The sequence below is a fragment of the Abrus precatorius genome, unplaced genomic scaffold (assembly GCF_003935025.1).
Source record: "Abrus precatorius isolate BTA unplaced genomic scaffold, Abrus_2018 Scaffold4, whole genome shotgun sequence".
Lineage (NCBI taxonomy): Eukaryota > Viridiplantae > Streptophyta > Magnoliopsida > Fabales > Fabaceae > Abrus > Abrus precatorius.
In genome coordinates, this window is record NW_020874384.1 from 19,768,209 (window position 1) to 19,823,134 (window position 54,926).

The 54,926-nt window shown below is 32.3% G+C and overlaps 8 protein-coding genes across 16 annotated transcripts in view; 3 read left to right on the forward strand and 5 right to left on the reverse strand.

Moving 5' to 3' along the window:
- LOC113864758 (inositol-pentakisphosphate 2-kinase-like) overlaps positions 1–1,782 on the forward strand; it is a 5,349-nt gene extending 3,567 nt beyond the window's left edge. For both annotated transcript variants that reach the window (XM_027498828.1, XM_027498827.1), the window contains 2 exons: positions 132–278; positions 1,375–1,782. The gene's annotated coding sequence lies outside the window, so the exon portion shown is untranslated. The remainder of the gene's footprint in view (positions 1–131; positions 279–1,374) is intronic.
- A 2,183-nt stretch (positions 1,783–3,965) lies between these two features.
- Positions 3,966–7,630, forward strand: LOC113865245. Of its 4 annotated transcripts, none has more exons than XM_027499675.1 (5): positions 4,090–4,263; positions 5,046–5,113; positions 5,237–5,566; positions 6,339–6,370; positions 6,481–7,607. In XM_027499675.1, exons 3-5 carry the CDS (start codon positions 5,242–5,244, stop codon positions 7,429–7,431), a joined length of 1,308 nt encoding a protein of 435 aa, XP_027355476.1. In that variant the 5' UTR covers positions 4,090–4,263; positions 5,046–5,113; positions 5,237–5,241; the 3' UTR covers positions 7,432–7,607. The 4 variants fall into 4 exon arrangements, with proteins under 4 accessions (XP_027355475.1, XP_027355476.1, XP_027355478.1 ...); XM_027499677.1 differs by having other exon boundaries at positions 5,054–5,113; positions 5,234–5,566; XM_027499676.1 differs by having other exon boundaries at positions 5,054–5,113.
- An 863-nt stretch (positions 7,631–8,493) lies between these two features.
- LOC113864642 (26S proteasome regulatory subunit S10B homolog B) lies at positions 8,494–12,298 on the reverse strand. Of its 2 annotated transcripts, XM_027498600.1 has the most exons (10): positions 12,126–12,298; positions 11,516–11,635; positions 11,265–11,401; positions 10,956–11,117; positions 10,689–10,775; positions 10,516–10,602; positions 10,295–10,432; positions 9,137–9,328; positions 8,961–9,059; positions 8,494–8,864 (listed from the first exon to the last, which is right to left on the reverse strand). In XM_027498600.1, the coding sequence occupies exons 1-10, from the start codon at positions 12,223–12,225 to the stop codon at positions 8,790–8,792; spliced, it is 1,197 nt and encodes a 398-aa protein (XP_027354401.1). In that variant the 5' UTR covers positions 12,226–12,298; the 3' UTR covers positions 8,494–8,789. The 2 variants fall into 2 exon arrangements, with proteins under 2 accessions (XP_027354401.1, XP_027354402.1); XM_027498601.1 differs by lacking the exon at positions 9,137–9,328 and having other exon boundaries at positions 8,535–8,864.
- Positions 12,299–19,107: 6,809 nt separating this feature from the next.
- On the reverse strand, positions 19,108–23,175 carry LOC113864397 (lipopolysaccharide core biosynthesis mannosyltransferase LpsB-like). Of its 2 annotated transcripts, none has more exons than XM_027498045.1 (7): positions 22,787–23,175; positions 22,566–22,708; positions 21,303–21,574; positions 21,049–21,203; positions 20,617–20,879; positions 20,228–20,290; positions 19,108–19,581 (listed from the first exon to the last, which is right to left on the reverse strand). In XM_027498045.1, the coding sequence occupies exons 1-7, from the start codon at positions 23,037–23,039 to the stop codon at positions 19,339–19,341; spliced, it is 1,392 nt and encodes a 463-aa protein (XP_027353846.1). In that variant the 5' UTR covers positions 23,040–23,175; the 3' UTR covers positions 19,108–19,338. The 2 variants fall into 2 exon arrangements, with proteins under 2 accessions (XP_027353846.1, XP_027353847.1); XM_027498046.1 differs by having other exon boundaries at positions 19,224–19,581; positions 22,792–22,924.
- A 975-nt stretch (positions 23,176–24,150) lies between these two features.
- Positions 24,151–27,998, reverse strand: LOC113864398 (BEL1-like homeodomain protein 11). The gene is made up of 4 exons (XM_027498047.1): positions 25,117–27,998; positions 24,616–24,995; positions 24,455–24,515; positions 24,151–24,368 (listed from the first exon to the last, which is right to left on the reverse strand). The coding sequence occupies exons 1-4, from the start codon at positions 25,858–25,860 to the stop codon at positions 24,216–24,218; spliced, it is 1,338 nt and encodes a 445-aa protein (XP_027353848.1). The 5' UTR covers positions 25,861–27,998; the 3' UTR covers positions 24,151–24,215.
- Positions 27,854–32,591, reverse strand: LOC113864396 (BEL1-like homeodomain protein 7). Of its 2 annotated transcripts, none has more exons than XM_027498043.1 (5): positions 32,391–32,591; positions 30,216–31,162; positions 29,159–29,511; positions 28,974–29,034; positions 27,854–28,872 (listed from the first exon to the last, which is right to left on the reverse strand). In XM_027498043.1, the coding sequence occupies exons 2-5, from the start codon at positions 31,056–31,058 to the stop codon at positions 28,207–28,209; spliced, it is 1,923 nt and encodes a 640-aa protein (XP_027353844.1). In that variant the 5' UTR covers positions 31,059–31,162; positions 32,391–32,591; the 3' UTR covers positions 27,854–28,206. The 2 variants fall into 2 exon arrangements, with proteins under 2 accessions (XP_027353844.1, XP_027353845.1); XM_027498044.1 differs by lacking the exon at positions 32,391–32,591 and having other exon boundaries at positions 28,178–28,619; positions 28,749–28,872; positions 30,216–31,242.
- Positions 32,592–37,003: 4,412 nt separating this feature from the next.
- LOC113864800 (ribosomal RNA small subunit methyltransferase I) lies at positions 37,004–43,758 on the forward strand. 2 transcript variants are annotated; one of them, XM_027498915.1, is made up of 10 exons: positions 37,004–37,247; positions 37,330–37,424; positions 37,511–37,607; positions 38,767–38,895; positions 39,022–39,130; positions 39,241–39,385; positions 39,720–39,762; positions 40,388–40,561; positions 40,850–40,975; positions 41,069–43,758. In XM_027498915.1, the coding sequence occupies exons 1-9, from the start codon at positions 37,077–37,079 to the stop codon at positions 40,955–40,957; spliced, it is 1,071 nt and encodes a 356-aa protein (XP_027354716.1). In that variant the 5' UTR covers positions 37,004–37,076; the 3' UTR covers positions 40,958–40,975; positions 41,069–43,758. The 2 variants fall into 2 exon arrangements, with proteins under 2 accessions (XP_027354716.1, XP_027354715.1); XM_027498914.1 differs by having other exon boundaries at positions 37,046–37,247; positions 41,123–41,527.
- Positions 42,666–49,758, reverse strand: LOC113864799 (cytokinin dehydrogenase 5). The gene is made up of 5 exons (XM_027498913.1): positions 48,598–49,758; positions 47,554–47,681; positions 46,477–46,752; positions 44,155–44,417; positions 42,666–43,031 (listed from the first exon to the last, which is right to left on the reverse strand). The coding sequence occupies exons 1-5, from the start codon at positions 49,169–49,171 to the stop codon at positions 42,704–42,706; spliced, it is 1,569 nt and encodes a 522-aa protein (XP_027354714.1). The 5' UTR covers positions 49,172–49,758; the 3' UTR covers positions 42,666–42,703.
- Positions 49,759–54,926: the final 5,168 nt, after the last annotated feature.

A 54,926-nucleotide genomic window follows, 5' to 3' on the forward strand; every position in this document is an offset into this window, starting at 1 on the left:
TGTTAATAATATCAGATACCTTCTGTTCTAAATTAGTTCCACTAAATTATCTTACAGTAACTCTCAGAATTAGTTTTAGCTTCGCAAACTTCATGATCATTGTTATCTGCTAACTTCCCGGTGTAATGCAGTAAACAGTACTCAGAATTCGGCAAAGCAAAGCCAATTGTAGACCGTGACTTCAGCTCAGATCTGATTTTTCCTTTGGTCAGCCCTTTTTGGCCATGGCTTGACTGATGATGTGTGTGCTGTACATTGAGTTCGTGAGCCGTTTCAAGGTTTTTACTCTCTCTCTCTCTCTCTATTTTCAAGGCACTCTCCCTTATTTGTTTATTATCTTAAATTCGAGTAATACAAAAGCGAAGATACATCAATAAGCTGGATTCACAGTGGATCATGCTGTTTCCAGCACGGTTGCACATTCCAATCAAAGTTCGTCTACTCGTTTAACAATTTCATGTGCTATTTTGACCAGGATAATTATTTTTTTGTTTCAAGACTTCATTTTCTTTACTAATTACAACTTTGTAGACCAGTCCTTATGGAATATTGATATATCATAAACCTTGGATTGATTGAACCATCTGTTTCTCACTTCAGGTTAAGTAATATTAAAAATAAAGCAGTCACCACTACAAAGCCTGTTGATATCAGAAATTGATGCTTGATATGGCTTAAGGAAAATGCTAGAGATCATGAATAGCCTTAGCATACTCGTTTCCAGAATGAGCTAGCTTGCTATTAAGCACCTTCTCCTCCCCCATCTAACTGACTCTTAGATGTATGCATTTTGTTTTGGGCTGAGTAAATGTTGTCTTTTGGTAAAATTTGGTGAATAGCATTGGGTATTTGGGATTAGGGTGCATATAGCATGGATTTGATTGCAGTCTGTTATTTCTCCTCTCTTCAAGTTGTGATTTCTGTACTCTCGAGTATTTGTTTACTGAGAACAAAAATCTAGGTTGAACTGAATAATTGTGCAATATAAGTACAGGTGAAGCTTGTACTTCTGAACGTATTTCTGCATTTTGTTCACTTTGGGAGGGCATAGATTCGGAACACGGTGAACAAGATGTGCTAACACCGATGGGGAATATGTGAGACAATACTTTATCGTAGTAAATCATTCTTGTTCTGGAATTTGTAATTATGAATTCCCAATTGCTGTCTATTTTTCAGATTAATGATGTAATCGTACACTACTTTCACGCTATAGCATTCTGACACTGTGAAATTATGACGCCACTTCTAAAGTCATTTATTATCCTTGCTTGCATGCTTCAGTACTATTTACGTTTTATTCATTTTGGTTTAAGACTTTCTCTGCTTGTTGTTGGGAAGTACTAATATTTCTGACGGACTTGGGTATTGCAGAAGACTCAAGCGTCAGTAAAACTGCTCAGTTCATGGTCAGGCAAAAGGAGATGAAATTATTTGTAACTTGTAAAGGCATTACTTCCATTGTCCTCGACGGGTCTAAGATCACGGTGACAATGATTGGCGAAGCCAATGCGGTGAGGATCAATCAAGGTGAGAAAAATCAGAAAATCAGCCGGAATTGAGTAGAGGCGCTCCCGGGGAAAACATGATGGGTGAGATAAAAGGTGCTGCTATATTGTGAGAGATGCAATGTATGCCATGTGATGAATATGGTTAATAGTTACTGTTCCATTATTGTACCATTATCAATCTTTCTCTCAAGCAAAATAATGTATATGTATTATTTTATTTTATTTTTTCATAACTTGTTTTTAAATGGATATTAAATATACTAAATATGAGAATCTGTCCCATGTCCAGTGTTTTCTTACCTAATGCTGGGTATTGAAAACTGCCTCAGCATCGGCAGGAATCTAGAATCCAAAAGTTAATTATCATCAACATAAGGTAACTCAGATGTGGTCTTGTTGTAAGTACAAGTGCAAGTAACAGTTTTTGTGAAAAAATCTAGATATGTTATTTTAGTAAATTCATAATTTATGTATGCCTTTGTATTTCATTGAATTTGAATAGTCAACTTCATTGTATTACTTTAGGGGGGAAAGTGCCAATAAAAAAGAGGTTGATTCAAAATGAAAAATGTTTGGTGGCAAAATCAAAATATAAACGTGAAAAAAAATAAATCAAAGTACAATTAATTGTAATTAGAAAATCAAAATTACATAAATATGAAATGATTTGTGTGCTTGGGTATAATTATTCATCTCCAACACCCAAACACAATAAAACACTGTTCAAATGAAGTCTAGTTCTCTCTGAAGAATGTTATTTAACATCATCATGCTTTTAAATAGAGACACGACCGATGTAATTTTTTACATTATTACACACGTTATACTTATGTATAGTTATGGGGAGAGAGAGTGAGAGAGAAGTAATATGAGACCCCCACTGAACACACGAGTTTGGTTCATATGTTTAATATATATATGTTTTACCTTTTCAAGAGATAACCCGACTTCAATTTAATGATGCGAATTAAACTACTCAGCTTACTAAGATCTTGTTAGAATGGTTCAGTTTGGTTTTGAGAAAGATTTACAAAACTTAAATTAACCATAATTATTAAATCTGATTCGATTATTTTTCAAATAAAACTAAACTGATTTATATACTCTTTCATTACATTGGAAAAAAGTAATTGGCATTATTTAATTGAATTTGATTGGTTTCTGTGTCCTCGTTTCATCTGTATTTTAACTATTTTGTTTTATTGATGAGTAATCTATTATTACACGTGGTCGATCGCTAGGTTTATTAAAGAAGTAAAACATTTTTGTCAGCCATATTATCGATGAGATGATCAAATTTTGGGGCGTAGCTCTGTAACGAGAGAACATTCTCATATGATTTAACGTGTAAGTTCTTTTTTTAATAGAATTGTTAAGATGTTCGATATTGGATAGGAATAGACTAAGAATATTACTTAAGGATTAAGGTAGTTTTTTTTAATAAGTTAGTTTTTAAAAATGAGTTAGACTCAAATTTAAATATTAGCCTATTCACATATGTATTTGAATTTACCTGTGAAGATGTCCAATTTTAAGCGTGAGAGGGGAGTGAATTATACTCAAGTTTTTTAATAAGAATCTCACTTATTTATTAGATATTAAAAAGATAAATATAAAATTTACATGCAATATTATCTTATAATGTTTTAATATGAAAATATATGAATAATTTTATTATTTGAATAACTATAAATTAATATTATACGGGATATCATATATTATTATTTTAGTTTAAATAAAATATATAAATAATATAATTTTCATATTAGTATTCATCATAAATAATTCTTAACTTTTATGTTCAGTAATTTAAAATTATATTTATTGTGTATTTTAATTAATTAATAAAAACAAAGTTTTTACATCCACGATGCATTAAAATTAAATTTGTATACAGACATCTTTAAAATATATTTTAATTAAAAAACCTAAAGGCATCTCTTCTTAATAATTCAGGAGATAATTTTTGTTACGAAAATTTACTCCGTCAAAATAAAATAAAAATTGAATTTATTTCAATATATATTGTTACTTTTTTAAAAAACCAAAATATAATTCTATCTGTCAACAAAAACGAGAGAAATTTTTCGTTCTTTTCATTTTTTTTTATTTTGAATTTTATACTCTGAAACAATTAAGTCAATTTTCGTACATATAATATTGATATAATAAGTAATGACTGAATGAAAAAGTATACAAGTGTATTTTAATTAATTTTTATTATAATTATTATTCATAGGAATATTTATGTATTAATTTATAAAAATAAAAATAAGAAACTGATAATTCAAACAGTTTTATATTAACTGGAATCGTAATAAATTTGAATTTAAAATTAAATAAGTTTCAGTGAATAGAGGTTATTGAACGTTAGATATTAATAGGAATGGGTCAAAGATGAAATGGGGTGACTTTTTTCTGATAAAAATGAATGGAGTGTAAAGCAGAGATAGCAATAGCAGGATTGAAGATTTGAAGTTGATTGATATTATTTGTATGAAAAAAAGAAGAGACAGAAAAGAAATAATAAAGGCGGGGAAGAGAAAGATGATGTATTCAACATCCTCTGTCCGCAGTCTATGACCTAACTCCGTCATAACGATTGAAGCTCAACTCTTCAAGCCTTAAACAGAGACTCCACGCCGTTACCCAAAATACCGTAACACTCAGAAGACGAAGACGAAGCCGAAAATGACTAATTGCAAATGATTTCCATTTTTTTCTCCGAAACTACAACCTTTGATTTGAAGAGGTAACATTCCTTCTTCATGCTCTCTATTTTTAGGACTCTATTAATTCACTCTCTTTAGAGCACTTCAAAACCCTAGTTTTTATTTTTTTTTAAACTCCTTCTAATCTCACGCAAAATTACTGCCTCATTTTGTGCATCTATGGATGATTCGTTCTTCTTTAAATTGCAAACCTTTCGTTTTTTTTTTTTTATAATATTTATTGTTGATTTTATTAGTAAATTTTTATTTGTTTTTGGAGAGTTTCATGGATTTTTTATGTAGGGAATCGAGCAGTTCTCAGTATTGGTTTTGGAGTGCACTTCTGTGTTGTGCTTTCGACTGAGTGAGTGTGAACATTTAGATTCCTTTGGCAGTGACCGAGTTAGGTTGTAACTGTTTTTCATAGTTTATTGGGTAATCACTTTTTCTATGGTTGATGGCAATTAGAAAGTTTTGGTGTCTGTAGAGGGACGTGTCTCATGACTATCATTTTTTTACCACATACAGTTATGTGCATTAGAGTTTTTATTACCGTGTAGTTTCTAGGAGGGTGTGAGTGGTGTGCAGATTTTGGTTTGGGACTTTTGCTTTCTACCACACGTCTTATGGATAAAATTATCAGTTAGCAATCCCAATACTGATGAGTGAATTGTGGAGTTAACCTTCCCTTCCCTACTCCCAACTTGTCCGTCCAAACATACCCTACAAATTCAGGCCGTAAGGAGGTTCTTAATATTTTCTTTCTAATTTGCATGTCATGGGTGCAATAGAAGTGCTTTCTAACATTTGAAATATAATTTAGTAGCACAGCTTTGAGATGATTAGAGTGTGCTTTTATTTAGAGCTTTGGCCCCTTGTTGGAAAATTGAGGTGGCTCTGATTTATAATTGAATGTGTTTTCTTCATTACCTGTTCTTTAACCTACCTATATATATTACTTGGTGATTAGTCTTTGTGTCTCCAAGTTAGATTGACTGTCGTGTATGTCAGCAGTTATCATGGGATCGGCTTGTTGTGTTGCTGCGAAGGATCATACTATTCCCAACAGAGCTGGAGGTGAAGGCTTACATAGAAATGCCGTATGCTCACCATCATGGAGTTTCCGATGGGATAGTTGGGGCCGTGTTGCTGGTGAAATTGAGGATCCTTCCTCTCATGCATCTCACAGAATCAGCAGAAATGTCAGCATGGAGTTAAAATTAAGTTCTGAAAGAGGCACTCTATCTGATGGGGGGAGTACCCTGGAGAATTCTGTAACACCAATGTCTCAGAAGTCCCCTGTTCGTGAGCATTTGGTTACAAGTCTGATGACTCCCTCTTCTGGTAAATCTTAATTCGGTTGTTCGTTTGTGGATTTTACTGGAACATTAGCTCATGACAATTTAAAGTACCCCAATTTTTTAAAGATTTTGCGACTGGACGAATTCTTTTGGCTATTATCTTTAGATTTATTATTCTTACTTCCTTAAGCTTCACATTTCCAACTGAGGCAATAGGTAAATTTTTGGTTAAGCTCTCTGGCCAAATTTGACTTTGGACCTTTTTCCTGTCTACCTTTCACTATACTCATTAATAATGATGCATAGTAGTGGTTTCTAGAAATTTCTCAGGTCTTTTAGACTGGATAACTTCACCCTCTAACTGACAAGGGGGTGTGAAGTAAGGATCAATGCAAGTGTGGCTTGATCATCAATAGGTTTCTTTCTCTTCACTGTTTAAGGGTGGGGTTGTGCACTTGCATCACTTCAAAGCTCCTTTATCAATTATTGTTCTTTTTATATTCATTTTTTTAAATGAAAAACCCACTTTTTCATTCTTACTCGTCTAGATTTTTCTTCTTTTATAATTTTATTTTGTATGCAACAGATCCTTCTTTCAAACCAGTATTCTTTATATCATGTATTGCCTTTCTCTTTGCTTTTACTCTGCTGTTTGTTTCCCATCTGGTATAAGGTTTTCTAGTATGGCTTGTATAGAATGATTGCACGCGTTGCTTCACATTATCCAAGTAATTATGCTCCCTGGTTCCGTGGTTACTGCATTTTTTTGTTCAGGCATTGATTTTTTTTGTTCTACCTCTCTGTGCTTGTTGCAGATCTATCCTTGTCAAGTAATTGCTCTGCAGTGGTGAGTTTTGAACTGCTAAATTTGACACATAAGAACTGCCTAGCATCTTAATTACAAACCTTTTATTGTGTAGCACTGACCTCAGTCTTAAGCTATACTTTTCTCTTTAGGTGAAGACTCTGATTGAATCATCAGAGATTGCCGAGTCTTCAATTCCAAATCTTTCATTTTCAATACCTTCAGTTTTCTCAACACCTACAACAGATCCAATGCCTAATCATAATTATCACAATCTTCCTAACTCAACACCATCCAGATGGGCTCATCGCTCTCCAGGACACCCGCTGTTGCGACAAATTTCTGATAGTCGGATTCTGGGTTTGAAATCACCTGACAACTCAATGTCTGAAGGAAGGCCATCGTTTGTACTCTCCAATTGCAGCAATGATATAGCTACAGGATCCCAATGTGGGTCATCTGATGGCTGGTCTATGCGGACCTTTTCTGAGCTGGTGGCTTCATCGCAAAAGGAAAGGTGGTCTTTTGACAGTGAGTATTTAGGTTCAGGTCGTCACAAGATAAGTGGAACTAGTGGCAGGTTTTCGTATTCTCCCTCCATGGATTTGCAATCTTGTGGGGCTTGCTCCAAGCTCTTGACTGAGAGATCTGCGTGGAGCAGCCAGAAATTTATTGCCAGCAGTGACCTCTCAGTTGTTGCTGTACTGGTTTGTGGTCACGTGTATCATGCAGAATGCTTGGAAACTATGACATCAGAGGCAGATAGTTATGATCCAGCTTGTCCTATTTGTATGGTTGGAGAGAAGCAATTATCAAAGTTATCCAAAAAAGGTCCTAGAACTGAATCAGAGATTAGGGCCAAGAACTACAAGATATCAAGAAACCGAGTAGTTGACAGCTACCTAGATAGTGGGTTAGATGTTTTTGATCGCCAAAAAGATATAGTTTCAAAAATGGAGCCAAGCTCCAGTACGAGGAAGAGTTCATTTGGAAAGCCCTTCTTGAGGCGGCATTTTTCATTGGGAACCAAGTGGAGCCGTTCCCTATCTGTGAATGATTCTGCCAGGAAGAAGGGCTTTTGGGCGAGATATCGTAAAGATTGAGCTCTCCTACCCATAGCTGTTAGTCTCATCAGCTCTTTAGTTATACAAGTAACATCAAGAAGTTAGTTTAATATTTTGTATGCAGGCTAGCTTTACTAATAATTCTATTTTAGATTTATTTTAAATTGTTGACTTGTCGCCAGATGTTCTCACCATGTTAACGGAGTTCATATTAATTGTATGAATGAAGCGTCTTTCGGCAAAATCTCAGCCTACGCAATGACTAACGCAAAAATACATATAAACAAATACACCACCTGTATTAAAATGCTTCGCTCGCATATTTTAACTTAGTTAAATCTGGTTGGCAAAAAAAAAACTACTTTAAATGTGGCCGCTGAACACAACCTGCTATAGATTTCTGTGCTTGAGGTACCAAAATTGATACACGAGAGACTAGTGTATGTTTCATGTATTCATAGCCTAGATGGAATAGAAAATGAAATCCCAACATTCGACGGTATTCACGCATTGTATCAGCTTATAAAATGAATTGGAATCCAGAGCAAATTAAAATAATAATACGTGACATTATTTTAAATCGATGCAGATTTGGCTTTGTTTTGGGCTTAAAAACGGTTATTTTGTGCAGGCCTTATGTTAGAGTTTAGTTTTTTCACGACAAAAGAGGGTTACAAGCTATGTGTCGCTATCATTCTCTGTTGGCCTATTCTGATGACAGAAACACCCGACCCTGATAGTTGCCTTGTCAAGAGAAGTTCTTGGGTACAGCACTATTATAATGAAAATATACTTACTTTAATTAAATATAGACAAAAACTACCCAAAGTAATACAATAACGTATATTATAGAACTTCTATCTAAGCTAATTGAAATTGTGAAAAGTTTCACATATCCATTTTTGAATTTATGAAGTCAATAACACGGCCCGTTATTCCTCCATTCGTCAGACATCAAACACGTGACAAATTGTTTGAGAATGTCTCTGCATACTAACATAATATCTAGAAAAGCGTAGTCATAACTAACAAGGTTAATATTCTAATTTTTTTTTTCTTTATATAAAAATAATCAATAAATTGGCAATAAAGTAAATATGTAAAAATAGAAATTTTAATTTTTTTTATATAAAAGGTGCCAAGGCCTAGTATAAATATGTGAGCCGCACTTCTACAATCCAGAAACAAAAAGAGGAACAACGATAATACAAATCAATTGAACATCCATTCACTGTTTGACAAGTTATCCTTCCAAATTTAGAATGTGGACAGCACAAGTCACAGCCCAAAGGGGACAACACACTTAGCTTTACGAATGAATAACTTGCACAAGGTATTTCCAACTCGAGATGCACTGCCTCGATATCCATGGCTCTGCAAGAATTTTGCAGTAGATTCTACTCTTTACCAAAATCAGCACTGTAGTGTGCACTAGATTCAAGTTTCTTTGCCTCGTTCAGTTTCCTAACAGCCTGCAACCAAAGTAAGAAACAAAATAATCCCCGTAAGTGACAAGGTAGAACCTTTGTAGATCAATACAAAGAAAAGATTACTCCTAAACAGCTAACCTTCATAAAATCTTCGTGGATCACGTAATCACGCTCTGCACGAATTGCTGCCATTCCAGCTTCCGTGCAGACATTTCGAAGATCAGCCCCGTTAAATCCCTGTGCAATTTGCAACAGGCAATACATCAGACACGTATGAACAATTAATTAAACCAACCCAAGCCACCTGCACTCACCTCTGCAAGCTTCACAACTGCTTCGTAGTCTATTTCACCGTGCTTAGCAATTCCAGCAGCATGAATCTTAAGAATTTCCATCCTTGATTGTTCATTTGGCAGTGGAATTTCTATTTTTCTATCCAATCTCCCAGGACGCAGGAGAGCAGGGTCAAGTACATCAGGTCGGTTTGTTGCCATTATCATTTTAACCTATGACAGAAATGTAGGCAGCAAAGTCATAAAAAATCCACCATTAGAGTTTTGCTTAACAGTCATTTGTAGAAAAAATAATTACCATATCCATAAGAATACATAAATGAGGAAAGGTCCAATGCTTTTACATTATTTCCATTTGAATTATATCACATAAAAGAATGAACTGTCAAATAAAATACTCCATATCTTAAAAAGAATGTACAAAATTGGTTTTCAATTTACAACTACAATGTCACCAAAAAGTAAAGGCCATGAATAACGGTTCGTTCAATTGTTTAATAAATGATCAGTGCAGATTTCATTTGTAAATATTCTGATTCATGAGACAATTGACAATTGCATCTTTTGAAATTCAAGACATTAGAACCGATTCAATTAAGTAAAGTAACCATCTGAAAGAGTTAGGCATATGAAAAGTAGTTTACAGGCTTGTCCTCACCAATTTACTCCCTCAAAGCATATTATCACTCTTGCAATCTCATTTTTGCAAAACCATTTGCATCAAACTTCCGCACACACCAAAAAAGCAGGGGAGAAGGGGAAGAGATGGGGCATGGGTTATAATGGACACCGGTTAATTTTACCTTCCTACTGAATGAATATAAATGTTTTATTTGATATATATATAGCTGTATCCATCTCATAATTTTTTAAAAATAAATCTATTTGATTACTTGTGCATCATATCATACTGGATATTTTCATTTTTACCAGCATAACACAGTTTGACAAGGGAAAAATAATAAGATAAATGAATTGGAATTATTACAGGAATATCACAGATTTACCACCCACTACCTTCACATAGTAATAATAATAGTAATAAATAAATAAACAAAGACAAAAGCAGAATGTTCCTTATCCTTGGGAGTTTGCAATAAGGGATCAATTTTGTAAAATAACGTCCGGTTATAGCTTTTTTTAACTCAAAGATAAATCAAATTATGGAATAAAATATACCTTCCCAAGTTGATCAAATCCATCAAGTTGATTAAGCAGCTCCATTAGTGTTCTCTGAATTTCACGATCTGCACTTGTTCCCTCACTGAAACGACGACCACCAATGGCATCGATTTCATCCATAAAAATGATGCAGGGCTAATCACAAAGTATAGAATTAGAATTACTTTCAATAAGCATATATAAACCTATATGAAGACAACTTAACACAAGTATCTCACCTGGTGATCACGTGCATAACCAAACATCTCTCTTATTAACCTGGCACTTTCTCCAATGTACTTATCAATAATAGCACTTGAAACAACCTACATCATAGTTTAAGGCAAGATAAAAATATATTTAACAAGGAAAACTACACAACACAAAAGTGATAAAAGAAAGATAATCTGACCTTTAGGAAGTTAGCATCTATATTACTGGCAATTGCCCTGGCCAACAATGTTTTACCAGTACCAGGAGGCCCATAAAGGAGAACACCCTGAAAGATGAGAATTGAAAGGATGCTGATCAAATGTAAAATTTAAAAGCGAGGCTATTAAAAAACACATTTTCACCCAAAAAAATGTAGAAATTCAGATGACAAGAGCTTTTAAAACGTGGATTTACACTAAGAGGTTGGGGACTAGAAAGTGCACAAGTGAAGCAAGCAGTTAATCACCTTTGGAGGTTTAATTCCAACCCGAAGAAAGAGCTCAGGATTCATCAGAGGGAGTTCAATTGATTCCCTCAATTCCCTGATCTGATCAGATAACCCACCAACAGCTGAGTAACTGACATTACCGGGATCTTCATGCAGCATATTGTAAACCACTGGATCAACCTGGCAACTCAAACGACAGAGACAATAGTGACCAGAAGGGATAGAAAAAAGTCTGATGATTTGCAGAAATGAAAAAACAAAGTAGATAGCCTATAACAACACATTCATAAAATGAAATATTAGGAAGAATAAACTGCAATGAATTACTTCTCGAGGAAGAGCACGCATTATGGTGAGTGTTGTCATGTCAAGAACCACTCTTGTCCCAGAAGTTAATTTTTCCTTATCCACTTTACTACGGCAGCCAACCACATATCTGGGACCGCTGCTTGCTTTAACTATCACTGAGAAAACAATAATAAACAAATTATGTAACCATTGATTTACTCTTAAGTTAGTATCGATCAGGAAACAGATGGGATATCATTCAAGTATGAAAATAGAAGGACACAAATTACAGCGTTCATTGTCAAGAGGCCTTAGAACTTCGCCAATGATCTGCCCAACACTTTGAAGAGACTTCAAATCATCTTCAGTTTTATTGAACTCTTTCTTTGAAGCTCGCAAATTCTCCCTGACTGCAATATGACATTCAAACCCATAGTCACCGAGCTCGTCTATGAAGATTCAAGTCCATAAATTGACCACGAAAGGAAGTTGTTGTGCCATAATAAAGAATAATTTGAATGAAACTCATCTTAAAATCATAAGATAAAAGGATTTTTTTTTTTAGAATGGTATGGGGCTAAAACAGATTGTGGTTTAGTCATCAACAGTTACGCCCCTGTCGTCTCTGACCAAGAACTTAATCGAGTTTTCATTGCTCAACCAGGAATTAACTTATTAAATCGAACGAAATGATCGCAGTTGATTTTAACTATAGATCCAGTTCATAACATTGCCCTAATTTCCAGAAACAGATGTAAAATAAAGAAAAATAATTTCATCTCTCCCAAAAATATAAAACCTAATGAAGCAGTGTAATAATCAATGATTACAAAACCCTAAAACTATGAGCCTTTGCAGAACAAGTAAAAATGAAATAGATGGAGAAATGGAGAGACGAACCGGATCGCACTCTGGATTCCAATTCCTTGTGCTGAAGAAGTTTCTTTCGATAATCTGCCACCGCATTACGGCGTCGTACGGCATCTTCTGCGTCCGTCATCGTGGTTACACAAACTGGCACGCTCAAGCAATCCTCGAAGACTATCGATATTCGAAGCACAAAACTTATGTGTCATGTTATGTGGGCTTTTTTATTTAAATAATACATTTTTTAAAATAAATTCTTAAAATAAGGTTTATGATAAACTATTTTTGTGTCTGGGACTTTTTTTTATCAGGTTGGCAGTAGTATCGCACATGTATAGACGATAGTAAATTTTTATTATTATTTTAATAGAGTATCATTCCAAAATTACCAATACTATACTAGACACAGACACTTGTCAACACTGCACGAGTACCGGACAAAGTGAAACGATAACATATTTTTATAATTATTTTAATATATTATCGTCGTCCAGCATTCGAAACTCATATTTTTTTAATCAATTTTAATACTATCGTTGCAGATTAACCGATACTCAATATTTCAAAAGTAACGAAAAATGACTTATAACTCAATTTTAGAGAGCGGTTCAATTTGAACCGCTCTCTAAATATGACTTATGAGAGCGGTTAAAATTGAACCGCTCTCTAAAATTGATTATAAGTCATTTTTTGTTGCTTTTGAAATATTGAGTATCGGTTAATCTGCAACGATAGTATTAAAATTGATTAAAAAAATATGAGTTTCGAATGCTAGACGACGATAATATATTAAAATAATTATAAAAATATGTTATCGTTTCACTTTGTCCGATACTCGTGCAGTGTTGACAAGTGTTTGTGGCTAGCATAGTATCAGTAATTTTGAAACGATACTCTATTAAAATAATAATAAAAATTTGCTATCGTTGCGATACTACTGCTAACTTGGCAAAAAAAGCTCCAGACACAGAAATAGTTTAGCATAAACCTTATTTTAAGAATTTGTTTTTAAAAATGTATTATTTAAATAAAAAAGCCTGTTATGTGTCGCATTTTTACCACTAACCCTATCTATTTAACTTTGAATTACCGATTTGTCTTAGCCCCAAGTCTTATTTTTGACGTAAAATAAAAGACGATAAAGAGGTGCTAAACTGGGTATTTTAAAAATCAGTTTGATCATAGCCATAATCAATTTTATATGTACTAAGAAGGTAACCTATGCAATGCACGTATAAATTATTATTGTATAGTATAATATTATAATTAATAATTATAAAATAAAAAATAATTATATAAAATATTTATAATAATATTTAAATTATTTTAAATTTTAATATTAATTAATATATATTAATATTATTACTAATAAAATATTTTATATGTTATATAAAGATTTATAATATACTTTTAAATATTTATAAATTAACTTTAAAAGTAAAAGGTTTAAACTCAAATATAATTTAAATTTATAAATTATAAATTTAATTCTATAAAGTTTAAAAATACTTTTATAATTAATTTGTAATAATTTAACATGTATATATATATATACTATAACATAAGGCTTCTTAATAAAAAAATTTAATATATTTAAAATATTTTAAGGCAAAAATTATTGAAAGAATAAAATTATATATCTTATTTTATCTTATAAAATTATATAACACATAATTTAAAGATAAAAATAACTAATTTTTTTATTAAATAAATCTATTTTATATTTCTGAAACTATTGTTATGTATTAAGTACCATAATTTAATCTCTTGTTCTTGAATCATATATTTATTAATTAAATATATATATATATATAATTTAGTTTTAAAATAATTATAATTTAAATAATAAATTAATTATTTTTAATATAAGAGAGAGATAAAAAATATTAAATGAATATTTTAATTATTTTTAAAATAAATTATCTATAAAAAATAAATATAACAATTACAAATAATTTATATGTGACTTTAAATATTATAAATATTATTATAAAAATTTAATTATAAATTAATAATATATTTATATGTCACACAAATTTGTTTATATTATAATTAGTATATATTAATATTATAAAATTATAATTTAAATAATAAAAAATATAATAATAAAATAATATTATATTAAATAATATAAAATATAAATACATTAAAAAATAAAATAAATAAATTTTTATATGTAAATTTTAGATACTTTATATATTTTAAATTTTCAATTAAGATTTATAGGTGACCCGTGCAATGCACGGATAAATTATTATGTTATAATATAATATTATAATTAATAATTATAAAATAAAAAATAAATCTATAAAATATTTATGATAATATTCAATTTATTTTAAAACTTAAAATTAATTAGTATATATTAATATTATTACTAATAAAATGATTTCATATATTATATAAAGATTTAGAATATACCTTTAAATATTTTTAAATTAATTTTAAAAGTAAAAGGATTAAACTCAAATAAAATTTGAATTTATAAGATTATAGATTTAATTCTATAAAATTTAAAAATATTTTTAAATTTTAAAATTAATTAGTATATCTTAATATTATTACCAATACAATGATTTCATATGTTATACAAAGATTTATAATATAATTTTAAATATTTATAAATTAACTTTAAAAGTAAAAGGTTTAAACTCAAATATAATTTAAATTTATAAATTATAAATTTAATTTTAGAAAGTTTAAAAATACTCTTATAATTAATTTGTAATAATTTAACATATATATATACATATCACAACATAAGGATTCTTAATAAAAAAAATAAATTTTAATATATTTAAAATATTTTAATGCAAAAATTATTGAAGGAATAAAATTATATATCTTATTTTATCTTATTAAATTATACAGCATATAATTTAAAGATAAAAATAAATAATTTTTTTATTAAATAAACCTATTTTGAGTTTCTGAAACTATTGTTATGTATCAAGTATCATAATTTTATCTTTTATTATTGAATCGTATATTTATTAATTAAATATATATATAATTTAATTTTAAAATAATTATACTTTAAATATTAAATTAATTATTTTTAATATAACAGAAAGATAAAAAATATTAAATGAAATTTTGATTATTTTAAAAATAAATAATCTATAAAAAATAAATATAATAGTTAAAAATAATTTATATGTGACTTTAAATATTATAAATATTATTATAAAAAATTTAATTATAGATTAGTAAATATATTTATATGTCACAGAAATTTGTTTATATTGTAATTAGTATATATTAATATTATAAAATTACAATTTAAATATAAAATAATAAAATTATATTATATTGAATAATATCAAATATAAATAGATTGAAAAATTAGATAAATAAATTTTTATATGTAAATTTTATATACTTTATATATTTTAAAATTTTGAATTAAGATTTAAATAGAAAGTAAAAGAGAAGAATAATTTTATTGAAAATAAAAATAAATCTTTATATTAATTAAAATTACACATATTGATATAATATAAAATTTCTGAGTCACATATAAAATATAGACAAATATTATGATAAAAAAACTATATAATAATATTTAAACTATTTGAAAATTTAAAATTAATTAGTATATGTTAATATTATTATTAATAAAAATATTAGTTATTTGAAAAAAAGAAATATAATATAGAACTTTATAAAGTATTTTTTTTTCTATTGACATTGATTAAAAAAGAAAGTTATAATTTTTATAATAAATCTAATTTATATTTTGAAAGATTTCTTTGTATATCAACTTTTTAACAGTTTTTGTACTTTTTTTATATAATATTTAAATTATAAATACTAAATTAATATTAATTCTTATTATTCCATTGTTGTATGACCTTTTAAATATATAAATTAATTAATTATAATTTATTCATTTTATTATTTTTCATGAATGATCCTATATGATAATATTGAGGTTAAAAAGAAAGTACAAATATGTTAATATATATATACATTAAATAAAATATAATTTTTTATCTTTATTAAATATTTTATGTTTGTCTATATAACTCTCATTTGGTTATTTATAACAGATTCAAATGTAACATAAATGATCCTTAGTGTATATATATATACATATACACTCATCAATTCTTATTTATTTATTCTATTATTCCTCATTAATCATATACAAATTATCAGTTTTCAATAATAAAATTTAAAGTAAATCATTTATATTAAAATTTAAAATTGTATTTAACTGCTAATTATATGTATCTCACTTCATTATTTCAATACAAAACATACATAATTTGTCTCAATTATTTCATGTATATATGGTCATGCTTTAAGTTTGGAGCAAATCATCTTCTATTAAAACATAAGAGTACCAATCGGACTTAATATTTGACTTATACATGCATCATTCATATTCATCTTATGCCACAAATTAGATAGCTTATAAGTTAACAAAAATAGGAAACATCATGCAAAACATAATGATGTCTCTATAAATAAAAAATAATTAAAATATTTACTTATTCTTATAATCAATAGCCTCTTTTATGTTAAGATTGATATACAACTTTGTCTCATTGTAAGCATTTGATATGCCTAAAGTTCCTAAAACAACTATGAAATATAATTTGTTGATAATAATAATTATCACACAATTAAAAAGAGTTCAATATAGATAAAGAATCATACCACCAAATGTTTTCACTTTACATAATTGAATAATCATAATAGGTAAAGCATTAGAATTTTTATTCTTTAAAAAATAACTATTTGATCATCAAACTCCTCCCATAAAGTGCAAACAATTCTCTTATTCTTACGAAACAAATTCAATATAATATAATCTTAATTAGTATAAAGTAATGAAAGAGAAAAAATATTAAACAAATATTTTAGCCATTAAAATATGTTAAAAAATAATACTCACTCAAAGTCATTGAGAATCAAATCAATATATTTGATTTTCTTTTTGCTTTTTTCTACGTCTTTTTTTTACTTATTTTTTTAATTTTATAATAAACTTAATTTAAAGTTTAAGAGTTTTATGTAATTTTATCGGTTATTAATTTCTAATAATAAAATTTAAAATAAACATTAATATTAAGGTTCAAATCTGCCACAAAGGATTCACCTTTTGAATATATAAAGACTGCTAATTAGAAATAAATACATTTAACTGATTTGAATTAAATCATTCAAGACGGCCTTAAAGTTAAAGATATATCAAAACTGCTAATTAAAAATAAATGGATTTAATTGATTTGAATTAAAGCATTTAAGATGGCCTTAAATAGTAATTATTAATTTTTATATAAAGATTATTGTATTAAAAAGTGAAGGCAAATTCTCCTCCAAAACTCATTGCAACTTTCTTTCCAAAACTCATCTACTTATATATATATAAAGATAAGGAGTTCCTCAGAATGCTGCCAAGATATCACTATCTTTGGTTTCATAGTCAGGAGTATAATAATTCAATTTATAATCATTAACACCAGCTTTGAACTCAACACTTGCTTTAGTCTCTGTTTGTGGTGACATAAATCCCTCCCTACAACTCATGAATTAAGAATTATCGAAACAATAAGGTCTACTCGACATGACTTAGGAGTTAATAAAATATTTCACTTCACAAGAATCTTTCACAAATAATCAACAAATATTATCAATTAATCCGAAAAGTTCGTTATTAAACCATGATATTTGATTTGTCAAATACATCATTATTGTATACTCTTTTATATGTATAGCCCAACCCAATCCTTGTTTTTTTTTTCTTTCAAATTTTGAATCTCTTATCCCTTTTTTTATTATTTGTTTTTATTTTTGAATCGAAATACCTAATCTAAATAATATAAAATTCACCTCATAGAATAAATTTATTTGTAAAGTTAAAAAAAACATATTTATTATTAATTTAATTCACAGTGAATAATAAATATATATGCTAGGGTTAATTTGATAAAAAAATGTACATTTTAATATCTAAGTGTAATTTTCATCACTTAAGATTATTGTGATAAAGGGTTAAATTTATCTTATTTTAGAGACTAGCACTTATATTATGATGGTGACTTAGTAAAACTTGACTTAAATGTTTAACTCTAAATTTTAATTCCTAATATTGCCATTAAGTTATCCCAAGTGAAAATATATGTCCATTATAACGTAAAATATAATAAATTAATCTTGGAATTTCATGTTTAATATTCTAAACGTGTATTTTTTACTTTATTTTGCATTTATTTTTTATATATTTTAAAATTAACAATTGGAATAGAAATCTAAATGATGAATAAAAAATCTATGAAATTCTAAAAGATGAAAAAGCATTTTCATCCAATCATATTATTTTATTAAATCAAATGCTTTAAAATACATTTCATTCTGTAAACCTAGTATAATGACAGTTAGGCATGTATGACCCCTTTCGTCCTAACGAAGTGAGTTGATTTGCAAATAGAATAAACTCATTACACCCTATGATAATTTGATCAACCTCCTCCAACTTAGTTTATACTAAATAAAGCTATGATGAGCTAAGTTAACACAGGTTTCTGTACATTTTTATCGTTTAGCTTTAAATTTCCATATTTTTTTTTTCAATTGTGATAATATTACATTTATAATTCAACTCACTGCTACTATTTTTTTTCTTTTCTATTTTTCTATCTCATTTTCTAATTTTCTTTTATTTTTTTTCATTTTTAAACTAAATAAACTAATTCAACCTAGATGACATTTGTCTATATCATTGATTTTCTTGTTTTTCGCCAAAAGAAAACTTACCAGAAATATAATTGTTTTATCAATATAAACTTGTGTACATTTACAAGCATTCCTTGTATCTACACCTAAATGGGTTTATAATTTTTGGCAACTCCATTCCTTTGGATGCACCTAGCAAGTTAAACAAGATGCGTCCGATGCAAGGAAGGAATTCGTATCACAACCCACACATCAACAAACTTCCCATAAAATATAAAAAATAAATTAATAACACAATCTTTTTAGTACAGTTCGTATTTATTTTATTTTAAATAAAATAAAGTCATTATTACGAGTTAAAATTTGATACCGACTTAATTTAATAAGTTTTACATGAATTTTAGCTAATAATAAAACTCTTAAAAGAAAATTGTCCAACAACCTATATGATATTAGAAGACATTGAATATACAATTCATTTTCACCGAACCATTCTGTTTTTCCTGTGTAATCAATATACAATTTAACGGCGAAATGCCTAACCGGGTACATTTGATGCCTATTACCTAGCCTTCCGTAAAACTTCCTTTAGAACCAATGCAATTCTATGTGACATATGGTGCTCCATAAACCTCTCCTTCACTGTCTCATACCCTTTCTTTCCCATAGTCAGCCTCTTCTCAACATGAGTTGCCAGCTTCACAATGTTATTTGCAAGAGGTGTCACGCCTTCTTTTCCAACAGGATGCAGCAAACCAGTTGTTTCATTTACCACAATCTCCATCGTGCCTCCAGCTGCAGTGCCCTGGGAATATTTTTAATGAAAAAAATGTTACAAGAAAAAACAAAAATAGACATGCACAGACATGTTTGCAATCGTATAGCTTCCAGAGGTGTCAGTAACCAAGTTGAAACAGCCAGAAGGCAAAGGTTAACATATTCAAAGAACAGTGCAAAGCATGAAGCTCAATTTGCCGAACAGTTTATCCTCGTCTTTTTCCTTTTAAAAAAAATCAACAAAAGAAAATTCAAGTGCCTATGATACAGATGGACTGATAGATTAATAAATAAATTAAGACTTGGAATTCCCACAAGGATGTAGCCAATGGGAATGCATAGGAAGGAAACCAAACTTTGAAAACTAATTGAAATGTAGCTTTTTTTTATATGGTGTTAGCACTCAAAAAGGCAACTTGATGCTTCATTAAGGCCATAAAAGGCTACAAAAATAAAATATTTGCTTTTGTTTCTGTTTTTCCTTCTTTTTTATTTGTTTCTGGGGAGAGAGGTATTAAATAACAAAAAGATATACAGTAACATTGAACAGATTAAACACAAATGAATAAACAAAGCACAGTATCATACAACAAACTGGACGATCAACAACTAGTATAGTAGTACACAACTAGTGGCAAAGGCAAGGCAACTATAACATGTAGTAATGGAGATACCAGTACAGGCAGGCGGAATGCCATAGCTTCAATGGTTATCCTTCCAAAACATTCTCCACGACCCTGATATGAAGAGAAGCACATTCATGAAGAAGCTCAATTACGTGTTAATACATTATGGAAGTTAAAAAAAAAATCAATGTGCAGTTAAGAATCTTGCTATGAGCAGAAAGGCATATCAGTCAGACTGGTAAAACTGAATCAATAGGATTGTGGATGAAAAATAAATTATAAAGGAATTAAATATATATATATATTAAAAAATCAAGGGTTTCTATTAGAATTTCAAGAGTGCTCCCATAAACTACAATGTTGCTTCCCTGTTGCAGTCACATAGCAACTTTCATTTTGCACGACAATAGAATGTTATATATATTATCAGAATATACCTGAGAATTCTGAACAAGAACATCAATAGAAGCAAGGTAAGGAGCCACAGCCAGGGATTTGTTAACAAAGTGAACACGGTCCTGAATCTTTCTCTCAATAACAAATTTGCGCATTTCCATTTCAAACTTTGTCTGAGCATTCATATCACTCCCTACAATTACAGCATGCAAAGATGGCAACTGGAGTTTCTTCTCCTGAATGAGTTGCAAACTTTGATAAAAGGAATGAAGAAATAGATCCTGCCCTTTACCACGAGAAACACCTGCAATCATATCACCCTGGGGCTCAAAATATAGACTGGTAAAAGAATTGTCAAAACAAATGAATAGAAAGGGTATAAAAACTAAATGTAGAGAAGGATTGAATTGGCAATGAACTACAAAAGATTATCAAATGAGTATTGGCAGCCATCATTAAGGAAGAGATCATACTATTTATGATGGCAAAAAGTAGATCATCATTTCTCACTCCAAGAGATTCCCGTACATGCTCACGAAGAACCCTCTTTGCAACATTATCTTCTGCAACTTCCATAAGCTCCTTGCTATTTCCAAGATGTACAACATAAGTTGCAGGCATTTTAATCCTACAAAGTTGGACCAAAGCATGACTCAAATTATAACAGTCACAGACTCACACAGAATGGATAGCAGTAAAAATCTATCAAGTGATGTTGGAAGCATACCTTAAACGCTCCCTCGTCCTATTCTTCCAGTACTCTGCAGTTGTATGTGAATCAATCATAGCACCTGCAACAAAAGGGAGGTGCTTAACATATTCCACTTTGAAATAATGCCCTCGCATTTCATGAATCCACCATAAAACCTTTGGAAGAACATAAGAAACTTTTTCTTTGAGAACGGCATCCAGCCACTTTCCAGCTACCGCAGTATTTAGAATGACCAGATCAGCTTTAAGAGCTGTACCTACAGCCTTTTCACCTTTGGAAGGCAGAACCTAGCAGGAGCCAAACATGTGAAAAAAGGCCACTTAGAAGTCCAATAACACATCGATAAAAAATGTTGGACTAACGATTTCCTACAGATTCGAGCTATATACAACTCAATCAAGAAACAGAAGAAAGAGTGAAAAACAATTCATCTCTATATCAAATATTTGAAAAAATTAAATTGAAAATGTGGGAAGATATTTGACAAGCTTACAAAGCATATTAATCCTACAGCATCTCTTGCAGTCAAATGTCAAAATTCTGTTATTAGGTTAATAGGAATAGCAGTTTAATTAGTCATATACTTTCACAGTCTAAATACATGTTTGGTCCCTATAGTTTACCTTTATTTTGGGTTTTGGTCCCTATATTTTAAGGGTATTTTGGTTCTGTGATTTTATTTCATTTAGGTTTTGCCGTTTTGGTCCAGCCCACCAGTAATATGTCACCCCATGTTCCCTTCAAAAGACAACTATCAAGTTAACTATTTAGTGAATTATAGGGACCAAAATCTAAAGAGAATACTATGGAAACCGAAATCCAAACTCTTACAATATAGGGCCCAAAACCAAAATCAAGGTAAATTTCAGGTACTAAAAATATATTTAAACCTACTTCCGTGGTTAGCTATTTGCAAGTCAATGATGCACACTATTTTACAATTGCAAACACAATGAAAGAAAGAAAAAAATCAAATAGCATTAGTTTGACACTCACCACAAAGGACTTTCAATTTCAACTTCCTAAATTGGCATAAATAAAATAAGGATAGACAAATAGGAATATTATCAATTAAAGAATGGCTTGAACAAGCAGTTGGGGGAGGGCAGAAAAGTCACACCTAGTAAACTTATTTTCAATCGAACATTCACTCTAGCTCCCTCAATACTAATGTTGGAACTAAATGACTCAATAAACATGTTTTCGTATCTTAGAGACTGAACAAATAAACCTGAGGCATATGATAAACCACCCAAATAATTTTTTTTTTAAAATCACCTGGACTCCTCGGTCCAACATCTTACTTTCCAAACAGTAAATGACCTCATCAGGTTCCGCAGGTTTCTGATTTGTGATCCAAACAACTTCGCAACCAACGCCCCTCAACAGAAACGCCAACTCCATCAGCAGCAAAGGCCCACCTGCAAGTGAACCCAATCCATATTTACTTTTCTCATCAAACGAATTAAAAAGGGGATTTGACTCGGTATGTAAAGAACCTGACAGAGATAGCTCGTGCGAAACCATGAGAACTAGCTTCGACTTCATGAAATCTAGGGGACTGGAAGCTGCATTTCCGACTTGGACGGAGGAGCGAATCTGGTTCTGTTGCGCTCCAACGAAATGCTTAGTGTTGCAGGAATCGGAATTGTTGGCTCTCATGAACAGCACCGTCACTGTTGAGATAGACAAAAATGCCGCCAACATTAGCGGCCACCTCTGCTTAGCCATTGCCACCGAATGCTTCGCCATTCTTCTCACCTTTTCAAACTCTAATTTCGCATTCTATTATCTGTTTCTAGGGTTTCCACTCAATCTTTGCAAATTGGTCACGACCTGGTTTAGCATCTCATCTCATCTGTTCTCAGTCCCAGACCATAATTATTTCATTTTCACAATTTCTATATCGATATTTATTTTCATAATTAAACTGATAAGCTAATTTCTTCTCAACATGATTGGGCAAAGAAATGTACGGGCCAGGAAAGCACCTGAATCCAATTCAAACCACATCAAGTGGGCCAAAATTTAAAGAATATGGCCCAACCAATTTAAAACCGAATCAAAATCACAATTATCGATGCAAAATGAGACTAATTAAGGTAATTGTTGGATTGGTCATATTTTATTTCTTTTGTTTTTTTTATTTGCATGGTTATTTCATTTATTCATGAATTACTTTCGTTAGAATGATCCAAATTGTGATTGTCAGATTTCCAATAAACGGAAAACATAAATTGTATAATTTTCTCCGTGCATATTTTATACCTTTTTATTCAGAAAAATATATAAAGAATGTGCTGCTAACATGTGCGTTATTTTATTTTCTTCCAAAATGCTTTGTAAAAACAACTATGGCACCCATAAAAAATAGGTACTTAAGTAATGTTTATCAGTCTATGATTTGATATAAACGCCTATTCATCCCCAACTTGTTAGTTAAAAGCGACAATAGAGTAGATGGCATTTGCATCGTTTTCATTATCGGTCTAAGAATTTTGTTAGACAAAAAATGGACCCACGAAGGCATGAACTTATCAATGTAGAATATGACTTACCTCTTTATTTTCATTAATCTGTTTTTAAGACAAACGAGAACAAAACTTATGAAATTGGGCATCACATTTATTACAAGACAAAAAATGACATGCTCACACACGAGTGTTAGGTTATGAAACATAATGTCAAATTGTGATGAAGCGATCTTCTCATCCATCGCCATTTCCTATCAACTGGTTACTATCCAAAGAACATCATTAGTCATGTTTTTCAAAAACTTAGGATTTCACCTGAAGACATATTGGCTCATCACCTTGTCATGTTACATAAGGTTTCTCTCCTGATTTTGGAGAAAAGGGCATAATCCATATATTGGCCCATTTTTATCAAGCACTTTTTTCTTTTTCTTTTTTTCACGGTAGCTTTAATTCAATCCTCCACACAGTCTGTGGTATCTTCCCTTGTCATGTAGTTAGCAGCAGTGTTGGAGTCTTCAGAAGAGTCTCCAAACTCTTCTTTATACATTTCTTCTATCATTGGTTTCCATAGCCGTACCCGAGCATTTATGAACCAATTTGAGACCTGAAGCAACAATAAAGACACCTACATAAGCATCATAGCAAATTAAAAATAGAAAAAGGGTGATTGTGCTTTGGATAAGGATTTACTTGGTTTTTAGTTAAACCTGTCTGAGATGCCAGCATTAACTTTTCAGAATCATTAGGATAACTGCGGGAATCAGATATCAAATTGGCATCTTTAAAAGGTAGGTAACATTATTAATAACTTAAGATGAAGAAAACAAGAAGCTAATTATTTAGTAGCTTACGGATGGAGAAAGTGCTCAAAGAGCCAAGAACGAAGAATTGCCACAGAGGTTTCAGGCAATCCTCTGATGGGTCTCCACACCTGGCGTTGGCTTTGGATCACCCCAAGTTGTTGGAGAGACACTCTACTATGTCTAGTGTCCCTATCAAACAAGCTTAGTTGAGATAAGCCACTACTGATTTTAGGTAAATCCTGAAAAAGTTTCCTTTTCTCAGCATTTATTTGTGACAATATGGCATCTCTCAAGCTGCAGAAATGCCTTGACATGGCTTGGAGTGCCAAAGCAGTGTAACACTTGGCAGCTCCAAGACCCGCTATCATTTCAAAAGATGCCACCACTTCCTCCATTTGATGGTAGTATTTCTCACACCTACTTTCAACCTGCAAAAATTGAACACAATGAATAAATAAAGAGGTCAATTTCAAATTTCAATTTTCAAGTCCGAACACATATCGAAGTCAGTGAAAGTAAAAGAAAAAAAAAAGGGCAGAAATGACCAACCTCATCCAACAAAGAAATCAACCTTGCAATTTTGATTTGATGTTCATGTTTGTCAGATAATAAAGGTTCATTATTCCTCAACTCCGCTTTTAACTCTGAGGAAAGTGTCCTCCTACTCCCATGAAACAACTTCTCAGCATACTTTTCATTGATTCTATCAACCACGTTTCCACCAACATCAACAAGATCTTCAAGAAGGGATTGTACCGGTTTGAGGTATCTTGAGTTGCCAATGACAGAAGTAAAAGACTCAGCACCATAAGAAGTGGAAGGAGAACGGTTCAAAGGAGCAGAAGATGAAGCAAAAGTGCCACTGCCGCTGGTGAAAAAGTAGTCACTGGTTAGATGCTCCACTGCAGGATTACAGGCTTCCCTTGCCTCTTGTCCAGGAATGAAGTAATTGGGGTTCATGAGACCCGGGTTTAAGGTTCTTTGGTGCCTGTATTCATCAGAAGGGACAAGCATGTGAGAGCCTAAAGAAAGGGAAAGGCCTTGAAGTTGGTGGTGATTGCTCTCGTTTGCTGCTCCAAGAAGATCCATCAAGTGCCTTGTGTGGCTGATCTCAGAGCCCTCAGCTAATCCTTGCACAAGGTCCACTGATCTTGATATTCTCTCTCCAATAGATTGAATGCTGGGAAATGCTCCTATTGACTCAGGGAATGCATTGTTGTTCCTCATGGAAGAGCCATAAGCATCAAGCTCTTGGTTCTCAAAATGGTTTTGATGAGTAATGGAGTTGGACATAATGGTAGAGTTTGTGAGATACTTAAACTAAGACTATGAACCTCCTAAACTAATGAATGAAACTAAAAGCTATTGTGGGTGGTTGTGATTGAAAGTCTCCACTACGGTGAAAGAGAGAAAATGTGAACCTCATTTCATTCTGATTTCTAAAAAGGATAAAATGAGAAAAGGGGAGTTGAAGGGAAAATCGACACTGTTTTTACGTACTGAAGTAACTATTTGAGCAAAAAGCTATCTGAAGATAGGACTTAATAATATACAGAAGGGGAGAATCCGTACTATGTTTGCACGAAGCCCATGGATGTTCAGCAGTGGATTCATTGGCGAGGATAATCAGTGGTCACAATCAACTCCGAAGTTTCAAAGTTGAAGTCTGTACAGTGTAAACTTAAATAAAATCTTGGGGCAAAGGCAGCTAAGAAAATGATAGAACTCAAACCAAATTTGGGGCTGACATGCCAAAATCACTCAAGATGTTGTTAGTGCCAAGACTCAAACACAAGCTAGAGGTGTTATGAGAACCGACTTGGGAAGACCATAATAAAGCTTTGGGTTAAAAATTAAGATAAACGTTGGTTGTACAAATGTTTTATTTACCTACTAACTCGAACTACTTATTGCCACAGTGAAGATGCAGAGAAAGTTCCTTGAGCGCAAGACTCAAGGGGAATGATTATTTTAAGACTGTTTTTTTTTTTAAATGTTGTTGCTACAATACAAAATGAACTCAATTTTTCTTGAATGAGAAAAAAAAAGCAAGCTCGCTCCAACACCTAGTGACACATGGAAATTCCTTAGGTTGCAAGTAACTTTTTTTGTAAAAGGATAAAATAAAATGCCACGGTAAAATAATTTTAAATATTTGAAAATTTAGCATTAATATTTTATCCACAAAAGTTAAGGGTACAAATTCAAGGCAGCTTGCATTGCAATTTGCAAGCGGGCCTGAGGCCCCTAACTCCTAGCAGTTTTCTGCGTTACAAGTTTCAACAATGATGCAAATATGCCTTAGATAATAATAATTCAGTGAAAATCACAATAATTTACCCTGTATTACTTTCCCAGCAGATCTACATCTATGATCTACCCTCAGACCTATGAGTCTATGACACAGTTCTGGCCTTTCTTAAAGAAGCCAAGTTAATTAGCTATGTTAGAAAACATAGAAAATGACAATAAAATAAAATGGTCCCCAACTTTGCTGACTATAAAACAACAAGCAAAAGCATCAATCTTCCAGCTTTAGTCCCTGCAGCTATATTTTTTTGGGAGACTCAAAAGCAGCTCGAAACAGTGTAAATCTCTTTCCCCTCTCACCACAGGAGGGGGAGCCGGCCCTCCATAGGTTAAACTGTTCTGTTCATTGTGTTGTTGTGATCTGCAAAAGGAGGAGAAAAGTGGGCTATCTTTTGCACACTCCCAGTTCTAGGATTGTCAGTTTGTGAGCCCTTATAAATAATTTCTAACTTTTTTCCCGTTAGGTATTGTGGGCATGCATAGGGATGTTGAAAGGACACTGATTATCACAATTTCTGAATATTAATTAATTACTATAATTAAAATTAAACTGTGTTGCTCCCAAGAGAGAGAGAGAAGGGGATGTTCTGCTGATTTTGGGGAACGCATTGGTCCGTTTGGATGCTTTAGTAATCATTGCGTTCATTGTTCCTTTGGACTCCTCCACTTGTCCCTTTCTCCTTCTGTGAATGCCGCATACCTACATCAACCCCCCTCCTCTCCCTTATTACAACCATGTTTAAAATTAAAGTTTGGGGCCACTTGAAAACATTAGTTGAAAACATGAACATTTCTTCTATGATTGATTGGTTCGATAAAACCTCAATTTGAGTCCGTTTTAATATTAGTTGTTTTGAGGCATAATTTAATATTGAGTGAGGAGGTAGAATTGCGTTTGTACTGCACCTTTGCCTCCGTGCAAGCTATGAAGCATCATCGTCATTCATCAATGACACAGACTAAGGTGTGCATATGGACCACACGACATGCCGTGAATTTACTAACAAGAATCAATACATTCACATCGTACTTGTTACAGTTTTTTTTTAATTTTTTACAAGATTCCTTATTCAACATAATGCACGAGACGTGTTCTTTTTATGCTTACAAAAATTGCCTGCACATACAACCAATCATCTGTAATATTACAAGCGAATATCTACACGTCTACCTGTATATTTTGTACGGTTGGTGATTTACATCACTTTTACGAACAATGGGCAACAAGAATGAAGAAAAAAGAGCAGCAGCATAGGCTTTCTCTTTCAGCTTTGTGATGGTACACCTTTCCAGAGATCCCTTAAAATCATCAAATATTTTTGCTAGATTTCATACGACAAACTCATGCAACAGATGAGGATTGCCAAACCTGTGCTGTTGCTTTCCTGAATCCGTGAAATGATAATCTAGCAAATCAGCATCCGGGGAAGAAGCCAATGTTTGATTACGTCTTTTGTGGATGGCATCATCGGACATGGCAAATCCATCGCTTTCACAGTTCCTCAACTCCAATGCAAGTGAAACGTGGCCACCCACTGTAAAGTTACCCAACTCTGATAAATCATATGTGGCAGCAGCAGCAGTGGAAGAACCCATTAAGCTGCCATCACCATTCTGGTTGGTTGCCACATAAAGGTTGCTACTGCTGTGGTTCATCCCAAGCCTTTGGTTTTGATTACCCTGCAATTTCCTTGTTCCAGAATCCATCACCCCATTTTCTACATGTACCCCTCTCTCCAGTTCTGTAGTGGAAGAGGCATGTTCAGACTTCAATCCATGGGGTTGGAGTTGGATACCATCAACAGTTACTAAATTGTCTTGTGACTCTTCCCATTTATTATTATCAGACTCTTGAACTTCATCTCTTTTACCTTTGCCATTGTTTTCAGATGAAAGGTTGCAGTTCATTTCAGAATCTCCAAACTCTTCTTTGTACATTTCCTCAACCATAGGCTTCCAAAGTCGCACCCGTGCATTGATGAACCAATTTGCGACCTGATATCAACATTTATTTAGTTAACGCTCGATCATCCCATCCCGCTCACCAATGAAAACAGTGTACAGTTGAGATAAAAAAACAAAAACTAATTTTGTACCTGGTTCCTGGTCAAGCCTGTTTGCCTTGCTAGCATAATTTTCTCTGAATCTTTGGGGTAACTGGTATCAATTATGATAAAATGAAAGGTGAAGAATTTTTAGTACAACAAACATATATAAATTAGTGTATAATGCCATTAACTGCAAAAAAACAAGTAGAGGGTAAGGGTGACGTGTGACATACGGATGAAGAAAATGTTCAAAGAGCCAAGCCCGAAGAATTGAAACAGAACTTTCAGGAAGACCCCTCTGGGGCCTCCAAGCTTGTCGCATTACACCAAGTTGCTGAAGGGCCTTTTGTTGTCTAAGTTGCTGATCCACATAGCGGAGACGGGGTATTCCCTCTTGCTCCCCAAGGCTCCTTTGTGTCACTTGAATTTGGCCACTAATAGCATCACGCAAACAGCGAAAGTGGCGAGAAATTGTTCTCAAAGCAAGTGTAGTATATGGTTCTGCTGCTCCACACCCAGCCACCATATCGAAAGATGACACCACAATCTGCATCTGATGGCAGTATTGTCTGTATCTTTTATCTACCTATAACCAGCACAAACAATGATCGGAGTTAGATATTAGCTAACATTATCATTAATTCATTATCATAACTAACTGTCTTTTCAATATTTAAGCATACCTTTCAAACACTACAGCAACAAATAAACTGACAATTATAGCTATAACTGTAGAGCAATAGTATATCCTTGAAACTACTCTTCTTTCACATTATTTGAAATAGAAAATCTTGAAAAAGTAATGAATATCAATCGTATAATAAATGGCTTTACTAGTGGTGCACTTGCTCACTCTGACGTGAGACGTGACAGCTAACCTTTTGAAATCAATTTACTGCTGTTATTGATTTGGGCAATTGGAATCTCTGCAAAACGCGACAGTATCATAGGTACAGCAGAGCTCTTTCAAACAGTGTAAAAGCACAGAGGTTTAAATAGCCAAAAAAAAAAAAAAAAAAACCCGCGTACACTCCTATATAGAAGAGAACTTGAACAAAAAAAGAGGGTCGTATAAAAGAGGAACAGTTGGGGTAAAAAAGTTATTGTATAAAAAAAATTGTTTTATACAGTATAATCTTTTATGTTATTCAACTGATGCATTAAAATCTACCATAGAACAAAAACATCTTGTACAAGGAAACTGGGAAACGTATTACTAAACAAATTATGTCAATGGAATAAAAATAAACCATGCAATCTAATCTAATGATATGGAAAATACAAATTTACCTCATCCAACATCGACAGAAGCTTTGTTTTCTTGTCCAACAAGTTCTGCCGTTCTCCGGGAGATAGCTCACAAGAAGGATTGGCAGTAGAACCATTTGCAGATTTTCCATCTGAATCTTTAGAGCTATCTTTTCCAATGTCACGGCAGTTTTCTTGTTTTTCCATTCCAGGTTGCTTCAAAGCCTTCCGGACATTAACTATTTCATCAAGCAACTCCTGTGCCGCTTTAAGGTATTGGGAGTTTAGGACGCTGTTGGAAAAACCTGGTGATCCTTGCAAGCATGGATCAGAGTGGACTTCTTTGAGACACATTGAGGGGTGAGGGTTGTAAAAACCCTCCCTTTTGGTAATGTCATGAAAGCCCCCAGAAGATACAGATGCCATGCATTCAGCAGCACTTCTCAACTCCTTATGTAGGTTGGCCTCATCATCTTTGAGAGACATAGTTCCCTTTAAGTTTGGGAGACAATCAGTCATTAGTGGTAAAAGACCAGTGTCAGGATATTGATACTGAAATGAAGGGACAGATGCAGTAGAAGGCATGAGCGTTCCAAGACTAAGAGATAGGCCCTGGCACTGCATGTTTTGCTCTCTATCTACAATGCCCATTTGTGTCCTTGGAACAACTGGGGAATCTCCAGCAAAAGAGTTGCATGCTGGATCACCAGTTGCAGCATTGGAATGCCCATCAATAGACTGCATGGTCACTGTGTCCCCCATAGCCGTGATAAACTTCACCCCATTTTGCCCTCCTACAGATTCATTGTAGTTATGAGCTAACAAAGAACTCCCGGACATCATGTCCGCATAGGACCCTGAAGAAAAGGCTTGGTTGGGATACATTGTAATCCGGTTTCTGGTCTCTTCAGAATGGATTCAGCTGACTTCGCTTTTGCTACTTACGTTTGGGAAACAATTAGCATTGATATAACATTTCCTCTGCTATTCTGTTTGGTTAGGTGGATGAGGTAAGAATGATGCTCAATCATCAAAAGCTCGTTGAATTGAAAAGTCAAAATTACTTATAACAGAAAGATAATCAAAGCGACTTCAATCAATATATACATAGCATAATCAAATTCAAAATATGTGCCATTGTCGGAGGCTCAAAATATGAATAGTATATAATACAGGCAAAGCAATTCCAAGTCCAACCATAAAAATAATGTTGGCCAAACTTAACACCACCGTTACATTATTTTATTACATTTGACTGCTTTGGTTTTGGGGATTTTTATCCCAGTACATGAACAAAATTGATTTCTGGTCTCGGTTCAAATCCAAACTCACTAAACCACCAAGAAATTTCCCAAAACACCCCAAACATTTCGGGTCTAACATTCCTCCAAACAAATGCAAGGTGATATAGTATCGTTATAACTTATTTCCCACATGATCGGATCAAACCCTCTCCCATTGTGCCCTTGGGCCTGGGCTTCATTTATATAATCCAGGTTTGAAATTGGATACTAAAAAAAAGGAAAAGGGGTTATGGGGTTTTTGATAAAATGAAAAATGGATTTCTGTTATGTGGCACGCAGTTGTTAAAAGGTAAGCAAATTCTCATTTTGGATGTAAGAAGCAGAAAAACAAATCCTTTCAAGTTTCATTACAAGTTTAGATTGAAAAGGGATTTAACTACTGCCAGGGGTGGTGTATGCCTGCTGGTTGTGGCTCGGACAAAATGGAAGGAACAGAAGTGAGGTGAATTTCACAAACAAGGCTAAACCCATGAAAACCAAGCAAACCTGAAACATGAACCCCACAATTCCCTTTGAGCAGAATTCAGAGTTTCCACCCATTTTCAACCTCACAAAACACGGTTTTGTTGGTGAAAATTCAAAACAAAAAGGGTTCAAACAAGGAAGCACTAATCAGTGGAGAACCCAAAAAAAAAAAACTATCACGATGAAAAATCCAACCCGCGTAGAGTACCTCACTCATTGGTTCCCACTTCTCAAATTAGAAACTTTTATCTCCCAGTCAGTCACAGTAACCTTCACATTCTAATTTTCTACTTTCTATGACCATCAGAAGTATCACCTAACACCAGAAACAACACTGCATCATCACCACCATACCATCATCATCATTACAAACCTCTTTTGAAAAAAATAGAGAGAAAATTTCGACTGTGTTGTAAACCTGTATCACAAAATAAGAAAAGAAAAATACCTGAAGTGAGAGATAAAGGCACTAGCATGGGACTAAAAATCGAAAAGAGGGGTTTGGAGCAGAAGTGATAGACAATGATCCAAAAATTGAGTTTGAGCTAAAGCCCAGACAAATGCCAATCCCAAGAGATATATTTCAAACAAAGATGAAAGACCCAACTCCTTATCATTGGAACAACGGCACCAACCAATGACAAAATATTATTATTAAATTTAAAATAATTAAATGGGAGAACTTGTTTACTTGCCAGCACCAACTACTTTTTATATATTTTTTTAAAAAATAAAATTGATATTGGTAAAAAGGAATAAATAATTAGCAAATTTCAGCGTCAATCATTGTCCAGTTTCTCACGTGTGGGAAACGCCTCATGAAAATCGTGTGTGTGAGAGGTGGTTGTTTGCTTGGAAGGGTTCAAACCCTAACCACCAGTTGGTGGACCTGTAACTTGTAACCCTCTCCCCCCTTAAACCCCCACTTAACGCATAAATCATAATAATCCCTTTCTCTCTCCTCATGCAATCAACATATCTCACAGAAAAAAAAAAAAAAACCATTAATATTTTAAATATGCAATCAAAATTCAAAGAATATCGAGGTTGGCTCGATTCGCTATTCGGGAGTAGGTGAAAGTGACAAATTCACGCGTCCACGTGTATTCTTCATTTCTTCCAATTGCAGCTCCAACCCCTCCAATGATTACGTGCCCTTCATACGATCACCCTTATCACCCCATACATAACATAATACACTCATCATTTTTATTCATGCTATTTACTATTACTAATTATTACTTAACATGTATCAATGCATATACTTAATTAATACCGCTATTACATGTTTTTAGTTAGTATTCATTTTAATATTGGGTCAATATTCATGGATTTTTTATGTATTCTTGTAAAAATGTCAATTTGAGAAGAAAATAAACCACCTATGGCTAGACGGTAGCTAGTGTTACGTCTTCTCTAATAGCAAAAGACCTTTGAACTTGAAAAAAAAATATAATAGTTTTGTTGGCTGAATAGTCAAGCATCAATAGCCATACATTAATTAACATTGTTCTTTCGACTCTGGTATACTATCGAGACAAGAATATTTCATTTGTTAGAAACTTTCTTCTCTTTGTTATCTCATCCCCCACGGGCATATTTGATAAATGCTTTATTTTTTGTTCTTGAATTCGAGTGGTTCATTGACATTCGGGAGAAAATTAGAAAAAAGAAGAAGGTATTTTCCTATTGACAATAGTGGAGGTAGGTTCCCCTTCCACTAGTTTTTAAGAATCCAATACCATTCAAGTAGCAGGAAGATAAATGTATGAACTCATTGACATATATAAATTTGTTAACATTTTAAAATAATATAATATAAACTAGACAAACTATATAGTTACGTGTATGCGTAATAATAATAATTATTATTATTATTATTATATAGAGAGGGATTATAATTTCCTTTTTTTTATTCATATGACCATTTTTTTTTTAAATCTTTCCTGAAATGAACAGTACGCTCCTCTGTGTTTTTTTAAAAATAGAAATAATTATTAGTATATGTGTAGTTCAGTAGTTGAGTGACATCCTAATTTTGGAAAACGCTTAGTGCAAGATTCATATTTTAGTGAATTTTAATGCTAATTTCAAATTTTATTTGATGCACGAGGCTTTCTATAACTTAAAACTTAGGGATTCATTCATTTAATATAAAGATTTAGCATCGCTTTCATATATCTACTTATGTTTACCGCCACTGTAGTGTTGTTATCATTGTTGGCACTTGACCCCTTCATATTTTTTAATCTGTGCCGACAATAACAACCGGAGATGGCGATGTAAAACTGTAATAGGGTAATAACGTAAAGCTCACAAGGTACATATTCATTTAGTTATTTAAAAATATTAGCCATAGTGCCAATCTTAGACTCCGTATCCTCATACCAAACTAAAATAACTATTATATGTATATAATGTAGGTATTATTATTGGTTGCTTTAATTTGTTAAACGATCTATTCTATGGATGTGATGTTATCCATGGTGGCGGCAAATCAAATGTCTTATGGGTTCCGCTGATTAAATGCGTAATTAGTGACCTACAACTACTAGGAAACGGGTTTGATGAAAATATTGGTCACAACCTGCAAGAAACCCTGTTAGTTATGTATCGATGGTACCTTTTTACCAAAAAAAGACTTGATATGGTGTGATACAGGTCATCATGGTCTCAATGTTTTTGGCCAAACTAGCTAGCAAGATTCGCAAGTTTTGCATCCATCCCCTCCTTTCTTGAGAATGTAGGAGTGAGTAATGATTAAGCTGTGAATGTTGAATGCAAAAGGTAATTCTCTCATAAAGGCTATTAATAGTTCTTTTTCGAGCCTCAAATATTGAACTGATGGAATTCTTGCTCTAATTATTCAGCCACTGACTTGTTGCTCTAATTATTTAACCTTGTAATTCTAATGAAAACGGCTGAATAAATGGTTGGAGAAGCTAATAAGTGGGTGAGGCTTCTAAGGGGCATGCCCTTTTCCTTTTTCCCATAAAAAATGGTTCGATTCAAATATTTTCAGGCAATCGTGGGGTGAGTTAGATTCGGAGGGTTCCCATAATTCCATTGGTTAGCAAGTCAGATTATTTGTTAGGAATTAAAGGTGGGTGGAAAACCACTTGGCTTTTAATTAGAGTTTTCATTATTTTGTATATTTTTAATTTCACGGATCTTAATATACTAAGTACTTTTTAGATATTGATTAAAACTTATAAAATTAATATTTTATTCAAAAAATTAACAATGCACCTTTATCAGAAGTTTTAAAATTTATAATATCAATTATCGATAGCATTTATTATTATTATTTAACCAACGTTCTTGAGACATTTTTTAACAAATCCTTTCGATTACTTTTTTCATACAAAAATGAAGATACCAACTGATCGGGTTTTAATAAGAAAAGAAAGAATGAATATTACTTTGTTCTCCTAATATGTTAGATTAGCTTCGTCTATGTATATAAATTAAGTATAATATACTATAATTTATGACAATTATTATAGTTTTTTTCATCTAATTTTTAAATTTATTTTAACAGGACATGCTATATAACTATTTGATTAGAGTTAAGAGATAATAATGTTTTGAAACAGAATCAAATTGATCTAATTATTTAACTACTTTTGTGGGTGACTAAAGTAAAAAGGAAAGACAAAAATAATTATAAAATTGGCAAAAGAGTTATAATGATCATACTGGACTATATCTTTAAAGTCTTATCATCATTTTGTTTCATTTAGAACTCCAATTGGATGTTATAAATCAGGACATTCAGGAAAAATAAAACTACTAGGCATTAGCAACTACTCACTAAGAAAAAATAAAAAAAGATTGATAAAAAAATAATTGTTTTTAAAATATATATCCTCAGTAAAAAGAAATTATGTACACAAAGTGTATATAACATGTTCCCGTAAGCATAATTTTAAAATTGGATAGAAAGACAGATTGCAACGATTATGATAAAGTAAGGTATATTGTGCTTAATTTTATTTATGAGAGTGAAAAGTGTGACTAAATTAACAGAATATATCGGGGAAAATATTGTTTAATAAAAAATCATAAAAAATAAAACTCTTCAAGTAGACTTAGCTTTTAAAAACATAAAAAAAAAAAAAAACTCATCATTTTCTTTTGTTTTTAAAAGCAGAGCGCAGATTTTTAGGGTACTGCTAAAAGTTAGAAAAAAAAAAAAAACACATAACTGTAATTTTTAGTGAAGCATGGCTACAGTAACCAAGAAAAAAAAAAACAAATAATTGACTTTTCTTCGTTAAATGCAACAGATAATAGTTTTGTAAGTAAAATATATTTATTAAAATAAATATAACAAATTTTTTAAATTTATTTAAACATATTTTATTTTCATAAATTATATACAAAATCTATTAAAATGAGATAAAAAAATAAAATGTTATTTTTATAAATTATACCTCTAAAATTTTCCATCGAGTTAAACTCATTGAGCATGGAGAAATCATTTTGTGTCGTGAGAGGCTGATAGTTGAACCAAAGAAAAATTTAAACGTAGAGGAGTGTTGAAGGTATATGAACACGAGGAGGAGAGACATTAATATAGGTGGTTCGCTAAATGAAGTAGGTGTTATCTTTAAAAATAAAAGTACTTTAAAAGTTAAACTAAAAAAATTAGAAATTCTAAATTCTGTTTTTATTTATAATTCCTCTTATTTATTGAATAAAAAAATTTGAATGCATCTATAATTTTATTTCATATTTACCTCAAAATATCAGAAGGATTAATAGAAAGGTATAATAAGACCATATAAAAAACAGAGGTAAAAGAATAACATTTTTTTTTCGGTCAAAGTGCCCATTGTTGAATTTTTTTTGGGCCAAAACCTGTTGTTCGTCTTTTTTTTTTTGGGTCGGACTCGGACTGAATGCTTTAAGCTTAGTTTGGGCCTTCTCTGAATCTGTTTGGAGGAAAACAAAAAAGGTGACAAAGAAAGTCCGAAACTTGGCTTGATTTCCCCCTTTTTTTTTCATGAATTTTTTAAATTATTAATTAACCGATCAAATAAATTTATTTTTGACTGTTGTCCAAAAGAAAAAAGACGGGTGTTGCAAATGCATTGTTGCTTTCCAATTTTGCGAAGACGAAGAGGTTACAATGTTGATTCGGCGATTGCCTTGGACGGCGATTTCTGTGGGCTCACCACTTCCGTTGAATTTCGGCGCTATGTATGGAGCAAGCATTCCCATGCGCAAGCAACTCACCGTTTCCCTTTTCTCCTTCTGCTCTAGCTCTGGCTTCCATCCCCCTCCTCAATCACAAAAACCTGTAATTTCATTTTGAAGCCATGCCTTGGGTTATTTCATTTTATTCCTCGCAATAATCACCGATTTTGAATTTCCATTCGTAGGTTAACGAAACGGATAATCGTCACTCGCAGTCTCTGAAACCCGGTCTTTATCTCGTTGGAACACCGATTGGAAATCTCGAAGACATTACCCTGAGGCACGAAACGTTTCACACGAGTATTTTCTTCCTCTTTTCACTTGGGTGTTTAAGTTTAACAGATTTTGTTTGGTGTGCACGCGCAGGGCTCTTCGCGTGCTGAATTCTGCTGATGTCATACTCTCAGAGGACACGAGACACTCTGGGAAGTTGCTTCATCACTACAATATCAAAACACCCCTTGTAAGCCTCTTCTTTTTCGCAACGTTTGATTGTTCTGCTTCCTAGTTTACCTCTTCCAATACTCTTGTCTAGATCTTCAGACGAGTTAAAGGGAACAGGTTGTGTTGAAGAGGTCGAAGCAGGGTATGCTTACGCTTGTCCTATATATAAGGTGAAACAGAATATTCATCCTTTTTAACTGAAGATAGATTAGTCCAAGCTTGTAAAACACGATTGGGGAGTTAAAGTTGGCAAGATTGGATTTAGGGAATTCATCCACTTCACTAGTGGAGCGGCAACCAGATGCTGCTGGTGAAGGTTTACAATAAGCATCATGAACTCCGACTACCTTCGCCGGCAGCACTGCTGCTCCGCCTGTTTTGCAAACTTGATACCTCATCAACAAATTTTTTCTTCACTTCCTTGTCTGAGAAATTATTTTTATCGAGTCATTGTAAAACACTAGTGAATTTTTAACTGAAGCCCTATTACATGTACATATATATTCTAATGCCCATACCTAATGAAAAGAAAAAACCTGATTAAATATATAGTCAATCAAATGATGTATGATAATAAAAAGTAACTAAAGCTAATCGAGAAAATATGTACTTACTATTAAAAAAGCTACACAGCCATTCAAATCAATCTTGGTTGGACAATGACTAAGCTTACAGGATGTATTATTAAGAGTAGAAAGTGACTTACCATGTACAACTTTAGCTCACTTAAAACTATCAAGATGATTAACACCATCTAGATATTTCAACAAGAAATCAAGAAATGCACTAGAGGGTAAAAAGTAAAACTTATAAAACAGGCAGCTATGTACAAGCACAAAATTCTTTACATTATCATTATATTTATTTTCTTCTATCGCTTTCAAAATTTTTCATAAGAGATCTTTCCATCAATGACATTACATAATTGATGGACAAAAGAGCTTTCATTTGTTACATGAAAAATCTATGTATGTTCCTTCAGAGGGCAAGCCAAGGATCAGAGTCACTTCTTCACGAGTAAATTGGATTAATCTATATTTAATTGAAAGGGATGAATCTTCTAAGTTCCACCTAACATATTAATATATTGGACAAGCATGAGCATCATTGTAAAATAATTCCCTTTCTGTAAATAAAAGGTTGTGCAAGCATAAGAATCATTGTAAAATAATCTTCAGATGAGTTATCACAAATTCAATGAATCACAAAGGGAACAGATTGTGCTGAAGAGGCTGAAGCAGGGTGAGATTGTGGCACTTATAAGTGATGCTGGAATGCCAGGTATCAGTGATCCTGGTATGGAGTTGGTATGTTGCTGTTGCCGTGTTTATTATTATCAGCATTTCTTTAATGTTTCTTAAGTGTGTGCGTGTGTGGTTAGTGGATTTTGGAGGTTTCTTACTCATTAGGAAGCTTCTCAAAATTTGATGCAGGCCAAATTATGTGTTAGTGAAAATATCCTGGTTGTTCCTATCCCTGGTCCCTGTGCTTTGGTATCGGCTCTTTCTGCATCAGGTTTACCAACTGATGAATTTACATTTGGTAATTAGCTGGATAAACTGTTGGTGGATTGACTATTATAGAGACTTTGGCATTTGTGTTGTATTGGGACCTGAAAATTGAAATGGCTGTTGTGACTTATGTTTATGTAGTTGGTTTTCTTCCAAAGCATTCAGGTTCAAGAAGAAAAAGGCTTATGGTTTCAGCTGATCAAACAACAACACAAATATTTTATGTTCCTCCTCACAAACTTTCTCAATTTCTTGAAGAGTGTTCTTCAATATTTGGTGATACGAGGTACTGAGAGCCAACACAGTGATGTTTATAATGCTTAGTTTGATGAACGAAAGTACTATGTGCTTGTCAACTTTTTCTATCAATCAGCATACTTGCCTCTCACTTTTATTTTATTTTTTCCGATTGGAGAATACATTGGTTGCTTTTTTTGCAATATATTAATCATTTAGATAACTAACTCATGAATTTTGATTTTGGGGGGGATGGGGAGTATACTTAATTTGTCCTTCAAACTTTCCTTTTGGCAATATTAGCTGAGGAGGACAGAGGTATGGCTTGGGAAGTTATATTGACCCAGATCGGTTGACTCTTCAATATGATGATGATATTGCAGGATATGTGTTATTGCTCGGGAAATGACCAAGTTACATGAAGAGGTAGGTTTAGAATTTGACTCCCTGAATTCGGTAGTGTTTGAACACTGATTATATTTCTTGAAATTGGTTAGTTATCGTATCTCTGTTATGGTTACCTTGAAGCCATTGATTCTGCAACTACTTTTCACTTAATCTGTGATAACCAGAACAATGGAACCCAATAGTTTCCGACTCTGTATATTTGCTGCCAATATTATAAATTAAATAAGGTTAATCATAGCAATGATGCCTTGCTATTGCATTTCTCAATATGCAAAATGACTATTTTTCTTATGCAAAAACATATATTGTTTTGTCTTGCTACAAGATTTAATTGTTCATCAACTATGATTATGGTGGTATGCTTGACTTTGGGATTTAAATTTACTTCTTTTGTACCTGATTCTGGCTGTAACTTAAAAATCATATTGCATAGTATTTTTGACAGGGGTGAGGATAAGGATGATGTATTTGTATGTGTGGATTTTCTGGCAGACAACCAGGAGGCATATGTAACTTAATAGCTACACCATCAGCATGCTTTTGTTTTGTAGAATTTTGTGAATAGTTTGTTCAATCAATTAGCATATTATACTTGTCATATGATTTGTTCTTTTAACTGACATATTAGATATTGCTTATGTAGTTTTGGCGTGGTACTCTTGGTGAAGCCAAGGAATTATTTTCTATTCGTCAAGTGAAGGGAGAACTTACCATATTGATTGAAGGACAAGCAAATTCTAAAGTTGAAACTCCGTCTCACATTCAGCTTGAGAGTGAACTAAGAGAACTGATTGCAAGTGGCGCGAGTCTTTCCACAGTAAATTTATTTTAGTAGAAGCTTTATATAGATAATATATATAATAATCATTTTGAACTGCACCTCTTTTCTGACATAACCTATATCTCTTGTTTTCTATTTTATTCCCTTAGAATTGAATTTAATCATGTTTAAAATTAGCTCAAATGTATCTTTTTACCTCATAAGTTGATTGACTCATTTTTAATAGAATCACAGTTCAATTTTTTTTCTTTCATTTCAGCTTATAATTACTGTGTACTTTCCATGCATTTGTTAATTAATTTCAACTGCTGGTGTTTAATTTAGGCTGTGAAATTGGTTACCGGCAGATCATCAGTGAGTAGAAAAACTATATATTCACTTGCACTAAGAAAATTTGGGAAGCAACCCGAAGTGGAAGATGATTCAAACTAGTGCAGATTATTCCTACTGGTAAGTTTGATTTTACTTTGCTGGTTTTTCTTTGGTATCAATTTTTGGTCAAATTATTGTTCTCTTAAGCTTAAAATCATCTGTAATTAACAGAGAAGGATGTGGTTTAGCTGTCTCTGTTGCTCAATCTTTCTACTGGGTTGGCAGTGGTCTTCCACCTAGATGAATGAGATGATTTTACCACTGCTGTTGAAGCACTATTGCGGATCATATTAAGATGGTTGGGCCCGGTATACTTAGCATCCACCTTTTGTCCTTGGCTCCCCAGGATTCAGCTCTTCAGGACACACACCAACAGAGTACAACAAAATTGATTGTAAATGTCTACTCAGGGCAGGGCAAGATAGCAGGGTAGCTGTTGGGTCGTACTAATGAGAAAAATGACAAAGCTGAATTCCTTAATTGCTTCTGTATCCTACTTCTACAACATGATCTGATTGTGGTGAGCCGCTGTTTTATTTAGCTCCCCAGCCTGTCTTAATTGCGTACAGACTGCATGGTTATAGATTCTGCTACTGTCACATCTGAATACGAATCTAGTAATCGGTTCAGTGAATAATATATCCTTGGTCTGATCATCCACAACAAATAGGAGAACTGTGTTATTATCTGTTAATATCCCGAAGTCCCTAGTCAATCCCTTGTGTGTACCTGAAGGTATCTACGCTTGTTCTAGTTTTCGATCAAATGGAATGTTTCACGAATCCGCAAAAGCTATGCCCGTATGTGGTACGAATTGGTTAAGCTTTTCTTTCTCATAAAATCCTTTGGGATTAAAGTAGCATAAATGGTTGTGTGTATGTCATGCAATTACGTCTATATTTGTGTGGTATTATATTGCTAGTAAAGAATAATCTTGAATAAACTGGTATGATGCACGTTCCCTTTCCGCGGAGTAAGCATCGAGCTCTGATTACCGCCCGAGGTTTTATGATGACACGCTAAGCTGGATGACTGACACCTTGAAGGAAGATGGGCGATATAAGCCATAAATTTTTTGGCAATTCCATTGCATGGTAGAGGTCGAATTGGTCTTCCGATTTAATATTTTTGTACATTGTACTCCTTACTTTTCATAAAATAAATGGTGTTCCTTCACTCTGATTAACTTGTCGTCATCATTTTTCATAAATACCATTTTGTTTTATAATGGGTCAGTGTAATTGTTTCCATTTGAACTTCTTTTTCATGCATTCTTGCTCCTTGAAGCTAAAAGAGAAGGCAGACAGATCTAATATATCTGGACGAATTATATGTACAAGGAATTTGGATGGATAATAAGAGCTAAAAGCTACTTTTTCTTTAGAAAAAGAGTGGAAACAGCTGCATGATTGTGGACAAGACAACCAAACCACACGGGCGGTCGGGATCACGGGCGCTGCTCAGCAAGATGTCATGTGCAGCTTGCCCTTTTCCTTCCCATTGGCCCCAGCAGATCAATTCCCACTTATTGGGCCTAAGCCTTGGGCAGCTTAATTAGCAAACTCATGTATATATATATAATGATAACAGAACTCCCGCAACATTTTCCCCCTAGTAATCTCAGATAGCAACACCTCAACCATCGCTGCACCAGCACAAATTCTTGCTGTGATCCTCCTTGTAATTCCTAATCATGATAGTACAACACTGCTTATTTATACCCTAAACTCACTACTTAATTATAACCATCCCTTCCCTTATTTATCTCTTTCCACTGTTGTCCTTCGGAAGTTGTTTTGCATGTTGCTACATGTCATCCTTGGTGACGGAGAGGGAGGGCTCAAATTCATATATTTGTTGGCCCGTGGCTAAGATTCGTCGAGGATCGAATTGCATTTTCCTGGCATTGAATTGGGTCCACTTATCTCCAAAGTGGTCCATCCACTCCTGCTGTGTTGTGTAATGGGGCAGATACTGTTTCACCTTGATCTCCGAATCATGGCAGAATCTCAGAATCTGACGGTTCTGATTAGTCAGGTACTCCAGTGTCTCAGTATCCAATGCTGATCTCAGAAATGCCACCAGGTAAAACACCTCCTCTTCTGGTATCACCACCGAGCTCCGATGGTCCCACCTACATACCCATCACCATCAGCAAAATCACGTTATGGAATTTTCTTTTCATGCATGCAATGATGCAAAACGGTAGTAGACAGTTGGTGGGATTTACTTACTACTACGTTGTTAACAATCGTGTGACTTGTCAGAGGCCAACGCAAGGGGGAATTTAATTTGCATGCACGTTTGAATTTTGTTTGTGAAACTTGCTATCATTATTTTTTTTATGTCTAAATGAAAAATTGAAATATAATTAAGTGCAATTATGATTTATTTATGAATATTGATATTGACATGGACGGGTATGGTTGCGTGAACATACGGCGGTGTCTGTGGAAGCTGGAACTAGGTTAGTGTATCCCTACCATTCCAAGAGTGGGTCCCCCATAGAAGATCTTCTGACAGCAGAATCTCCTCAGCTGGATGACCATGGCCGTCCGTTTTGTTTGCTTCCGGTCTACGCAAAGGGAAAAGAAAATCGTGGCACTTCCTAGCTGGCTTTGATGCAGATTTTCATCTGCTGTGTTGGTTACATGTACATCGCCGTGGTTGTTCTTTCCACATTTTCCATTTCCACTTGGAAATAACCATTCTTTGGTTTAAGATATATTTGGCTATTATCTGTTTATTAGAGATATTTACCTTATATAATTCATAACAAATGTCACCTAATTCACGAATTATTGAGGATCTTGATTTTGCCTGCCATGTATAATTAAGATTTAATATAAACGTACAGGTTCCATTCATTAATCCTTGCCAACAACAATTCTATCTGTCAATCAGTTGTCGAGAATCGTCAAACATTATCATTAGGTTCCACTATTATTGGGAATATTCTTTGTATAAATATATAGTGTTCTCTCTCTCAAAGGATCACAACTTCACCATCCTTCATTTCACTCCTTTTCTTTTATTATTCCTTTTATCTAATTAAGCGGGGGATCGGAAAAGGGCGATGAGATATAGACCTTAACACTGACACCCAGTAAGATATGTCGTTTATATATGAGGAGATCTATGCATTCCTGCAAGCATGCAGTGGTTTTATATCTAAATATGAGTAGGACATGCATGAATATGATAAGCGAAACAATACAGTGTAGCAAATGGATGCATGCGGAAATATATAGGCTTACTTGTTTTTGTTCATAGGGTAAATGAGGATAGGCCCACTTGTCTTGTTTCCCAGAATGCCCTTGAACACACCCTTGTCGAAGTCCGCTATCCTTGATTTTGGAACAAAAAGGTTGAGCCATGGATGAGGGACGTCCCATAAACCCTTGGCTCTAAGCTTGAGCTCAGCCTTATGTACACGATCCAGAAAATCCACATAAGGCAGATCCGTTGTGAACACCGATGTTGGTATAAAATCTAACTTTTTCAATAGACCCTCTATCTCCTGTACATCATAAAAACGCAAAACCACTAACAAATTAATGTAACACGTTTAAATATATTTATAAAAGTGGATCGATACGAATTTAGTTCTTTTAAAGTAAAATTTTATCAGTCATTGATTTAAAATTATTATAAATATAATTGACTTTAAATTAAGAAGAGATAAATTATCACTTTCTTATTTTATATTTTTTCTCACGTTAAAGAAATTAGATTCATGCATGTATATATATACAAAAGCATAGCATTTAAATAGCTATATATGAAAAAGAAAGCTGCTAGCTTAGGTAGTCGCTGCTTTTGTCGGGATGAACCCCATTATTTAAATTAGCTATATAGCTTTGGCAAGATTTAAAGAGAAGATCAAAACAAGTAAGAGAATAATGTGATGGCTGCCGGCGTTGTTTTTTGAATTAACTATTGTAAAGGTTGCCTTCAGTCTCGCGATTGAATCGAGATGATAGATTGCACAAGATCTTCCACATGTTTTCTTTTGTATGTTTTATTGCATTCTGTTGTATAACTACAAACTGGTTTATGTTTGAGTACAGAGAATAATCATATCCGAGGACAGCGACGCAGGAAGAAGCAATGCTTATATTCAATAAATGGCGACAACGTAAACAAACAAATTAAATCAAAGATTTAGGTGGTCGTAGGATTCAACAGAAAATGAGATAATAAGAGAAAAAAAATTTGATGTATACTGTTGTTGTTACGCTGTCTAGAGGTAATCACTTGGCTTTTTGCCAATTAAAAAATATCATTAACAATTAAAATTAAACATTTATAAGATTTAAAAACAGCAAATATTGAATCATTAAACGAAACATGGATTTGTGAACGAAGAAAACACTGTGACATTGCAATGATATACAACAATAAGTTTGGAGCGGTAAAAGTTTAAAGTAAGGATTCTTCTTTATTTTCTGGATCGTGAAACAGCTTTCCATCTAATAGTGTTATGCAAATCAAAGCCGTTTTATTCTTTCATGTTTAATTTGCCAGTTAATTTGTTTCTCCATCCCTATATACCCTATCGGATCTCTGGAGATGATGTCCCTATACTTATATTTCATATATATTCTTTCAAGCCACTAGAATTTAAATAACATCTTGGATGGTACTAAAACACTTTCTTACTTGTTTAAATTATTCACATTTTAACATTCTTAATAAATAACTCACGCGAAAGATGACACATCTGTTGGCATGTTAGAGAAACAATTTTTCTTTTTTGAAAAAAAAGTTTGTTTTTCAAAATTCCCTTATACTAATTATTTCATTATTTTCTTTAACTTTAGAATAAGAGGGTTCAAACAGGTACATAAATAATCATTGTTCAATTTAATAATCTTCTACATGCATAATTTAAAATAAGACATAAAGATATTTTCACTCTATATATTTTATTCAATTTTTTTTATTTAAGTTCATTTAAATATAATTTTTTTATTTTAATCTTTATATTTTTGTAAATTATTGTTTTTAATCTTTCTAGTCGACTATCCAACTAAAAACACATTTAACAGCATTTTAGTGATCCAAATCAGCAACTGAATTTTAAAAAATGTAAAAAAAATAAAACAAAAAATATTCAAAAATAAATAAATAAATATGAGGATAATTCCGAGCCTATCTAGCAAGGCAGAGTGATTCCAGTCATAATTCAATGTATATCAAACTTGAGTATACTTAATAAATTAATACATTAATGCACTAAATGACACAACTTAATAAAATTAATGATGTATCAATATTTTTATGGTCACAATGCACTAAGTGTTGTCAAATTTATCTTAAGTTAAAACAAATTTAGGTGTAATTTTTTAATTAAAATTAGAAGTTTAATTTAATCATTTGTAATAACTTTAAATGATAATATATTTATTGAAGTATAATTTTAATTTTAATTAAAAACACCAAAATATGTATAATATTACACTTAAGTTTGTCAAATTAAAAAATGTAACTAGACAATTTCAATCAGGGTAAGCTAAGTGTACTCATTTTAAGTCACTATCTAACAATAGAAAATCTACGTTAGGTTTGGCGTATACCTCATCAACAAAATCGGCGTTCTCTTGGTTGTAATTTTTGGTAATCTCCAAACAGTACAAAACACCTCCGTCAGCTTTGAGGGAAGTGATTTTGACAGGGTTACTTGGTGAAAAGAATGAAGATCGCCAATTATTGATGAGCCCTTCATCCACTATCACGAAACCCTCTACATAGTCGAATCTCTGCCTTGCTGGTTTCCCATGCAGAGAGATGAGAAACTCCTGGTCCTTACAGAAGGTTGAAAAATTGGAGTACAGTACTCGTATCCAACGAACCTGTACAATAATATTTATGATATATATATTATATCTAACGTTAATAAAATTTAACAAACACCAACAAACCAGAGTCCTTGAGTACTGATTTAAAATTTAAAATTTAAAAACAAAAATACTTTATCAAAAAAATCTAATAAATGCACTTATTTTCATATAATTCATTTATAATACAGTCTAATGAAATTCTTAATAAAAATGTATAATTTTTAATTCTTTAAACCAGTGCGGCACCACAATATTAATTAACGATAATCTACTGGCTTGACACATCAGTCACCGGTTATGATTTTGTTTAAATAACCAATATAGAACTGTGAGTTTGTTAACAGAAATTAAATAAAATTGAGAATGGCTAGGCAGCTGGCGACACCCAAACGAGATTTTCAGCTTTATATTATTAGAAGAAGGAGAGTACCCAAACCATCCCTTCGAAAACGACTCTTTTTATGTTTTGTCGCTGATGTGAAGAAAGATTTCCAAGAAAAGACGTATCATCACTATCGTATGCCCCTCCTATCAAATGAAGCAAATCATCTTCAACCGACATTTAAAATAAAAAGGAATATTTACCCTTTTTTTTCATTTTTCATTTACACTGAGTTGCTTTAAGAAACATGAAGAGTACGTACGTATTAAGCAATGCAATTTATTATTTAAAAATTCAAAGAAAACGTGATATCATAAAAACTAATAATAAAACTATAAAAATGAGTGTCATACAAAGAAAGAAGGAATTGGGTAGTGTATATTTGTGCGTAAGAAAAGGAGACAAATAAAGTACGCAGGAGAGATAGTTACTCTCTGAGGAGCTGGTTCGAGAGCAATTCTAGCCCTTGTGATGATTCCGAATTGTCCAAGACCTCCAAGAACCGCATGGAACAACTCTGAGTTACGATCTTCTGAACACGTCAACAGTTCACCCTTTCCTGTTACAGCAGCAAACATCCAAACATTATCATAGCAATATGTTACGGAGTACTAATTAACCACGCTAAAGACAAACCAGTTTGATTTGTACTTAAAGCCATGACAAATGAGTGGGACATCGTTGTTTAAATAGTGAAAAATTTTCCATTACGGGAACTACTAGTTAGTACAAGCATACTTTTTTTTTATAAAATTAACAAATTTTGCCTGCAATCGCATTAAAAAATTTAAGTAACTTTAAAATAATGTATATATGAGGAACTCCCCCAAGAGAAACTAATATTTAGAAACAAAAGAAATATCGAACATTAACAAGTACACAAAGCAAAATTACGAGATGTGGTAGTTTGCAATGCGATATAAGGGTTAGCTTTTCCAACTAATAAAAGTGAGAAATTAAGAGACATTTATTTAAATTGAAGAGTAATGTTATTCTCATTTTTCTTTATAAAATTCTCCACAATAAAAAGAAAAAATAATACTGTAACAAAACTATATTTCAAATCAAGTGAATACACCCGGCCATTATTAGTTTTTACAAGTCTTCTTACATTAAAGCAATTAAAAATTGATACTATAAAAAATACCGTATATAATTATTTTATTTTAACTTATTTTTAGCTTTGATGTATAAATGCATCCAAAATGCAATAAAAAAAACTAATATTATCTCCCAAAATTACACATAAAAGAGCTAGATGTAAAACATAGAAGTATTGCAATAACTAACTATGAAAGTAGTTTTAATAAGTTCAAAGTGGAAAATTATTTAGTATTATTGTAATATTAAAAAAATTGTAGAATATATTTAAAATATATATATAATATTAACTTAGAAATATTAAAATAAGATAACAGAATAAATGAATATGGAATGCAATGGAAGAATGATAAAGAATGAATGTTTAGACTTACCAGTAACGACATCGAGCTCATAAACATTGGTGATCTGAGGACCGTGATTGAAGGTCTGTCCACTGATCCCAGCGTTGGATAGGGTTCCACCCACAGACAAATACAAGTAATCGGTCCAAGACATGGGAGCCAACCCATACTCCAATGTTGCACTCAAAACCTCTATCCACAAATTCCCACCCCACACATCCACATACATTCTTTCCCAACACACTCTTATCATTCCTTCACCACCCTTTTTCCCCATTTCTATAACCACCCCTTTCTTCTTCCCTTTTATCAACGCTTGCCCATTTATCGAGTGCCCGTGCCCTCGTGCCGACACCGCCAAACCCCACTCAAACGCCGCTTTCACCGCCTTTCCCACGTCCTCCGCCGACGCCGCCTGCACCACCGCCAAAGCCTCTCCTCTTCCCAACATCCCGAAATCCACCGAAGCCGCTTCCACTTCTTGCCTCTCCACGCTCACTCCACCCTCTAGTGCCACATCGAACAGCTCCGTTAACCCCACCGTTACTATCAAACGACATATAGCAAATGTTAACAGAACAAGCTTGCCGTTGTTGACGCCCATTGGTTATTTATTATTTATTTAAAACTACCCCACAACCACAAGCTAGCTAGCTAGCGTACGTGTGTGTGTGTGTGTGTTTTCACTTATTATAAGGAATTAATGCAGATACATGCATGTCATGTGTGTGTAGTGTACGACGATGATGGTGACGATGAGTTATTGGGGTGGATGAGAGAAGTGGATGAGGGAAAGGGAAGAAATAAGAATGTTGGAGAGCTCCAGAGAACTAAGAGAACAAAATCTTGGAGCAGCGTCGTGGGGAGTCGTGGGTTAACGTATGCACGATTTCGCTTTAAAGATTTTGTACGCAACATGCACAAAGATAAAAGATTCTCCCTCTCCCTCACTTTCTTCGATTCTTTCCCAAGCCCAAATCCTTTTTATTTCTTCTTATTTAAAAAAAATAAAGGAAGAAAGAAAGAATCTCGATGTGCAATTGAATTTAGTGGATATGTATATAAAAACGCATACAAATAATACAAAGGAGTGGATCTAGTGATATATTGGCAGAGTGTCTCTCAAAGAAAGAAAGAAGGGTTTGGCATGAAAATCAAGAAACTCTGTGCGTGCGGTGAATTGTGATGAAAGAGTCATTACTGTGTGTCTAGTAATTAAGATACAGGCTAATTTATAGGACAGGTGACCACGAGAAACTGGGCTGAAGCCCAGAGTAAGGGCACGTGGATCTTAACGTGAGAGGAGCCACGAGATACACGTCCCTCATTGTCAAATAGTACATTTATTGGGCCCTGGATATTAAGATCTAGAGCTCAATTCTAGCGTTATAAAGGTAAAACCGGAAAAAGAAAAAAAAAGTTTAAGAACTGTTAATTCGAAGATAAGTAAAATTAGTTTAAAATTACAGAATAAAATTAAGATATATGCTAAAAGTAATTTTTTTTAAAAATGTGTCTTTTATTTTTTTTAAAAATATGAGAATTGGCAATAGAAAATAGACACTAATTAAATAAGGTTATGTATGAAGCACAAATCAAACAGTAATTTTGCAGGTTTTTAAAGAATAGTATTTTATTTTAGTTTTTTCAGTATTATTTCTTAAATTATAAAAAATGCATATTTCTAATTTTGTATAAGAATTATACAATCTTTTATAAATATAAAAAAGGGGTCATATTTATATTTAATTAAACCATTTGAGAATGATCACAAAGAGAGGGAGGGGAAACGACAAATAAAAATGGTTGTATAGTTGTATCACATTGAAGCTTTTTTACACCTATCTCCTGAAGTTGCCACTTGACAAAGAACAAAGATCATTTCACGGGTGTATATACTTTTAATCCAGTAGGAGAATAAAAAAGAATGTAACAGGTAAATTCATAAAAGAAGAGATAAAATAAAAATAAAAAATACATGACCAGTTATAAATTTAAGGTGTAAAAAAATAATGGATGAGAGGTCAAAGTTCTACACTTAGGGGTCCACGTATGGATACGGAGGATCTGTGTGGGGACATCACGGAAGGATGGTTCACGTGGGTGCAGACCCTCAGTCTGGGACGATCCTTGTCAAGCTCTCAAGTGCCAAGCCAAAGCCAAACTAGTTAACCATTCTCTCCCTCTCCCTCTCTCTCTCTCTCTCCTTTTACCCATTTTTAAAAAATGAAATAATTAATTTGTAAATTTATATGAATAATCTTTCTATATTTTTTAATTAGTGGCAAGGATGAGAAATATTGGTTTAATTAGGCACTCGAAGCAGTCATCAACATTAGCAAATGTATATGTCTGCTATGCTAGCTGTATATAAATGATGAGGTCATAATCATTGAATTATGTATGTTCCCATTTTATGAAATGAAGCTTAGCTAACCCCAACTCTCAACGGTCCCAAAATAGGAAAATAATAGAATCCAGGCCTTGGATTGCTCGAGGTACGCAGTTATAATATTTTATTTAATATGAATTCGTGGACAATGTTATTCTAATTAATTAAATTCCAACTTAATTACCACACTCACAACAAAACGAAAGACAAAAGGCATTACCTTTGTTAAATATTCATATAATATCCTTTAAATTAATTAATTAAATTAAAATTAAAATATTCATAGAATGTACAGGATTCTTACCGGTACCCATGCAAATTATTAGTTTGTGGATATATCCTCTGATAGTTCCTGCTCATAATTAATTCATTGTTGTTTTGCCTGCAGCTGTACGTCATTATGCTGATCATATTTTATTTAATGATCATGTCTGATCCGTTGTAATGATCAAGGAAGAGTTTAATTATGAAAAATAAATAACAGAATAAAAATATAATTAACGAGGCATGTGTGTATACGACTTTATGCAATTCAAAATCGACAGTGAATAAAAGAAAAGAAAAACAAATGTCAGTAGTTGCGAGGGACGTTAAGTTTATCAGATTGTTTTGTATGGGATGTTTGTTCTATGTCCGGATTGTTCATCTTGTACTGCTTGTACTATTAAAATAAATAACTAAGCTTTTTAGGTATATTTCATTTTTCAGCCATTATTCGCGTAATCTTCAAGGATTTGAAATTTTGTTTCCATCTTTTAAAACTCTAAAAATAATAATATAGTGATCAAAATTAGTTATCAATAACTTTTAAAGTTATATGAAAAGTAAATTTGAGTTTTTGAAAAATTTATTCATAATTACTCTCAATATAACATATATATTTTATTTCTTAAACACAATTGTCTTAACTTGTCTTGAAGGAAGTCACGGTGAGAAGATAAGTAATATTTAAAACAAAGTTTCGAAGCTATAACCAAACGCAGTATCTGTTTAAAATAAAATCGTGCAATCAAATACTTTTTGAAATGAGGTTTACATATTAAACTTCAGGTTAATGGTATTACACGTAGAAAAAAAATGTTAGTACCATACATTATTTATTCTGATAAGAGTTATTTATAAATTAGTATTTTTATTTCATCTCGTTTAATTTAGATTTAACCTAAGTTATGCACTTAAACATGTAATGAGTGAGTTTATTATTAAAATTTTTTTATATACACAAAAACTCTAAACATAAATTTTATTTAAACAATACTGAGTCGCTTACTATTCTAATTAATCTTTATTGATAAATTAGTGTTATCTTTAAAGAATATAATTTGCTTTTGTAAGATAAAAAAATATTTATTTTTAAATGTGACATTATATTATATATATATATGGTTAAACATTCTTTATTTAAAATAAAACCCATATTCACAAAATAGTGAAGAAAAGTTTAAAAATATCAGTTTTTAAATCAATGAATACAAAACTCTCTTTCTGATACTTATAATTGAAATTAAAATTCAAAATTATATGTTAAGTTAAAATAATCTCTTATCTACCGATGATTCACAAGTTCAGCAATTATCAAGAATATTGATTCATACTTTAAATTATATTTAATATTTTTGTTATTATCCAAATTTAAAAATTTACCTTGTTTTATGTAAATTACGGCATTTAAATTTAAAATATGTTAAACAAATAAAATATAACAATGACTGCTAAAAAAAAGTTTAGACATCATTGTTAATGTGATTATTTGTAATTATGTATGTTGTAGTTTTTTTATATTTATAAATAACTATATACTGTTAAATATGTGGAACAATTAATCAATATTGAATTTAGTTTAACTTGTGTTTTAAAAATTGAATCTAAGTTAATATTGTTTATAGTAATTTAATATTAAAATTTAAGATCTGAAAAACAAATTTTAAAAAGTAAAATAAAAGTTGAAACCTGTAATCACGCAGGACGTGCTCAACAAGCAAAGATAAATTAACAGTAACAAAAAGAAAAATGAAATATCAATATGCAAACAGTATGGATGAAAAAGTTGATGTACCTGCAAGATCTCAGAAAGAGTCATCTCTATCTCTTACTTTTTTTTAACTCTAATCTACAGTACGTGCTTCTACCTCTCACGTAGGTCTAATTTGTGCCTCTTTTTATGGTCTCTGAACTTAAAAACGCTCCTCTCTTTGAATTTGTCTCAAGCCATTTATAGACCACGCAGACCAATTACTTTTAACTCATTGATTGTCAATCAAAATTAATTGATAAATAATTGCAATTTGATTTCATTTCACTAATTGACTGTGCCAAAATCCCAGCACCCGTTGACCTTCAAATTTGACATATTTGTTTGAATACTTAATCCTTATTTTATCCTTTTAAAAGAAACTATTTTACATATTTTTATTAAAAATAAACTATTAAGCATGTAGGTTAAAAAGATTGTTAATTTAATAAGTATTTTTGAGTTTGAATTTTAATAAATACAATTATATAAAATATTTAAAGAAAAAGAATTGTTCATTATAGTTAATAATATAATTATTTTAGACTTATATTAGTATGTGTATATATATATTACTGTAGGCTAGAATTTTTCATGTTTTCTGATAATTCCTAAAACAAATTAATTTCTCTTTATTATGCAAATATTTATTGAAAATTTCTTTTCATTATGCTATGACTGCTCTGATAAACTTAAATATCAACAATGAACCTTTTAAGTTGAAAGGCGCCCGTTTGTGACTGCTTCTATAATTTTGATTTCTATCAGCTTCATGTTGTGTAAATAAGTGGGAGTTAAAAGGAGTTGATTGAGTTAACAAAGAATTATAGTCTTAAAAAGTTAATTACAACTCTTTATGCTGTATTATCTTTGGTTAATAACAAGTGCAGTGTAATTAATCCTCCAATATGGCACGCATTAGTAATTCTTATCCCATATAATACTAAATACTTTTTCAAATGGGGGGAAAAGCATGGGTATAATTTAAAAAAAAAAGAATTATGAAAAAGTTAAAAAGCATGCTGAGACAAGGTCCGGCATAAGATTAATTATTGACGATGTATATGCATATATAATTAGACTCATCAGGACCAGGCTTTGTCCATAAAATAGCATACATAAAATTGGCATTTTCTGATTTTCCTTCCCTTTCTGCACAAAACATACGAGTCTTGTCATGTCCTTAGGAAATATATCCAACGATCTTTTCATACCATACAAATACAATATGTTGCTGAATTTGTCCTCTGATGAATGCTGCAAGATTTCCTTCGTAAACAGTTCATAACAAAGCTACAAGAAACAAATCCTATCAGAGATGTGGGTCAGTAATTGAATCATACTACATATTAAGAACATGCATGATCCATGTATATATCGGATGGGTGACTGACTTGATTTTCCTGATTTCCTATCTCTTCAATTGCTCAGTTACGTTAGACACTGCTAGTTATTATCGTATTAAAACTATGTGTTTACCAAAGGGCAACATGTTCCGATCCTTTTCATCTTATCTTTTGGTCAGAAATAAACAAGGGTAAAATCTATTACCAAATCTTTCGTAAAGATCTTGTGTAACCTTTTAGCATTGAAAGGAGCAAGCAGATCTAGTTAGACACTTTTTACAAGTAGCCAGTTTGCAGATTTTATGTAACTCTGCTTTCTGTCTCGATAATTGTTTTCCTTTCTTAATTTACATGTTCTAGTATCAAGGTTAAATTATATCAGTAAGACCCACCTTAAAAAATCAATAAACATGGATTTAATACAGAAATTATGATCTGTTGAAATGAAATTCAGATATATTTAAACATGTAACATTAAGCGAAATTTGAAAAATTTATAATCACAAATGAAACGTAGTTAAAAAAAACACTTTTACTTGATAAATAATGAGGTTTACGTGTTGAATATGAAGAAACGTGCCTGTACAGGCAAATCCATGAGATATATCCT

Coding starts and splice junctions, on each gene's coding strand:
- LOC113864800 (XM_027498915.1), top strand. CDS start 37,077: ATGTTGATTCGGCGATTGCCTTGGACGGCGATTTCTGTGGGCTCACCA. Junction 37,248..37,329: donor CTCCTCAATCACAAAAACCT/GTAATTTCATTT, acceptor TTCCATTCGTAG/GTTAACGAAACGGATAATCG. Junction 38,896..39,021: donor GTGATCCTGGTATGGAGTTG/GTATGTTGCTGT, acceptor AATTTGATGCAG/GCCAAATTATGTGTTAGTGA.
- LOC113864642 (XM_027498600.1), bottom strand. CDS start 12,225: ATGACGGACGCAGAAGATGCCGTACGACGCCGTAATGCGGTGGCAGAT. Junction 10,433..10,515: donor GTTATGCACGTGATCACCAG/GTGAGATACTTG, acceptor CTTTGTGATTAG/CCCTGCATCATTTTTATGGA. Junction 9,329..10,294: donor GATTTGATCAACTTGGGAAG/GTATATTTTATT, acceptor TTTCTGTCATAG/GTTAAAATGATAATGGCAAC.
- LOC113864799 (XM_027498913.1), bottom strand. CDS start 49,171: ATGGGCGTCAACAACGGCAAGCTTGTTCTGTTAACATTTGCTATATGT. Junction 44,418..46,476: donor ACGCCGATTTTGTTGATGAG/GTATACGCCAAA, acceptor TATGATGTACAG/GAGATAGAGGGTCTATTGAA. Junction 43,032..44,154: donor TACCCTATGAACAAAAACAA/GTAAGCCTATAT, acceptor ATGGGTATGTAG/GTGGGACCATCGGAGCTCGG.
- LOC113864396 (XM_027498043.1), bottom strand. CDS start 31,058: ATGTATCCCAACCAAGCCTTTTCTTCAGGGTCCTATGCGGACATGATG. Junction 29,512..30,215: donor TTCTGTCGATGTTGGATGAG/GTAAATTTGTAT, acceptor TGCTGGTTATAG/GTAGATAAAAGATACAGACA. Junction 28,873..28,973: donor CAGGCTTGACCAGGAACCAG/GTACAAAATTAG, acceptor TGTTGATATCAG/GTCGCAAATTGGTTCATCAA.
- LOC113864397 (XM_027498045.1), bottom strand. CDS start 23,039: ATGGCGAAGCATTCGGTGGCAATGGCTAAGCAGAGGTGGCCGCTAATG. Junction 22,709..22,786: donor GCACGAGCTATCTCTGTCAG/GTTCTTTACATA, acceptor GTTCACTTGCAG/GTGGGCCTTTGCTGCTGATG. Junction 21,204..21,302: donor AGGACGAGGGAGCGTTTAAG/GTATGCTTCCAA, acceptor CCAACTTTGTAG/GATTAAAATGCCTGCAACTT.
- LOC113864398 (XM_027498047.1), bottom strand. CDS start 25,860: ATGTCCAACTCCATTACTCATCAAAACCATTTTGAGAACCAAGAGCTT. Junction 24,996..25,116: donor TGATTTCTTTGTTGGATGAG/GTTGGTCATTTC, acceptor CAATTTTTGCAG/GTTGAAAGTAGGTGTGAGAA. Junction 24,516..24,615: donor TTTGAGCACTTTCTCCATCC/GTAAGCTACTAA, acceptor TGATTCCCGCAG/TTATCCTAATGATTCTGAAA.
- LOC113865245 (XM_027499674.1), top strand. CDS start 5,242: ATGGGATCGGCTTGTTGTGTTGCTGCGAAGGATCATACTATTCCCAAC. Junction 5,567..6,338: donor TCTGATGACTCCCTCTTCTG/GTAAATCTTAAT, acceptor TGCTTGTTGCAG/ATCTATCCTTGTCAAGTAAT. Junction 6,371..6,480: donor CAAGTAATTGCTCTGCAGTG/GTGAGTTTTGAA, acceptor TTTTCTCTTTAG/GTGAAGACTCTGATTGAATC.